Source organism: Haliotis rufescens, unplaced genomic scaffold (genome assembly GCF_023055435.1).
Source record: "Haliotis rufescens isolate VD_foot unplaced genomic scaffold, xgHalRufe1.0.p SCAF_6, whole genome shotgun sequence".
Lineage (NCBI taxonomy): Eukaryota > Metazoa > Mollusca > Gastropoda > Lepetellida > Haliotidae > Haliotis > Haliotis rufescens.
The window spans coordinates 47997796-48069884 of NW_025964334.1; the positions used below are offsets into that span (position 1 = coordinate 47997796).

At 38.5% G+C, this 72089-nt stretch overlaps 2 protein-coding genes across 2 annotated transcripts; one reads left to right on the plus strand and one right to left on the minus strand.

Annotated features, from left to right (window-relative positions):
- Positions 1-10889: 10889 nt before the first annotated feature.
- Positions 10890-14117, minus strand: LOC125374855. The gene is made up of 3 exons (XM_048386534.1): positions 14086-14117; positions 11849-12506; positions 10890-11000 (listed from the first exon to the last, which is right to left on the minus strand). Exons 1-3 carry the CDS (start codon positions 14115-14117, stop codon positions 10890-10892), a joined length of 801 nt encoding a protein of 266 aa, XP_048242491.1.
- An 11080-nt stretch (positions 14118-25197) lies between these two features.
- Positions 25198-31782, plus strand: LOC124146904 (innexin unc-9-like). The gene is made up of 2 exons (XM_046517456.2): positions 25198-25323; positions 28929-31782. Exons 1-2 carry the CDS (start codon positions 25321-25323, stop codon positions 30048-30050), a joined length of 1125 nt encoding a protein of 374 aa, XP_046373412.2. The 5' UTR covers positions 25198-25320; the 3' UTR covers positions 30051-31782.
- The last annotated feature ends 40307 nt before the right edge of the window (positions 31783-72089 follow it).

Below are 72089 nucleotides of genomic sequence, written 5' to 3' on the forward strand. Positions count from 1 at the left end.
TCCTAAATGCCTATCAAAGAAGTCTTTCTCACAAACCCGAAGCCGTCGTTTCTCTGAATCTAGTCCCAACTCTTCTCACAAACCTGAACCTGCTGTTTCTCTGGACATTTAACCAGACAATCCCCAACCCATTGTTTCTGAGAAATTAGAGCCATCGGTTACAGTGAGTAAAACATATCTGTACAGATTAAAGAACAAATACAGGATTCGAAGAAAGCATGTACATTGTAATATTCTGGTAATATATTACAGACAAAACTGCAAGCTGTCATAATTTAACTTTGAAAAAAGCTTAAATTAAGGGTCGAAAAAACAAAAGTAGTGTTAAGCATAGCTGACAATCAATTTTGGCACATAAAACACTGTATTTACTGTCCTTATGCATTTTCAGCTACACACATCTATGACATATACCTTATATGCTACCTACATATAACATATGAACTTGCGAAATATTTAAAAGACACAAAAGAATATAAATGAATTAATCCAACATCCCTGAAAAGACAACTTTAAAATAAAACAAAGGAACGAAAACAACAAATATTGTAATGTAAATGTACATGAATTGAACAAGAATCTAATCAGGTATACATCTTCATACATACGTTATCCACTAAAAATGTAAACAACAAAAACCGAACTTAAATAACATTTGTAATATGTCACATACACACAACATCAACGTACAATGACAATGAGTATTTTGTCAACTGGAATGCAGGAGGCATGTGAGGCCTTTCTACTGGTCTGCCCCTAACCAGGCTACGAGGTTAAGTAGGTATCCTAAAATGTAGGGCGAGCAGGGAAGCCTTTCTGACTCGTCAGTCAATGTGCACCTCACATAAATACATCAATTTCAAAGGAAATCCAACAACTGGAATGAGTCACAGATTTAGGAATAAACAAAACTAAGTAGTGCTTAGAATATCAACTTGTTATTGTAACTGATGGCATTTACGATGAGATGTTCTTGCCATTTGATGTGCTTCCTTTCACATTTTGCAACACGTTCAGGTATCTGTAAAATGATTGGAGGATAAGTATATACATGGCGGCGGTTATGTTTTAGGCAATAAAACATTATCTTATTAAACTGTAGTCACATTCAAAGTTTTGAGTTGATATTTTGCAACAAAAAGATAGATAATAGAAACTGTTTAGCAAAACGCTCATTAATTAATACGTGGTAACATGTAATTTACCTTTCGATTTTCTCATCTAGCCAGGGTTTGTGCTCCAGCTTTGACAGCCCAGATATTCCCAACTTACAGCCCAGGAGAGCTCCGGCTACAGCGCCATTGGTGTCAGCATCACCTCCCTTTAGAGATGAAATAATAAGAAGCATTATAGATTGGTTAAAGATGCATGATCGGGGTATTGTTTAAGGCAGAACGGTACTTTATTTTATTGCAGGTAAAAGCTAAACGTGGGAGGATAAACCAAAATGACACGACTAGTAGAGGTAAAAACGGGCATTTTCGGAAACCGAGAGACTCAGGATGATAATGGCGGGGAAATAAGAAACTTCAAGCGGATGCAGTTGCCGTAACTCTGCAATCGGAGTTTCGGCGCCTTAGACTTCTGGGCAACTTATGTCCCGATCGATCAGTTAAAAATAGAGCCAAATGGCCCTGTATCTCCATTGACTTGTAGACGCTCCAACCTTTATTGGTACAAATATCTACGTTGACGTTAAAATTATTTGGTGCGAAAGATAAAAAAACGCTGTCCGACGACAGTTTGAGCCTTGATGAACTTGTTTTGCTATTTTCCTTTATATACAAAGGTGTAGGATAGTCTCTGGGCCATCCTCCCCCAATGTTGCTCGAACAATTTCTTTTCCTTTATTTGGTTTCCATGGCAAATATATGCCAAAAGCAATTGTATGTATGCAGAATATTTGATGAAACGTGTAGGGAGGCTAGTTTGCAATGACGTTTAAGGTGTGGGTGTCTGATTTTACACCTACTTTATTTTAAAGGGCAACATTGATAATATTTACAAATATTGAAAAAAACAGTTACCCCTCACTATTAACTTCACTTTTACTTAATTTCAACACATTTTCAAAAAGATGGCCGGTTGATAGCCATTATGGGTTTCTAAATATGGTCTTGAGGCGACCATGTTTTAAAATGGCTCAGTATTTTGAGAGCAATATTAAGGGACAGCACAGCTGGTACTATCATGCAAAGTTCCAGTTCCATTAGCCTTGTAATTTCAGAGGAGTTTCAACAAGAGGACAAAGTCATCAATATCCCCTGCAATGGTAAATACTTATCGTGAGTAATATACACCTTGTCAAACTTATCACACCACCAAGATGTTTTGAAGAGAATGAGATGGTTACGGAGAAGATGGGAAGTGAAAATAAAGCAATCAAAAGTGTCACTTAATTTCAAAAACATGTAAGTAACATTGTACCCAGGAGACAGTTGAATGATAGTGAGTGAGTGAGTTTGATTTAACGCCGTTTTTAATATTATTCCAGTTATATCACGGCGTGTCAGCTTAATGTGGGAGGAAAGCCCGAAGTGATGCAGGTCTCGGACGTTTACCACTTCGGTGAAACCCACGAGCACGGCTATGGTGCTGACAAACCTAGAAACATAATCGGGCCGAATCGGGTTTCGAACCCACAATCACGCTTGCCCCCCAGTTGAATGATATACAATATAAGTCAATACAGGCGTAGCCACCCTATTCACAGATCACATCCGCAAAACGTCTCCTCATGCTGGAAATCAGACGTTGAGGATGTGTTGCCATTCCTGATGCAATGCATGGGTCAATTCTTGGAAGATTCTGTACTGGGGGTGTCCCTGGCTCTAACCCTACATCCCAGCTGATCCCAGAGATGCTCAATTAGATTCAGGTCAGGGCATCGAGAAGGCCAAGACAGAGTCTTAATGACGTTGTACTGCAGATGGCCAGTGATCGGTGTCCTGCATGAAGACATGGTGCATCATTATCAAAATCAGGCACAACAAAACCGTCCAATATTGTATCTTGGTAACTGTGACTAAATCAGGTTTATAATCAAACAATTTTTGACGAGATGTATATATGACACATGTTGCCATGGAAACAGTAAATATGTATTAAAAAATCCCTAGCCATCAAAAGGAACCAATTCACAATTAGTTTTTTTTAAGTAATATTGTAACGTTTTCAAGGTTAGCTCCGGAAACGAGGACTACCACCATTTACAGCCTAGATCCTGTTAAAAAATCCCAAACTTGTCAAAAGGCAGCAGTTCCCCTCTAGGTCTATTAATGTCCTAAATTTGGTGAAGAAATATTGTCCAGTTTTCAAGATCTGCTCAGGAAACGAGATCTACTGCCATTCAAAAGCCAAAGCTGTTGCGATTGCAACTTTAAATATATTTGTTTTAATGCCCAACTATCAAAAGGCACCAGTTCAATACTAGACGTATTTGGTGAAAACATATTGTGCAGTTTTCAAGGTCTGCTGCAATTTTCAGCCTCAGTGAAAGTTGTCAAAAACTCGGTAAAATTTATTATTTACCCTTTAGTGTGTGTGTGTGTGTGGGTTTTTTTATGTGTGTGTGTGTGTGTGTGTGTGTGTGTGTGTGTGTGTGTGTGTGTGTGTGTGTGTGTGTGTTTGCGCGTGTGTGTGTAATAGTCCTGAATAAAGCCTGTTATATTCATTTATACCAACCTCCATAACAATTGTCTGCAGTGCATTCCTGAAGTCCTTCTGTTTCAGTGCCCAGAATCCGCAGCCCAGACACTTGTAGGTGTAGCCTATCTTTCGATGTTCATCAAGATTTAGGTTCTTAATCTTCTCACATTCAAGATACGTCTTCAGCAACTGTTTCTTTAGGGTGAAACAACGTAAATTTTAACAGGGGCAGTGAACACTAAAAGTAAATACTGCACACAGTGACATTGATGTAACCATATGTTGCATACTATTGTTAGTCTTAGTTCAAAACCGCATTCCCCATGAGTCATCTTTATGTAAAGTTCAAGGGGTCATAATCTGGTTACTTTAAAAAAAAAACTTAACACGACGTGGAGGGGGCGCGGATGACCCGGCGCCACATTTCATAGGGAGGGTTGTGTCCCTTAGGCGTGCCAGGAACCCTTTCCATAAATCGACTGTGGCGCCACCATTGGGTAAGTCTGTTAAAGATAGGAGTTACAATCCTCTTACCATTACGACAGCTTTGTTGTGGAACTGGAACCAGAAACCTATGACCATAGGTTCGAATCCAGGATTAGCCACGTCTATTAAATGTCATCACCTTAACCGTGCTCGTGGGTTTCACGTACATGGTAGGCGACTGTGAAGATCCGGGGTGGAATATGTCTTCAGCAACCCATGCTTGTCGTAAGAGGCGACTAACGGGATCGGATGGTCAGGCTCGCTGACTTGGTTGATGTATGTCATCGTATCCCAATTGGGTGGACCCATGACGATCTGGGATCGATAAGGTCTTCAGCAACCCATGTTTGTCGTAAAAGGCGACTATGCTTGTCGTAAGAGGCGACAAACGGAATCGGGTGGTCAGGCTCGTTGACTTCGGGATTTCTTCCCATATTAAACTGACACGCCTTGATTTAACTGAACACTGTTCAAAGCCGCATTAAACTCACTCACGCATGACCTGGACGTGTCACTCACCTGGTCATCTGTCTCCAAACATTTGGACCAATCTGGAAGCAGTCTTCTATGATCTGCTGGACTTTGTATTTGCCGTTCTTTTTATGTCTTGTGGTTCTCTCTTCAGCATCATTCTTATCGCGACAGACGGCCGACTCCTGGCATCTAACAAAGCCAAACCAGAACTGAAATGTTAGCTATTCGACATGAGAATACTCTCTCCAAAATAGAAACATGCCAATGCAGACTGTCAGTTAAAAACTGAAAATATCATTGATATCAGAAATTCAATTTGTGATCACGACGACCATACTGCCTACCACATGGAAGTAAGCGATGAATTTAAGTTTGTCGTCACTAGGCTGTTACATCATGACCGATGCTCTTGCCTTTTGGGTCCTGACACTACAAAGGTAAGCAACGCGAGACAAAGAGGTGTGTAACCTTTGGCTGCTAAACGTCCCTCTCAACCCAAAGATAAATAAGTCGTTCGATGAAAGTCATCAGTCTTGAGTGCATGTATCTATGCATATGTTGCTCCCATTCTATTTGGTTTCCAATCTCACTTAACTCAGATCTTTTATAGGACACGATACCTCGATGCAGGAAGATCGCATCGGGTGAATTAAACATGCAAATTGCTGCACTAAACCCTGTTCAAAACGTTAATACTTCCAACACATTCTGTTGTACAAAGTACCTGGTTCTGTTATATGCGTTTTACACACAACTGGATGGATCCTTCATGCAAGTGCGCTAAACTTCCTTCCCGCCCAAAGAGAGTGTTACTTCTGTAGAAAACCTGAATATGTGCACACCATGTTAAAATGTCACATAGCTCCAGTGGAAACACCAAGTGAACGGATTACCAGTCTATTATTACCTTAAGTTGTGGTAATACAATCATGACAAGTATATACGTGCTTCGATAGGAAAATAATTTGGGAGCACAGCGATATCAAACTTTCAGTCAAAAACCCAAGGAAAATACTTTTTAAAAATCTGGTGTTCTCGACCGTCTTTCTTCTTTTGTGGCGTTGTTTTCTCTTCTAATTTGCAAAGTATAGGACTAGTTGTTTCCTCTAGAGCTAAAGTTCCTCCAATCTGTTCTATTTCATTTTCCAGGAAATAGCCGTGTACTGGGATTTTTGCATCTGTAGTAGATTCTCCGTCTTCTCCAACTGGCAATATTAATAGCAATGCTCTTGTGTTTCCTCTGTACGTTGTAGTGGCATAATTTATGCAGATGTACTCTCCTGGAGGCATGTCTGGAGCTTTTGTTGTTTACTTTGTTGGTTGGGCGTCTTCTAGAACTAGTTCGTATGTAGCTTCGCTTTCTACTTTCTCGTATTCTTTTTCTAGAGTTTTTTCGGGTCTGGCGCTTCTTCTACAGAAATAGGATTCCAGGAGATTGTTTCCCCGCCAGAACAGAATTGTTGTGCAGGTTGTACGCATATATACAGCCCTACTCGTTCGCTATCGTCCTTCTCTGGGTTGCTTTCTGCTGTATTCCCATTTTCTTTTACATGCCAAATATCTCTTGGAATCCAACAAGTTTCTACAAAGGCTTTCTACAAAGTCGTGGCAGTTGTCTAGCACTTTTGCAAGTTGCTTGTTCGACCAAACTGCAACAGCTTCTCCTCCTTCTTTGTGGGAGGACCAATCTTTTTGGTTTTGATATCCTAGGATAGCCCAAACAGTGTTTTTGTCTGCTATTTTCTTTGTTTGCGAAATTCGTAGTACATCCTCTAACAAGGATCGTGTAGCATACGAAATTTGCGTATATTCCTGTTTTTTTCACAACAGGGAAGATAGAAGATCTAGTTCTTTTTGTTTTTGTTCTCTACAAGCTTCTTTTTGCTTTTGTTTTTCTTCTAGATAGTGGGGGCACGGGTGGCCCAGTCCTCTAAGGCGCCGCGATTCGCTGTGCAGAGTTGCGTCCCTTTGGCACGCCAGAAACCTATGGTTGTGGGTTCGAATCCCGGTTCGCCCCGATTATGTTTCTAGGTTTGTCAGCACCATACCAGTGCTCGTGAGTTTCACCGAAGTGGTAAACGTCTGAGACCTGCATCACTTCGGGCTTTCCTCCCACACTGAGCTGACACGCCGTGATATAACTGGAATACTGTTAAAAGCGGCGTTAAACCCAACTCACTCACTCACTCACTCTTCTAGATAGTTCAATGCTTGTCTTTTCAATTCTTCTGCACGTAATACTTCTTGTATGTCTTGTAGATATTTTCCTCTATCTTTCGTAGACATGGTGTATACTTGTCTTCCTTTTGCTATTTCTGGTACTTCTTGCAGATTGTATTTGGACACGTCTGTACCTATAGCGTGGCAATTTGCTGTTCTCCATTCCCACTCTACTTTTTGCTGTAGGTGGCAATAGAACGCTTGGAGACACCGCGTTTTTGGGTAGTTGTGTTGGCTTTTTGCTTGCATACAAGAGATAGTTTTTGTATCTTTTTCTTTTGTATAGCAACATAGATGACTTAGTTCTACACCTTCTTCGTTTGCAGATAGAATTTCTACCTGGAATATTGGACAGTTTCGGAAACCAAATCTCCTGTAGCCCATCTTATAGTTCTATTCCATTTTCTGTCGTCTTCCAGTTGTTGTATGCGCATACCAAGCTACAAATATAGTTCCTTGTGGGTGATCTGCTCGCACAAAGCAACAATCTACGCAACTTGCAAGATTTCCCATTGTTTTGTGGGTGGTTGTACTACAAAGGGTTGTTTGCTGGGGAAACTATCCATAGAGCATCTTCTACCAAATAGTCTGCTGTTTCTGTATCGCGCAATTCATCGTTGCAAGCATAAAAAGAAACTTCTATACATGTGCAGCCTCTAGCTTGTACTTGTGGGTGTAGAAATGTCTTTCCCAAATGTTTGTTTGGACAGTCTACATAGTCTGCACAATGTCCGCCAAGCTGTTCTCGTATTTCTCTTTCTTCGAAATTGGACACGACTTTGTTGTACAACTTTGATCTTATTGTATGGCCATTGTAAGTGTGTACCCATGTACAAACGTGTTTTTCAATGCTATCTGTATTTACGAGAATAGTTGGAGTATTTTCATGCATAGCTTGTGTGAGGGTACCTTGTTCTCGGAAACTATGTTCTTGTAGAGATATTTGACAAGAGCTTCTCTATCTAGTGTGCCCGAAAAGTCCCTAGTGTAGTCTATAGAATACAAACCATAGCCTTGTGCTAGTAGTTGTCTTTCGAAATCAGGCAATGCAGTGTGCAATTCGTCTATAGGTATTTCGGAAACATCTTTCTTTGCTACAAACAAGCCATGTACCTGCTCTACTGCATATAGTTCTTTCCACTTCTTTTTCGCTTTCTGCTCTGAATCTTGCTCTATTCTTGCAATTGTACTCCGTATGGCACTATTTTTGGTTTCGGTATGTGCTGAAATAGTATGCAAAATTGTTGTATGGATATGTCCTCTTTTTTTGCCATCTGGAGTTTCTCCCATAATTGTTCGTACTGCAGTAGAGATTCTCGATATGATATATTGTGCAGAACTATCTTCTCCTGTTGTACATAGCAATTTTCTCTTCTGTATACACATTCTTTGCGATATAGATAGCCAAACGTGTACAAATCGTCTACAAATGTTGGTAGGCCTTCTAGCGGTTGTAAATTTGTTCTACCAAGATTTCCTGCCAAATAGTCGACATTGGCGATATCTGGTACTAGATTGCATGCTCTGCTCGCATTTTCTAGCAATAGGTGGGGTGCTACAGATTTTGCAGCTCGTAGGCCCATACTTTGGTATGTTGTCTCCATTGTTTTTTGCTCCATTGTATGTGCTCGAAATTTGTTGGTCTATATACTTTTGGCTACGAAATGTTTAAATTGAAATTCTTCACTACTTGTTGCTTAGGACTGAAGTCTGTTTTTCGCTATACATTGCTTCTAGACCTACCTATTTTGCAGATACTGGAGGGCACGTTTTTTGGACTCGTTGGAGAAAGAAGTAGCTGAAAATTGGCTAGCCCTAACCAAAAATGTGCTCTAGTAAGGATCATATTTCAACAGCACTGGCTGATTGTGAGATATCCGAGGATGAGTTTCGTTTATGAAGGCGTCACACTGTACCGAAATTAACACGAGATGGCCATACGAATATGGGATTTTGAATTTCGCGTGAAGATGGCCCTGAACTTGGTCAACAACCTAACAACAGGCGAAGCAAGTACGATGCCTACAGAAGGTCACACAATGGCACCCGAACCACACACGAAGGCAACACGAAGATGTGAATTTTTATAGTAGCTTATAGCTGTAGTACACACGAAGGCCACGCGATGGCTACACGACGTCGTATTGAGAGTACGATACGTTCGAACTAGGTCACGAAGGCGTCACATGACCTCCCGATGGTATAAAACCTTTGGCCGACCGTGGGAAATTTAATTGCTGATTCAACTTTAACATGCCACCCAAGGCAGGGAGAGGCAACGTGAAGAAGCGGGCTGTTAAATACATAACTCAGAAGAGGAAAGCAGAGGAAACTGAGGATTTAGAGGTCCAAAAAGACACTACTGAGTCTCCAACCAGAGAGAGAAGGGGGAGGAAATCCAAGAAAGATGTCAGTCCTCCAGAGCGGTCCCCAGCGGGATCCTGGTCTCCTCACCAGACCCAGGACTCTCTGCCGCACTCACCTTCTCCCCCCCCGGCCTCGTAACAGACAGCCCGAATCCTCGGATGATGAAGGTAAATATATAACTTATTTTTGGTATGGATGGGGGCAAGAGGGGTTATTGATTTTGTAATATATTCCCATACATTGTTGTCCTGCATGTACTTAATTTGTTTTCCATTTGGTATCTTTTCAGATGAGTCAGCTTCCCCCGCCCTCCCCACAGGCAAGTCCAAGGTCAAGCCTAAAGTGGGCAAGGGCAAGGGCGACAAAGGGAAGGGCAAGGCCCAGAATGAGAACCCACCCCCTGGTGCACCATACAGCTTCACAGAGGCATAGGAGGAGACAATCGCTCACTGGATGGAGAGAAGGAAGCTACTGTATGACATGAAGAGCAAACAGGCCAAAGACAAGGCATTAAGGAGGCAACTATGGGAGGGAAAGTCTGCGGAGTACGGGGTGGATTGTAAGTATATACAAAAAATACATTTCAATTACTTTGAAATATTTGAAATCTATTTCAGATACTTGACATACATTGCTGTCAATGAATATTTCAATGATTGTACTAATTATTTGTTTTGATTTCTGTCATTGCAGATGATTCAATTCAGAAACGGTACCACACACAGAGGACTCGATTCTCGATAACCCAAGATGAAATCCCAGAAGAGGTCCGGTGATGGTCTGTCGAGTGGTGATGAGAAAGACCCCCAATCCTTGCTGAGGAGGCCAGTGAGAATGACAGTGACCGTGACAAGTTCATCCTCCGGGTCTTTGGGTTCCTGAAGCCACACATCAGACGTCACAAGAAGGATACACCAGCTAGTGTGAGTATATCATTGAAATTAAATTCAAATTGAACTTTGTTGAACATTTTCAATTTCCAAACTTTTTGTTTCCAAATATAAGTTTCAAATGTACTTATGTTGACATTTTAAGGACAAGTTGGCCTTGGCTGAGACGGGTGAGCTGGCTGGGAGTGACAACAGTACCATGGCAGGCAGTCTTGCAGACGAACCCAGGGAGCCCACAAAGAAGTACACTGGCTACCCTACACCGATACCTCCTTCCAGGACCAAAACAGCTGCTGAGGACCAACCCAAGTCTCCTACCATGGAGATGAGAGTTACCGGAGCATCCCGTGATCTCCAAGATAGGCTGGTTCAGTTCATCACTCGAGAGCAGCAAGTCAACAGGGCCACTCCTTTCCACAAGTACCTGGAAACCGAACTGGATCGTCTGCATGATGCCTGGCTGGAACCTGCGTATGGGGAGATCACCACAGTTCTTAACCAGTAAGTATATAAAATTGCATAAATTTGAAATTCATTTATTTGATGTCACAGATTTTAATGCATGCTGAATTTTTGAGCTTGTATTAATCCTATGCTGTTTGTTTTTGTCTTTCCAGTTACCGGAAGGTGTCCAGACAGTTCAGGATGAGGGAAGCAGCTGGTGACCAGATCAGTCCCTTACAAGATGTCCCGTCAGCATTCCAGTCGCAGCAGCAGAGGCCAGTTGCTGTGATCCCAGTCTGCACATCTGCCACCTACTCAAGACCCAGCCAACTTTAACAGGAGAGTGCCCAGCGGTACCTACTACTCTGCCAGCAGAGCTGCCTCCTCACTGTTAGCAGAGTTCCAGCCAGATCCCAGCCAGTGCCCTAGGAACCCACCTCCGGCATCAGTGTGGAGATCCCAGGAGTGTGGCTACGTAGAGCAGGCGAACCAGCAGTACAACTTAGAACAACAGCAATAGTAGCAGTACCATACCCTCCAGCCAGCCAGCCAGCCAGCACTTATACTCAGGGGTACGTACCTTCTCCTCGGAAACTTGAGATTGTACATAATAAAAATTGTCACTTTGTTATTTTTTTTTGTCATTTATCCTTACTTTACTTATCGTTTACTTATTTTAATTTCTATGTTAAAGTAGTATTGGACTTTTTAAACTATCTAAATGTTGGGCCTTTATTTTATTAATCAGTGGAAAAGAGAACAAGTATCTAAATTTCAAAAACAAATTTTATTACTCCATACACATTTTGCTTTAAATTACAATGCAATATGTGAAAATAATTTGTTCATCATCACAATGTTAGTGTCTCTGTATTCATTTTACTGTCACTGCTTTGTGGGAATATTTACATGATCATCTTGTCCTGTCATGGCACTGAACCAGGTAAAGTATGGCCCAGGTATCTTCTAATTTGCCTCCCCTCCTGTGTTCCAGTGTTCCTTGCCCTCTCGTGGTAAACATCCAGAAGTACTTTGTCATTTCTCCATGCCCCTGGGATGACATTCTAGTTCTGATCCTCCAAGTCCATCAGGTTGTTGTGGGTGGCTGGATATCTCAGTCTGATGAGATTGTGAAGAATCACACAATTTGTAATGATTTTTCTGCATGTCTCTGGCCTCTTGTTCATGGTCCTCACCAAACTCGGAACTTATGTGCCAGAATACCAAAGGCATTCTCCACTACACGCCTGACTCTTGAGAGTCTGTAGTTAAATATTCTCTCATGGTGCTCCATGTTTCTGATTGAAAACGGGTGCTACTATGTAGCATGGGACAGGAACATCATCACCAGGTAGAGACTTCTCTTCAGGGAGATTGAATATGTTGTTCGGACTCTCCAGGCCTTCCTTCAGTTCTGACCTATTGTAGATACTGGCAGCGTTCCTGGAACCATCATAGCCGACATCAATCCAGAGAAACTTGTAGTCTGTGTCGACCAAGGCCATAAGGACAATGGAGAAGAAGCCCTTGTAGTTTCTGTACACAGAGCCATTATTCCAAGGACAGGTGACCGCCACATGCTTGCCATCCAGAGCACCACAGCAGTGTGGAAATTGCCATCTCTTCTCAAACTGCTCAGCAATGGCGATCCACTCTTCAGTTGTAGTAGGACACTGGATCACCTCAGCAGCAAACTCGGCTTTGATGGCATCGCAGACTTCATTAATGATGAGGGAGATGGTGTTTGGAGCAACTCTGAAGTTGTAGGACAGGCTTGGATAATTGTCACCGCAGGCCAAGTGTCGTAGAGTGATGGACAGCTTGAGACCAGGAGGGGGAGACTTTCTGTACCATGTATGCTTCTTCTCTATTCTGCCTTCTACCCTACGCAGCACCTCATAGTAGAGGCCTCTGGGAAGTCTTGTGTAGTTGTAGAAGACCTTCTCATCTTCTGTCTTCAGCTCATTTAGTAGAGAGCTATAGTGCCATGGCGTTCTCTTCTTTTGTCAGACAGCCATTTCCTGACCCACATAGACCTCGGTTTCCTCCTTCGACTCGGTTTGCCCCTGCCCTGGAAAATAAAAAGCAAAACAAGATAAGTACACTGTCGAATGCTAGAAAGGCAAATAGCAAGAGGTGAGGTGAAATGGGGTTTAACGTCGCGTCCAAGATTATTGCACTTATATAGCGACGTGCATGTACGTGTGTGTGTTTGTGTGGCTGCTTGTACTAGTCTCACCGATGCCGATTTATAGCGCTAGCTCACTGAAATACCATGCCGCAGTTTAACATGAATACCCCACTCAGACACAGTATACTGACTCCGAGCCGACCAGTCCTTGTTTCAGCCCCTTAATGGCGAGCTCCAGACAGGTTAACAACAAGTACCATCTTTTAACGTCTTTTGGTATGACGCGGTCAGGGATCGAACTCCGGGCGGACGCTCTACCACAAGACCACGGAGTCGGTGCAAATAGCTAGAAATGAGAAAGTGAAATAAGACCATTTTAACCTGTAAGAGGAGGTGCTGGGCCTGTAAGAATTGCTTATCATGTTCTCTGGGGTGCATCAAAAGAAGCAATGCTGCTGCCTTCTTTTTCCTGGTTGTCTCATCATCAAAGTATGCCACTCTGCGGGAACTGAATTGTGATTAATTGTGTCTGAAGCTTTGGGAGTTGCACACGCCTCTGCTCTGTAGACTTGCTCAGGTCTGACTGAGGAAGATGCTCTGAGGCTGGCCTTTTACGTGTCCACGTTACCATGACACATGGGAAACGCTTGAGCTACTCAAATTCGGCTGTCTTCGCCGACACCCTGGTCCCATCTCGATGTCAACGTACTATAATACGATGGCTACACGACGGCATTGCGAGGGCTTCACGTAGTCATGTTGCCTTCCTAAGACAATCGGGCAGCTTCTTGTTTCCTTCATATTGTCTTCGTGGGCGAAAAATGCCCGATGGCACCGATGATCACACGAAGTAAAGACGAAGGTGACACGATTTTACAAGATGCCCTCACGATGGACTTACGAAGGGCAAAATGGACACACGAATTCAAAAGGAAAATGAACCTTGGCAAGGTCTTTCGGCAATTTTTTGGCATGCCAAAGATTTTGCCACCGCTCACGAAGTTGCTGCCGGAGCTGGAGACACTCCACCGGCGGTCATACGATGGCTTAAGATGCCCTCACGAATGGCCCGATGTTTTTACGATCAGAGCCGAATATTTCCTTTATCGTGTGTACTGGGGAAGCAGATACACTATACGGACAAGATGTGTATGGGCCCTTGGGGCCAGACCATCAATGCACGACCCTGCTTCACTGCCGAGAATACCGTCTTCAGACAGCCAAATGAACATGTTGACTGGTAACGCGCATGTGATTTCTATAGTCCGTTTCAGGAGACTAGTGTTATGCAGTCAGTCTCTTTGTCCCTCCTAAAATCGGTAAACCATAGCGATAACACAATAGCAGTTCACCAGGGAACAGGGCACAGAATCTCACGCAGACGTCACGTTGTCCGGTATTAAGCTATTAAATAAATATGCCTACTGGAGAAGGCCAAGATCAACTGGAGAAGGCATTTTGGAACAACAATCATCAATATTGAAATCCAGCTAACGGGTTATGTTCGTAAACTTTACTGGCGCTTCGGTTAGTGTTTTCACTGTTGGTTGGTTGGTTTGTTGTTTAATGCCGCACTCAGCAATATTCCAGCTATATGACGGCGGTCTGTAAATAATCGAGTCTGGACCAGACAATCCAGTGATATCATGAGCATCGATCCACGCATTTGGGATCGATGACATGTATCAACCAAGTCAGCGAGCCTGACCACCCGATCCCGTTAGTCGCCTTTTACGACAAGCATAGTCGCCTTTTACGGCTTATTCTACCCCGGAATCTTCACGGGTCGTGTCTTTACTGAACAAGGTTTGAAGCTTCATAAAATTACTTTATCTCCCCCACAAAATGACATTTTCAACACATGTCAGATCACAGTTTCGTGTACGTAGGACTTTGTGACAGCATTTCAATATCGATGGGTTTTTTATGTAAATACTAAAGAGTGCATAGGCAGTTATTGGATCAGCTGGTTAAGAATACGTTAAGAGATGATGTTATACATTAATAATGTTTGTTTTTTACTCCGTCGTCTTCGAAGTTATGTGGCCTACAAGCCTAGTCTACATACACACACGACATTTGGTCGAAATCGGACCAGTATTAGCTGCGTTACAGGTGTTTAGAGGTCTGCTATATGTCAAGTTTATACCGTCTTAACATGAAGTGAACTTATAACTGGTGTGTTATTACTTGAAGTTTTGGTAATAGCATAATGAAAAGTACGTGAAAAGATAGTAGATTAATCGTCGAGTTCAGCGAAATCAAACTTTCAATCACAAACCTACCGTAAATCCCACAGTCTGTAAAGGATTTATGACAAGGTGAGCTCGGGCGGGGTGTAGGGTCCTGTTTTAAATGAAGGACCCTACACGCGGCTCTCGGATAAGCCCCCTACCAGCAGCTTTTTATTCGGCTTGTCCCGGAATAACACGAGTTGGTCACGAATGCCGCTGGAGCGCTACTGCTGTCTCGCTATACCTTCGCCGTTGGTCACGTTCCAATATGCACTCGACTGACCCATTCTCATGGGACTAAGGCTAGCTGACACGCTGTAACGTCAATAAACATGCATTGGCAATATTTGTCTGCTTAACTCTATTGACAGTGTGTATTTTGAATTCGTGCCAATGCCGATATGAGCTTCCACATGCACCCCTAACACAAAATACGATGTCGATATATTATACCAAGTTGCACTGTTTTCTATGCAGAACCGTTGAAGATACGAGCCCAGACTTAAACCTATTTCTAGAGTCCGTTTCTTCCTGCGTTGTCCATCAGCTGTATATATACTGTATCTCACTGACCCTGACAACTGATTTCTTTAGTCCATAGCGGATAAACACAATCGCAGTTCGCTGAAAATTATGCACAAAGCTCACGTACTAGTTTATGGAATCAATAAACCAATACCACAGGTCTACGGGCAATGCTGTTGCGTATAGAGAAGAGAGATACGCTTCCTTCAGTGTCTGAACCGAACAAGTTTGAAGTGTCGTAAAATGTCATTGTTATCCCAACAAAATGACATTTTCACAGTCAGATCACAGTGTGGTGTATGTAGAACTTGGGATTTTGTGAATGCATTTCAATATCGAACTGCATATTTAAATACTAAATAGTGCCTAGTCTGACAGTTATTGGATGATCTGGTGAGGTACAATAGGTTAAAATATGTTGTTATGGATGAATTCTGTTTCATTTTTCTCTTCGCAGCCTTCAAAGCGATGTAGCTACAATAAGCAATCACACACGAATCTAGACGAAATGGGACCAGTTGTTTCGGAGTTACAAGTGTTTTTTTCCCTGTGTTCTGAGGTTGTCAGGATCTCAGGGACCTGTCTCATAGCTTAGATGCTAAAATGCATGTCGAAAAGCGTTGTAGCTGCCATGGTCCTGCAGTACAAAATGATGGGCATCTGATTGCGCTGCCGCATGGCAAATCTGGAAGTCGTTGGACAATTAGTGTCGATGATTATTGCTGCAGAAGTTGAGTTATATGCCCTTAGCCATTGGGCCTATGGTCTTGGGATTTTGCTGGTATCTGCCTCACATTGGTGTCCATGTTGCTGTTGATTTTGGAGCAATTTAGAAAAATTAGACACAATACACCAACAGGGCCTAAAGCTCTGTCTTGGAGTTTTTAGGACTTCTCCCATGGACAGTTTGAATGTGGAGGCCGGTGAACCTTCACTCGAACTGCGCCACATTAAACTTTCACTGCAATACATCACTATATGGTGCTCAAATAAATCCAATCCAGCATACAATTGTGTTTTCCACCTTCAGTATGATAAACATATTTCGAAATTTATCAAACCTGGTCCCACCACTTGGAATCAGAATTCAACCACACATCACCGCAGCTAAAATTGATCTAAATATCATATCACCTAACCGTCTCCTGTCGTCTCCTCCCCGGCGGATGGTGAAGCCAGAGGTAGACCTCTCTCTAACCCAACTCAAAAAATCTTTGGTTTATCAACAAGCGCTCAACCAATTGCGAACTCAATATAATTCTCACAGATCCATTTTTACAGACGGTTTTTACAGAGACAAAACAGGTAACTCAAAAGCCGATGCTGCAGCTAAAGCAGCTCTTGACAAACCGTTCTCTCCACTACTTATCCCGTACAGCGATTTCATACCAACTATTAAAAGTTATACACGGGATCTCAGGCAAAAGAGGTGGGACACCCAGGCAGGAAGCAATAAACTTCACGAATTAAAACAAACAATAGGTCATACCTACTTGGGTTGTCCGTCAAGACATGACGAGGTCGTTTTACGACAATGTCTTATTGGCCACCGTCGGTTTACACACGAATATCTGCTTAAGACAGATGAGGACGAACCTCCTTAATGTATCCCTTGTGATGAAAGGTTCACCGTCAAGCATATATTGCTAGACTGTGTGGACTTTGCAATCGCAAGGGATTCACATTATCAAAGTGTTAACCTAAAAGATCTCTTTTTCCGTGTCAGCGGGCATCTCATCATAAAAAACTTGAAAGAAATTGGTCTGTATAATAAATTTTAAATATGTATGTGAATAATTAAATGCTTGTTTTTAAATCTGGTGTGATGCTACTATTAACTGACATTATTGAAGGCTCTGTCCTGGGTCCCACTTGCACAAAGCGATTTTAGCGCTAAGGTGATTGTAACTCCCATACTTTAACATAGGCTTACAATAGTCTTAGAGCTAAGATCACTTGGTGCAAGTGGGCCAAGGAGGTTAGTAACGTAAAATTATTGCCCCCCTGTGTGACACGTAATCCTACCATAATCAATGTAACTATCATCAACCAGTGTTTTAAAGCCAACTCATTGATGAGTTTTTGTTAATATTGGCTAGCATTGTGCACAACCACCAGTGGCTAAAGTGATGACGTAAATCCTGCTTGGGTATCATGCAGGAGGTACTGTAAGTCCCCATGATCCCCCAGCGAGGTGGCCTAGCTTTGGTTACTGGTGGCCTATAGCCCATGTTTTAAAACCGTATATATAATATTGTTATGCTCAAATATGTTTCATGAATTGTTTCTAAGTATAGTATGCTCAAATATGTTTTACAACTTGTTTTTAAACAAAACTTTGCATTAGTGACTAGATTGTAATTATATTAACTTGGTCTCGTCAACATATATGGCTGATGCGACGTTAAATTTTAACTCACTCACTCACCCAATTTAACTTTCGATTATCATTGTGATGGAATCTGTCCCAAGGGTATGGGAGACAACTCTGATTGTCTTGTTTAAATAGTGTTTTGCAGGGCGCTTCAATTGTTCTGGAATGTTATAATGTCCTTTTCACTCAAAATCAATTTACTATAATACATGTGCAATTTCGTGATATGCATAAGTGATCACAGCACATTTTGGAGTATTATTCTGCAGTATATTTCCATGTAAAACACTTGATATTTCAAGTAGAGTTTCTGTTAAACTCATTTCCAAGTACATGCTGCTTTAAGTATAGTTACTATTCTTGTACTGTAAATAATGGATAATATACTTCAATGATTTATGGTTCTCGTGTTTATTGAAAGTTAATATTGATCCTGTTAACCATTCTGTTAATCAATAATTATTGTAAAAGGGGTCCATGTCATTTAGACTAGTGTTGACATAAATAACAAAGAGAACTAACTTGGTACATAGACACTTTATTGTAACTATGCCTGTAATAGTCAATGAGTTGTATGTTATATCCGTTGCGCCATGCCAAGTTCTAAACTTGATGACAATACAAGTTCTGTCAGCCGTGTTCTTACGAATACAAAGATACTGACCCAAATTCCTTCGTTGTTTTCAGGCACTCTGAGTGATTGTGAGCTGGGTAACATAAAATAATTTGATATACTTTCTCAGTAACTCAGCCACCGAAGCTTCCACAAAATGGAAAGTCGACAACTGGTAGTCGGGAAGCTTCGATGACTGAGTGTTTTAGATCACTGACTTTGTATCCCAAATAAATTTTATCACTTTCTAAAAGACATTGTGGATACATACATACATACATACATACATACATACATACATACATACTTAACGATACACGACGTATATATATAAAAGCGAAGGACCCCTTTCCATAATCATGAGAAATATCTGCTGAAAGTGAACGATTCTGACTATATCATAAGTATGTGTATGTAAATCACTATCAAATAGTGATGATACGTCGGCATGTGTCTCAAACACGTGCAAACACAGACAACACAAAACATAGGGAATTGCATTGAACCTAAACGGTGTAAAAGGCTGGAGCTTCTGGAATATTGCTGGGCATAAGGGAAAAGTTTCAGTCATCCCTTTTGTCACAGTCATACAGTCCTGGGGATAGGTTTGAGTAACCCTGAATAATTATGAAGAGATCTAAATATGAAACAGATGAGGCGGTGTCACTGGTCTCCTTTGGTTCTGGGGGCACGGGTGGCCCAGTCGTTTAAGGTGCTGCAATTCGCTGTGCAGAGTTGCGTCCCTTGGGAACGCCAGAAACCTATGATTGTGGGTTCGAATCCCCAACTTACTCAGTCACTCACAGTGGAAGGGAATTGGGTTTTTTACCTCTATTGAACGATATCAGATCATTAATACACATGCAGCGTGGGTTAAACTTCTAAGCAAAAATCCCTTGTTTTGATTCCGTCAGTGCGAGCAGAAATTATGACTTCCAGTCTTGATTATCCACTGAAACAGATTCCATTCGGCATAAAAGCCAAAAGAACAGCGAAATTCATATCAGCAAGCTTAAGGAGGGGAACACATCTGGTGCCGACGAGGATACCAACTTTTTACCTAATGTTATGTTCTCACATTTCACACATATGACACTATGAGGAAGTCCAGCATTTCACATTTTCTCAGGAAACTTCACATGACATTTGCTTCCATTTTTACACAGAGATGTAACTATATATATGGTTCGGTGACAAATGCCCCATAGACCAACGGGATAGGTTCTTCTTCAAGCTTGTATAGTATAATGGTCTACAAAGTTAAGAAATCAAATGTTTTTAAGAAAACACATGTTATTTATTGCGCTTGTTTCAAATACTGTTTGCGATAATGAAGAAAGTCCTTCTTTGGTTATATTAAGAAGGTTGGTTAATCTTTGAGACATGGATCTGATCTGCATGGACTTTTATGGGGCTTGTCGGAAATCGATACAAAAGAGGAATGGACATATGTCTCCAAGTTGTAGAGTCAAGCCAAAAGTTCAAAATAGTGATGCATGGTTTCGGCAGATTTCTACCTCAGGTAATATACTGGCCTTATATATGGCATAACTAGATACTAATACTTATACAAATTTCTTTGATCATACAATTATTGAAGTAATGTTAATAACGCAAGAATTCAAGTAATTAAGGTAATTACAACTTATTATTTATAGATACAAAATATCACACTACAGACAGATATTGCAGTGTCCCATTGAACTTGTGACTGAAGAGTACAGAAAACCTTCTAGATTGTGCGGATACTATGCACGATATATCCTAAGGGACATTACTCTATAGTGAGTGAGTGAGTTGGGTTTTACGCCACTTTTAGAAATATTCCAGCAATATCGCAGCGGGGGAACACCAGAAATGGGCTTCACACTGTACCCATGTGAGGAATCGAACCCAGGCCTTCGGTGTTACGAGCGAACGCTTTAACCACGAGGCTATCCCACCGTCCCCATTTCTCAATAATGGTTATCTGACATTTGGAAAAGGTTCAGTGGAGTCCAGGTTGACGTGATTGGGTTTAGCGTCCAATTTCATTCACATATTGACGTGATTGCACGTGTGTGTGTGTTGCTGCTTGTTCTGGTCCGAACTTAAGCCGGTTTTATAATGCTAGTCCCCTGAGATACCAAGGACACCACATCTAGACACGTTATACTAACTACAAGCGGGTCAGTCCTTGTTTTATCCTCTTGATGCTAGGGTGGTCGGGTAGCCTAGTGGTTAAAGCGTTCGCTCGTCACGCCGAAGACCCGGGTTCGATTCCAATGTGTGAAGCCCATTTCTGGTGTCCCCCGCCGTGATATTGCTGGAATATTGCTGAAAGCGGCGTAAAATCAAACTCACTCTTAATGCTAAGTGCTAGGCTTATTCACAACAAATACCATCTTAAAGCGGTTTTTTTGGTATGAACGAACGCCGACATTCTGCTCAGTCAGAAGCGTGGGTAACGTTTTGATGTGTCGCGTACTTGCAATTCCTACTTGAACGTTATATGGACGCTAAAGCAGGCTTCAATCGATTTTAGTAACTGAACAAAAATAATAATAATTATTTTTATTATTATTAATGTGGAGGCTCTTCATGATAAAATTGTTTTGTGCAGTCTTGCACACATTTATTTGTCTGATTATCCCCTTGTGAAGCATGTCAAGAAACATGATAAAAACAAGGCATTCCAGAGTTTTCGTAAACAAGCCAATGATGTGGGACACCATTTCAATGTCAGTGTCTTTTTATGGTTCTATACTCCTGGACGGTACAGTAATGAGTGTCAACCAAGTGAAGTGTCATATCAAATCGGCCCAGACTTTTCAAAGAGAGGCTATCTGAACGAACACTGCATCGAGTTAATGTGCAGTGTGTTGAGATGTTCAGGAACCCTGCACACTCCTTCGCTTGGACGAGGTCGGGTGGCCTGAAAAGTGAAACAGTAGGCTTTCTGTTTGTTGCTTAGGACCAGTGTCTTCCCACTCGAAACCGCCAGTGTGTCATTTTGCATCAAAATGTAAATATGAAATGTAGATTATGTACTGAATTTAATGAGACTGTCAGTGGATGCCCAGCTTTGGCACAAATACGGTATCTTAAGCGACATGAAGGGGTGGCTCGATAATGTCATTACCGTCTTCGCCATGCTTGTGGTTTTGACACAGAGGTCCATCCATGGTACGACCCGGAATAAATAGAGGGCGTCATGGAAAATGATAAATACAAAATTCTTTGGAATAGGCCCGTACACAGCCACAGATGTATCCAGGCCAACAAGCCTGATCTTGTCCTTTTTGATAAATCCAATGAAATCATTTATATAATTGAATTTCTGTCCCTTTTGACACTAATGTGATTGACAAGATTGAGGAAAAACATGGCAAATGAAAATAATTAATGTTAATTATATCAGTATGTTTATTCTGAAATCGTGAGGTCACCTGGTGTTTTTCTTTTCACGACTTTGTAACGGAAGATGACATACATGAGGTCTCTTATAATGATAAGCAAAGACCTTGCTCTGTAGCGGGGAAGTGTATACTTGATGAACCGTGAAAGAGAAGGAAACCCTTTAGCACAATGTTTTGATGTGATTCCGTATATTAATGGAGCGCAAGTGATCAAGATGATTACAAAGTTATACTAAACAAAAAGCTGTTATCTATGGTAAGTTATACAATCTCTGAGTGATATATTTTTATAATACCTACGGTAATGTTTTTTTAATAATTTTAAATTTACTACAGTCGTTAGGTGTTTTTTTATTTACAAGTTTATACACTCATATACAGAAAAGACAGTGTGACATTAAAACAATCATAAACATGTAACTATCATAGTCATAGGGTATAAATGACACCAAAGGCTCCCACAACATAGAGATTACAAATATGGCGGGAGGCTACTGAAGCAATGGACCATTACACACGCCATCTGGGTTTCCTCTAGGTTTACAAAAGGTAAAAGGTGGTTTTCGTGAACGCTTAACTCGGTGTTTATCATATACAATATAACCCTATAATAAAATACAACCTAAACAGAAATAAACAAAACGAACACACACGTCTTTGTACATCTGTAGCGCCACATCTTCCCGAGGCAAGGGACTTGACTGACTGAAATGTCCAGTTTCCACCCTTGCCGAACTACGCTGGGAGCGCAACCAGTGACTACTATGAGTTATGTCCCTTTTATGTCCCTCCTATTTACCAATCAGATTCCACATGTCATATCACTTGCATTCGTTTCAAACATAATGGCGTCCCCTCAGTGAAGACGATCTGATAAATAATCAACATCTAATTTGTAATAAAACGGGTCTTACTTCGAGAATACATCAAATCATGTTAGCACCTTGATTAAAAACATGAAAAGATTTGGAAAATATCTGGCGGTACACATACTTTGCGAATCTTGCAATCCATAATTGCAGCCTAGTTTGGCAAGGGTGGAAACTGGATTTTTATAGTCAGTTAACTTCCTTGTCTGGAGAAGATGGTAGCGCCAAGGTGAGATTATCATTGCTAGTCATGCGTCCCATGTAACAAAGGGCGAATTTTTCAGAATGAACAGTACTGCTTATCAAACAAACTTCCCTGGTAACAAAGGTAGGTAATTTATAAGAAAATAACTTTTGTTGAAATATTATTGGTTTTAGTGCGTTTATTAATGAAGCGCAAGTGATGGTGAGGACTTATGCGCGCCCTCCCTTCACCCGGAACACTATAAGTTGTAGCAGGATCACGAGGGGTACATGGAGTTTTATGCGTCGCTCGACGAGCCGAAGTATCACGAGTAATCCTGCTACAGCGAATTCATCTTTTCGACATGTTTCGATATGACATTGTAAAAGCATAAAAATAAATTCAAAGTTGATAGAAAACAGCTGTTTCTCGTGTCTTCAATTGACTCGGGAAACAAGTGCGGCTTTTTGCTTGGAAGCGGGGTACAAGGAATTTATTCTGCCTCTCAGAAATCCACATGCAGTCTGTCTTGCTCGTGGCGGGGTATAAGGGATTTATTCGCCCGATGGGAAACTTATTCCCCCCAAGGCGGGATTTGTCGTATTTTATCAAGATCACGTTGACCAATTAGATCTCATCATTCGGACATGGAGGTATGATAAAGCTATTTGGCATCAAGTGCCACGCTCACAGTTTCCACATAACACAATATAAGACGCAATTGTTTCAATTGCTTATGTCTATTGCGTGGACAGTAACAACCAGAGGGCAAATTTACCCGTTCACAATAGTTAAATTGACTTTTCGTATTTTATTACACCGCAATGCGCACAAAAGCGATCTAGCTCCTACCAATTTGCCAATAGCGATTGATGAGAAAACAATAAACCACAGTTAAAATGACTACGTTTTGTACCCAAAATAATTTAATCTTATATTTACAGAATAAATCATTTAGAATAAAGTTACATTAATCAAATATATTTTATAACAAATTTCTTAATTACAGCAGCGTAACAATTCTTAAAATGTCAATAGCGATGTGCACAGACTCAGAAACCTATCATCGTGGGTTCGAATCCCGGATTACCCCGATTTTGTATCTAAGTTTGTCAGGACCATAAACTTGATCGTAGGTTTCACCACAGTGCTAAACGTCTGAGACATGCCTCACTTCGGGCATTCCTCCAATATTAAGCTGACACGCCGTCATATAACTGGGAAACTGGTCAAAGCAGCGTTAACTCAAATTCATTTACTCACTCACTCAATCACTCACCCTACACCAATATGTTAATATTGATCTGGGACATTCACGTCGTGTGCCATTCCATGTCATTCCGGGACAAGCCACTTAATGTATTTCTCGTGACCATAGCTCTGAACTTTGTTGAAAGTATTTAGTTCCCTGCAAATTTGAGCACCACTGGCGTGTTTCGAACACATCACAGGAAGACTGAGAGCAGCGTTACAGCGCAAAATGGTCACCGTTCCTTTGATTCGCGAGTGATTGTTTATTTGTTTTGTTTGTTGGTATAAAACCGAACTCAACAAAATTCCAGCTGTATGAAGACGGTCTATAAATGATCGAGTCTGGATCAGATTATCCAGTGGTTGACATCATGAGCATCGATCTACGCATTTGGGATCGATGACACGCATCAACTAAGTCAGCGGGCCTGACCACCCGATCACGTTAGTCGCCTCTTACAAGCATGTTGTCGCCTTTCACGGCAAGCATGGGTTGCTGGAAACCTTCGCTAACACAGATCTTCACAGGTTTGATTCGCGTGTAAAATAAGTTGATGAAATGGTTGTAAATCGTCCAGATGATTAAATATCCGGTTTAACATATTCACGCGATTAACTCATGCCAATAAAGCTATTTTTCGAACATGATGCATGTATTTATGCCTATTCAACAAACGTGTGGCTTTCTTATGTATTTTTTTTATAGTTTTCAATGATTAATTTTAATTTATCTTTAGTAGTATATGTGAATTCAGTATTATTGTAGCAACATTATTGAAATATTAATTTACAGCCGAAGAAGTGAAACAGTTTCTCACGAATTCCAAAATATGCCAGGCTTATTCCCTTACTTCAGCAGTGGTCAGGTGGTACCGTGGTCGAAGCGATTGGTCGTCACGCCGTAGACCGGGATCGACTCCCCACATGAGTACAATGTGTTAAGCTCAGTCCTTTTTTCCCCGCTGTATTGCTGGAATGATGCTAACAGCGGCGAAAACCCCAGTGACTATCTCACTGAAAGCGATTGTAGACCTGTGTTCGATGTGCGCCAGTAGTAATAGCCAGGAAATAATTTATTTTTATGGTCCTGCATTCCGCCATTTTGCTTGCAAGTGGACCAGCCAGCTCGCGATAAATAGACGACATGTTTGCTTAGCCGAAGTAGGACATTCCACGAGGCCTTCACGGACGTCACTGAACAGTGCTGCATAAATGGTAACTGCAATGTAGATTTATTTTTTGGTAACGAGTGTTTTATTACAATCAGTATATTTCAAACTATTCTGTGACAAAACCCTGACAATTTATTAGGTTTCACATTTCTCCTGACGATATAAAACAGTATCAATGGGTGTCGGAGATCGACCATGTTTCACACGAAAAAAGCCAGCCAGCGACCATGCAGGGCCTGTGATGCCCGACATGAACATTGCTCGTTTGTGACCTTTAGATTTGTATTGTTTCTTTTCTAAAGCAGCTGTGCTAACGTAGGATGAATTGAAATAATAATCATAATCATTATCATAATATTCGAAATGTCACGCTTGCATCCCAAGTACCAAGTTGTCCGACTCCCCATTGTTCTCAGTGCCTTAGGTTTGGTACCTCCCAATCTGTTGACTGACATTGGGAGAGTACCCGGGGTGGCTACCAGAAATACAACCCTTCTGACAATCAAGGTAACGCAGAAGTCTGCAGTGTGGGTGAATCTTCACATTCTCCGTAAGGTTCTGGGTGGGTGTGACAAGGCAGCGCTTCCTGGGAGAAGTCCTATTCGATGTCTGGGTTGCGTGTAGAGGGGGCAAGGGCCCTGAGCTGATGATGAGCCTAACAAGCCTGACTGTGCCAGGATCACCCAAACCCTCTCTGCTGCATTTTTTCATTTTAATCTGTACATACTAATAATGTCAAAAGCGTATAACAAGGACATAAAAAGTGTTGAGGATCTTCTAAAATTCTAAGATTCCACAAATGTTGTTATACAGCTTACTGAAATCCTGAGATAGAGCCTCCTATAGTAATGATTTTATTGGGTTTAGGTTTATTCGGTATGGGGACAAGCACTGAATGCAGAAGATTAAAACATGCCAATACATCTTTTATAAGACCAAGAAATAACAGAGTTGTCAAGATTAAAAGTTTACAGTTTTCTTGAAAAGTGACGATCTGATTAGCACTTATTATAAACAGTTTACGTATTTCGTGAAAATGTCAGTTTGTAGTCGAAGATTGTCCCAAGACGTTTGTACTCTGTTACATCTTCCACTGTATATCGGTTAATAGTCCCTTGTGTTGTTTTTTATTCTTCTTTCGAAATATATTATAAAATGTCGTCACATCATTCAGTAAATTATTGATTAGAAGTGTCTTCATTGTCGAAAAGTAGGTTGCTAATGGAGATGTCATCAGCAAACCACCCCGTTGAGCAGTTCGGGAAAGAGGTGAAACAGTCATATAGAATACTAAACTCGCTCCGGAGTAAAACCAATTTTATGAAACTCATGAATAGTTGTGGTATCTGACGAGCGAAAGCTCTTGCCATATTACTTGCCATATATAACCTTTTTAGAATTATACTGTTGAGTATGAATAGGCTGACACATACACGATCCACGGCATAGTCCAATTGAGTTTAAAAGAATAATACTTCAAACACGTCAAAAGTTGAAACGTATGAATTTAATACCATACAACGGTCCACCTTTAGAATTCACAAAATTATCGTAGGGCTAAGACTATCGCAACTCACATGCTTTTACTTAGACCTAACGACTGTCGTTGCGCTACAATACGATCGCCTTGTGGAATGGGGCCTTGCACCTAAGACCGCCTCCATAGTCTTGTGGTAGAGCGTCCGCCCGGAGAGCGGAAGGTCCAGGGTTCGATCCCGGGCCGCGTCATACAAAAAGACGTTAAAAGATTGTACTTGTTGTTACCCTGTCTGGCGCTCGGCATTAAGGGGCTAAAACAAGGACTGGTCGGCTCGGAGTCAGTATACTGTGTCTGAGTGGGGTATTCATGTTAAACTGCGGCATGGTATCTCAGTGAGCTAGCACTTATAAATCGGCATCAGTCCGGACTAGTACAAGCAGCCACACACACACATACACGTGCATGCACGTCGCTATATAAGTGCAATAATCTTGGACGCGACGTTAAACCCAATTTCACCTCACCTCACCTTGCACCTAAAAGTTTACAATAACGTCACAATACCCGATGACGTAATTTGTCGAAGTTTGTTGCAAGATCCATCCTGACAATGTGACGTCAGCCTAGCAACAAGGTTGCTGGGGTCATCGAGTGTGCATAAGCTCCTCTCAATGATTTATCAACTCCACACGCAATGTCTTTGAATAAGCCAAGGGATGTTGAGAGCTTTCAATATTTGTTCGTGAAACGTGTACCGAGAGTACATAAGCGCGCGTTTTGGTATTACACAATGTGTAATACGGCTGTATGTTTATTAAACGGGTGATCTCTTCACGGGAAAGTAATAAGTTAGTTTATATAATGAATAGTACCGGAGGTAGCACACAACCTTGGGAAGCTCCAGTGTAAGCGTGTATAATCCAACATCAGGCAACAAACACAACTTTAATACTGTTTATACAAATTATGTGAGGAGTGGGTGCTACCGGTCGGGCAGGACTTGCTTCCACAATTTCATGAATACCTGGTGTCGATTTTCAGTGATCCATTTAAATAATTTTCGCCGCTATTTTGGAATCTGCTTCGTTTGACAATCGAGACTGTCGTTGACGTTAATATTTTAAACGTTTTTGTGGTGCTTTTTCTCGAACTTGTTCATACATATAAACATAATAATAACGAGGAATAAAATACAATCATTTTATTAATTCATTTTGAAACAGAGACGAATCGTTTTACTTACGCGAGATTAGCAAATGACCTAAGATGTTTTCCGATTGGTTTCTCATCGGCTGCATTAAATTTATGTGCACCTGTGGACGGTCTATATAGAAAATAATTTCCCGCCCCTTAACCAACTAGAAGCTAGTTGTTTAATGTGAGGTAACATATTATCCATTGTAAGAGAAACATATAGAACCTGGTTTATTTTGTCCCTACGTAGGGGTAGCAATCAAAGCTCTGTACTAAAATGCCAGTCGTGGCAATTCGCAACAATAACCGCTTTTATAAAGACATTAATGAGACGAATGTATGCATGGTGAGACCCATTCCCTTTGCCCATATTCTCCACCCAATCCTAACCACTTGAACAGGCCTGAGAGTGTTAATTATTGTGAGTAGTGTTAAGTATTGTAGTAGGTAAACTGACTGTACTGTTACCCTGGGTGTCAAGTCACCAGTGTTAAATCGACATAGTCACCATACAGGGGGCACAGTCACTTTATCAGGTGGTGTAGTTTTTAATGTATCTAGTTGGTGAGATACATTCAAACATTTAATAGGTAGCTTGACCTCTTTTTCTGAACAGCAACTGTTTGACTGACGCGGCCTGAAGTACAAATATTCACATTTAACCCTAGAGAACCTATTTCATTTGACAAAGTTTATCCCATTAATGTCACTAATTAACCGCCAAATACCGAACTAATTTCCTCTGGAAAATCTGAGTTGGTGTCAGTCGAAGACGGTTCATCTAAGTGACGTCATGGCTTTGCAAGCTTAACGAGTGCAACTCTTGATCAAATTACATTCTATACAAGAAAATCGCTTTAATTTATGACAACACGCAAATGCAATATAAACAGTTTTCTTATTAAGATTTAATAGACGTCTATTAAATTGACAAGCTGTTCTACTTCGACTGACGATCATTTTTTTGCTTCCAGATAAAAATGGCGGTATTTCGAGCATGGTTTGGAAGTGGATTAGATCAGGATTATGACGACTCCATCAACGGCTGGACAGTCCTTCTTTTCGCCGTGTGTTCTGTCGGATCATTCGCCTTGCGTTACATCACTACACCCATCAGTTGTTGGTGCCCAGCTCAATTCGAAGGCTCTATGATCTCGTACACACAGGAATCATGTTTTCAGAAGGATATGTATAATAGCCAACCAGTATTTGATAATTATGAGGACGAAACAAAACCTCCCTCTGTCCCCTCGTTCCACCTCTGGATACCCCTGATACTCTTCCTCCAAACACTCGCTTTCAAAGTACCAAACATCATTTGGAACAGCAGCAAGCATTTGTTAACTGTAAATATGGACGAAACTTTTGAGTCTCTGAAAAGTGTACAACTGACCGATCCGGAGAACCGCCAGGCCATTTTCAGTGATGCAGCCCGAGTATTTGGAAGTCTTCTGAGAAGAAATCGATTCGTTCTAGCTCTTTTGTATCTATTTGTGAAGATCCTCTCATGTGTCAATCTCTTAGCACAGTTTATGTTCCTGACGATATACTTCAGACAATACCTGGCAATCAGGGTAGGGTCCTATGCTGGTTTGGATATGGACTCCATCATAAAACCATTGCTTGTAAAAGATATTTATTGCGATTTTCAAATTGTCGGGATTAGCACCCATATATTTACAGTTCCGTGTACTCTGCCAATCACCAAAATCTATGAGAAGATGTTCATATTCCTATGGTACTGGGTCTTCCTTCTGGCTGTCATCACAATCCTTAATCTCGTCCTGTGGGCAGGATTTCTCTTCCTACCGTTCCTAAGAGATGGCAGGATAGCTGCCCATATCAACGCTGCCAAAGGATCTCGCCCTGACGAAACTGCTGTAACACGTTTCATCAGCAGTTTCCTCGGAATCGATGGGGTGCTTCTCTTGTCCATGATCTCCCGGAATTCCAGCGAATTAGTTGCAGCAAATCTCACCCAACATTTGTACCAGGTGTTTCAGGAGAAAGAAGAGGAATTTCAAATTCAACGAGACCTCTACGGAGAAGAACCTGGGAGTGACGCTATCGAAACTGGAAAAAAACAGGAACTGTAGTGGCTTTACCATTGTGTGATCTACCCTCTGATGCCAAAAATCCGGAGAAAACGCCTATTATGTGATAGCAGAACTGATGTATCGTGCATTGAATTTGTTTACTCGAAAAGGGGTTGTATTAGTGGATGATATTATATCTCATGGCTATTATATCTCTTCCTGTTAGTTATATGTGATAACATAGACATTTTCGTAATATCAATGTCAGTCCTTGTGTAAAAAGAGCATTTCAGAATGCCTCAATGGAACTTTGGATTAATTAAAAATAGGTACATGGACGACGATGTCTTTGTTCCACTGACAGATTACTTCATTTACTCTTTCAGCACTTAATTAGTTTTCCATTGAAGAATCCTAAGCTAACTACAATACGATAATCCCTTACCTTCAAATATGAATGATCTCGCAATCTCTCAGGTGCACTTTGTAAATTTATGCATCAAGTTATGTTGGTGTCACGATTAATCAGTTTAGTTATCAAAGCACAAACGTGGAACTATTGGCGGATCTGAGCTAATGTATATTACATATTGATTACAACTCGCATGATGACCGCGTCATGTTATATGCCCGCACATTCATATGTTTATAACTTTAGATATTGAATTACAAGTTATATTTCTGCTCCATATCAATGTTTTGTTTGCATGGCCTGAAACTCATATTAGGGCAATCGTGTAGCTTGCAAAGTGGAGCCATTTCGCTTTTATTATCTGACATCTGTTGATCGGTGCTGGTTTTGCACAGGCCTTTATGACTTCTTCTAGAAGTGCTTTGACGATTTATTGTATATCTGTTTTGATATACATGTACGTTGTCGAAGAGGAAATTGGAGAATACCATGAATATTCGAACCTCTCCCTTCCAATTTGTTACTATTTTTTCTCCTTTAAGTCCAGAAAACCTTTTTTTCATATAAATACATCAGGAAACTTTTCTCGTCCGTGAAAAGTCATTTTGTAGTTTGAGCCTGTAACTTCCCCTCCGCTTTCCATGTACGTTTTTTTTATATCAAATGTTAGTAGTAACTTATTGAATAATAAACACATTCATGTAAATACAAGCCATGTTGTGACAGTTATCAGTGGGAAAGGCAGACCTAGTTGGTTCGTGAGTCCTTAATTAATAAAGTGGATGGCGCTGCGTTGTGCACAAGCTGCTTGTGCAGTGTTAGACTTCACAGAACAGACGAGAAAACCTTGATGCATCGAAGTTTGTTAGTTTTACGAAAGTCTGTGATGTTCTAGTTATTATACTGCTCTTTGTCAGCAGAATTTTATATTGTTCATATCAAATTTTGTTTCGTCACGATATGGCTGAAATATTGCCGATGTGACGTTAAAATTTAACTCATTCACCCACTAATTATTTAAGTTACAGTGAACTGAGTTTATTCACATGTTAGCTTTCAAAGGTTGTGATGGATACTTATAAAATCCTCAGTTGAGTTTACTCACTAACTACTGTGAGCGATTTTTGCATGACTTCTGTGCTTGTATAAACACAGTAACTGCTAAAAGCGGCGTAAAACCATGCTCACTCACAGTAACTGTTAATCCTCTGCATTGTGCTGGCAAATTGGGGATAAACTTAGTTAGAATCCTTGTTTATCTGTGACATCTTCCAACTGGTGACATTTTAGTAAACTTTAAAAGTGATGACGAATTTTAATATTCATATTATTATAGTTTTTCAAATTGTAAATAAAACTTTGATAAAATTGTGCTACACTCATTGGAAACATGTATATATCTGTGGGTATATGTCACGTCACATCAGCATTTTTTTCAGTTATATTGCGGCGAAATAATTGCCAGCTTTTGGGACTACATTTACTTACTTACTTATATTGGAGATTTTACGTGCGCTTTCCGACTGCAGCGTATTTCGCACACGGACCCGGCCAAGCCATTTAATGTGTTTCCGAAAAGAGGAAAAAGTTGTTTGGCAATCCAGTAGGGGTGTTTTAGTGGTTGCTTATATAGAATTTTGGAAATTTGGAAATTTTGAAAAAATGCCAAGAGGGTTTGGGGGACGAACTAAGGGACCTGAGTATGGAAGTTTGTTAGTTTGATTATGTGGTCTGGTTTTGGTAGTTTATTGGGGTTTTAAATGCGATTTATTAGTCCTGTTTTGATTAAGTATACGCCTAAGGCTTTGAATTTTTCTATTTTATTTTGTGGGTTTAGGATTGCTTCTAGAGTAAGAGCCTTATTTAGATTTAGGGTGGTTTGTAGTGTAGTTCGGTGTGTTAGGTAGTGGGTGCAGTGTATGTATGAGTGCGTGTTCTGGGGTTTCTTGTTGTTTGCAATGTGGGCAGGTTCCTGTTGCGTGTTTTCTTATTATTTTGAGGTGGTTATTTAGGTTGGTATGTCCTGTTTGGAGTTTAGTAATTACTCTGTCGATTTTTTTGGTCGGATGTAGAATTTTTGGTTTGGTTAGGGACTACATGTAACATGGCTGCTTTTATATTTCTTATACAGGTGCTTGACTGCCTCAGTAGTGCATGATCGATTAGAATTTTTTATTGTGTAAACAAATCAGTCAAGATTGCAACAAAAGATGAATAAATTAAATAAATCTGGACCGCAGTTACCGATTAAGAACTTACGACATAGAGACAGGCAGTCGATATATAACAAACGTACATTTGGAGTAAATGACCCTATATTGTAGGTCAATCGCTTTTGACATGTTTAAACTCACTTTAAGGCATGTATCATAAATCTGTTATATGTTTCTACTGTTAGAATGTGTCCTGATCACCATCCAAAAACACCATTCATTGCGTGCTTGTAACAACCACCTGTGTTAACATATCACGCACATATCATCAAAGAGAAACCGCTGGTCGGAGTAACGCGAATAATTTATTTCTGAAAGTCGGCGTAACGCGAATGAACCGAATTGGTACCTTGATATTCAACAAGAAATAATCTTGTTTATTTCCAGGCCATCCTGATCATCGTTTACTCCTACTTCATGCATGGTTAGAGGCAAGATCAAAGGCGCCGCCCAGCAATTATTAGGCAACATACAGGGTTGTCTGTTTCGCTTCGAACCACAATCCCCACCCTGTCGGTAGGGGTTATCTAATGGTTTTGTGATAGTTGTGCAAATATGCGTTGTATATCGTATATCTTTGTTATAACTATCCTCTTATTTGCTAAAAGAAAACGGATATTACCAACAGAAAGTTAGCCAACTGGAAGATCCACTGTCTGCTACATTCCTTATGTAGGCTAAACGGTCCTGTTTGTGTGTACGAGACGTAACATCCGAAGACTAATAAAGTCAATTTTAAGACAGTACTGACTATGGAGCCGAAAGGTAATATGTCCAGAACGCATCTGCTATGTATAAGAGGATGTCTATGACCTGAAATGTTATAACGTTAGATCGCGAGGGCGAAACATTAACGTAGATACACGAGAGTTGGGACACTGGCTGTGTAACACCAAGACACGCGGTTTGAAATCAGTCACTGATATAAGAAATAATGTTAATATAACACACAATTTTGCTTTCATATGAAGCATTATGAGAACTGGGGAGCCAATATGCAAGTATTACACGCATTCACACACGGAAGAAATTTATAGTTGATATTGTATATTTTTCAATCAGTCTGAACACACGTATATCAAAATAGCAAATAAACAAGTCCATGGAAAATGCTTTGTTGCACTTTAATGTTTTTTTGCTTTCACTTAGACATTCATAACAGTAAGAGAAGGTTTGGGATTCCTCTTCAAAGTACTAAAATAACAACTGTTGTTTACTGAACAGAGAGTTTTTATGATAAAAACATTGACAAAAAATTTCTTCTCTCATTTTCCAATGTAGTTCACTTCAAAATTTTTCTCTTTTCCTAAACTGTTAAGAAAAAATGTTGACACGATCCGAAGGTAATGAGCCTGTTGAATGTTACCCTGTGATATCTGTCAAATCCTTCACGGATTTGACGCTATCTACAGGTTCAGCCATTTCCAATTTCCTCCACTAGTTATTGGAAACGTTCAGGAAAATATTTCCTTTCTCCCTTAATCCCATCTTTCATGCATGTAAAACATATACTTAGTGAGAGCTTTCTATTATCCATACAATAAACTAACGTTCATTCATTATGATATTGATGGGTGTAGGGAACAGTCCCTTTGAATTTTATGATTTAACACACACACATTTATGTACAGTTTGGCAGATTATAATAATATGAATATAAAAAGTCATCACCACTTCCCAAGTTCACTACAATGTCACCAGTGGGAAGTTGTCGGAGATAAACACGGATTCTAACCAAGTCTGATCTTTTTTTACCATGGAATGCATGAACTGGTTGAGTGACTTCTTTCCATCAGAATTACACACAGAGAAAGAAAGGGCTGAAGATATCTTGTATAGATAGTAAGTTTTCACTACCAAATTTATCTAATAATAAAAAGTTCCATTTGACATCACTAAGCACCAATACTCAGCAGGATCATTTGGGCAATTGTAAAAATCACCTCTCATATGAAACCCCCAGTGATTGTTAAGATACCAATTCCTATCTGTAGTCAGACAACATGACAGTCTATATTCATTTCCAATATCCTCCAGTAAATAGTGGGTAATGCCAGAATAACACCATCTGAAATGTTACCTCTAGTCCCCCACCAAACCTCTTATTAACTTTTACCATAAACAAACAAAAAGTGGGCTGTTGGGAAATGTCCAGTATTGAATATCAAGAGAACTATTTTTTCATAACGAAATACGAAATACTCTTATGGACCCTCTATTATAAGAAATACATCTTCTTGAAGACCTTTTAATTTCAACGGTAATATGCTACTTACGTTTAAATGTATCTAATTTTACCGTTAAAAAGGTGTAGAGATAGGTTAATGTGTCAAACGTATTCAATATATCTTCACACGCACCGCTTGTTGCATTAACATTCATATATTATCATCATCATCAAGTTTTAGGTTTTACGTCAACTTCACAGTCCTGTATTTCATCGACGGGTTAGGTCGGGTTGAATAATAAATAATATGCTTAATAGATATGAACCACCAAACTTAATTGTAGAGGAGGGGGGGGGGGGGGGTTAATGTATTACATTACGTTACATTATTGAGTATAGTAAAGATTTATAGGTATATATGTTGACTATTAATTATAAATGATGTATATATGTAAATACGGATATATCAGATATAATACTAGAACATATGGATTTTGTTACAGGGGGAGAAAGTTTGCAATATAGATAAAATTAAGCCCATATATTTTAGTAATGTATAGCTTTGATAGGTGTAAAGCACAGCAGGATATAGTAATATAAACAGTTAGGCTGTTTTTCAGTATGAGGGGCCTGCTAAATAAAGGAAAACTGAAGTGAAGCCTAGCTTCAACATTGATATATTTGTATGTTAACATGTTTGATAGCGCTTGTACAAGAAACATATTCTCCAGCAAAAGTAATTAAGCCTTAAGAAACCTGACAGACACTTTTAACGTTCAATCCGTAATCTGTAGGTTTGTTCATTGGGACAGGACGTCGTTCTTTCTGAAGTATTGTTTTCACACAACAGCCGATAATCCCTAAGCCTACTCTGGTCCATTTGCCTTATTCAAAAAGATTGAGAGAAGTTTCAGCTCTAGTGACCAACTCCGAAAGTTGGCTTCTTTCCCGGGAATACTTCTGCCTTCTGGCTTCAAACGACCAAAGCATTTATTTTGTAATCTGGGCTTACATACATTTACATTCATACATAATTTACATACATTTAATCATACATACAGCCATAAATACATACCATGCGTACACACAGCCATGTAATCATACGTACATACTGAATAGGAAGCGTGTGTATTGATCTGTCTTAATCACCGACCCATCAAGAGTGTCAGTCAGCAGGTATAAAGTCTTTTTATTGTGATAACTGTTACACCTGACTTATTTGTCTGAATGAGACGCATGAAAACAAGGGGTGAACCTTTACACAGTAACTCGGGGAAACGATTTTCTGTGCTATAGAATCAAAGTACCGTTCATGTGTATGGAGTACATATATCTCACGATGATGTGTCATTCCTTAACCAGTACGATGTATGGCATAAGTATTTACACTTAAAAGTAGACACATGTTAACGATAATAATGACAGAGAGATAAATAAACGCAGGTCGGGTAAGTATTATTACCTTGGTTAATCATAAGTTGCCATTTTTTAAACAGTTTTTCATAAGATGAAAGAAATGATGGTGCAGAAAAACAGACTAGCAATTAACACTATAGCCGTGATGCAAATGCGTTACTTAATACAGTCCACAAAGAACAATATATAGGGCGCCTTTTTACTATTTATTCGTTATATGATATCAATAATTCATATGTGGATACTAAAGAATGAATTTATATCACATATTTGATTTTGTTTTATCATGAAATGTTTATTAATATGGCAAATCGGTTTTTAGATATGAATAACTGAATTTATTATCAACTGATGTACTTTATCATCTAAAAAATCAAATGTGGTATTGTATTTATAGCCTTCGTCTCCGTGAGCTTTATGCCCATTTTTTAATAATTCGTGAAGATAGATACAGTATCGTAACATTTGCATATATAGTCATATTCAGATGATGTCTCTATATATATACTGAGTCAAATTAAAAACTTCACATTTTTAAAAGTAATCCCATATATGATATACAACGGACAAATGTATCAGAGAAGGTGATGTTTAATCATTAATGTCCAAATAAGGATTTAATTAACGGTGGTAACCATAATTTGTTCCAAGCACCTACGGTATTTCGGTAATAAAATCAACAGTTTAAATCATAAGTCCCAAGCACGAGAATCTGATGGCACACAAGTTCAGTAGCGTGTATGGCCACCATGTGCGTTGACAACTGCCACACAACGCCTCCGCATGGACCTTGTGATGCTTGTGAACACATGATTGGGAAGACGACGCCATTGTTGCTGCAAAATGGTGCCAAGATCTTGCAAATTCTGTGGTTGGTTGTGGAGAGTGCGCAGACTTCTGCCAAGAGCATCCCAGACGTGTTCGATACGATTGAGGTCGGGAGACCTTGACGGCCAGTCCATGACGTTGACTCCCGCATTCTGAAGGAAATTCCTTGTCAAACTTGCTGTGTGGGGTCTGGCATTGTCGTGTTGGAAGATCAAACCGGGTCCATGTGCTGTCATAAAAGGTTGGTTGGTTTGTTGTTTAACGCCGCAATCAGCAATATTCAAGCTATATGACGGCGGTCTGTAAATAATCGAGTCTGAACCAGACAATCCAGTGATTAATGTCATGAGCATCGATCCACGCAATTGGGATCGATGACATGCATCAACCAAGTCAGCGATCCTGACCACCCGATCCCGTAAGTCGCCTTTTACGACAAGCTTAGTCACCTTTTACGGCAAGCATGGGTTGCTGAAGACCTATTCTATCCCGGAATCTTCACGGGTTTGCCATAAAAGGCAGAAGTTTTGGTGCCAGTACCTGGTCGCGGTAAGCAGCAGCGTTGAGGTTGCCACGGATGACAAGAAGCCTGGAACGTGCATTGCCACAGAAAGCTCCACACACCATGACACTTCCGCCTCGAAATCTGTCAACTTCCTGCACACAACACTGGGCGTAACGTTCATGACGTCGCCTCCACACCCTCGCCCTACCAACAGCAAATCGAAGATTAAATCGGGATTCTCCACTGAAGACGACTTGATTCCAATTCCTCTGAGTCCATCGTAAGTGTCGCTGTGCCCACAATTGACGTTGACGTCTGTGTAATTGAGTCAGAATCGGCCCGCAGTATGGCCGTCGTGCTTGAAGGTGAGCAGTTCTCAGACGGTTTCGAACAGTTTGCGCACTTAGTCTACGCCTAAATAGTTAGCTGTCAAAAATCGGCTACGGAGGTGACGTAAAGACAATCTGTCGATCCTCTGCATGTGACGTCACACGTGGTCGACCTGGCCGAGGGCTATCAGCGGTGGTACCCGTTTGCTGTAGACGCGTCTGTAAAACACAAACAGTCCGTCGACTACAACCCATCGTCCTTGCGACTTCAGCTACGGACGTTCCCGTCTGCAACATGCCGATGGCACGTTCACGTTGCACATTTGAAAGGCGTGGCATGACAAATGGCCGTAAAGACTTTGGTTTTCTTGTGTTTTTCTTTTTTTTTATTAATGACTGCTAACAAGTATGGCTGAAAACACGTGCGGTATTATGGCCACGTGACCAGTTGCACGTGGAAAACCACTTTTGCGACAATAGTGCTGTGCACATGATTTTGATCGATTCACCTGCACAAAAACGGGTGTTATCTGAAGACAATACGTGGCCATTACTGTTTAAATACACAATAAGGGCCCACATTGATAACTGGTCAAAATGTTAAACTTTTAGGATTTTGAAGTTTTTAATTTGGTTCAGTATATGTAAAGGCAAGCTTCTTCCCTTTGTTTAGTCAGCAGCTGTCCTCCTGGCTATGAATGTGGAACACAGGCTTTAGGGTTACATATGAATCTTGTTATCATTGTAGTTTAATGCGATTTGAATATTATTATTTACTATCGTACTAACTTCATGTTTTAAATGAGACGTTTTATATTTATATGTCACCACAAATTACAATTATTGCTTGTAAGCTCGACACAATTGACAAATACTCTAAAAGATATGACTAGTAAACCATTAATGTACGTTGAAAATGCCAAAATGATGTATCCAGGATCAAGTAGAAGATATATGGACAGCAGCGCCGGGAATTTAATCAACAGGCCCGTGAAAACAACACTGCTTTAGCTCAATGTTTAGCACTCCTGGCGGCCATTATGCAACGGCCATCTTACACACAACCCCGCGCTCACGTCTACAGGTCTCTTCCTGTGGTACGGTAATTAGTAGAACCCTCTCCCTCAAGTGTATCCTCCATGATATAACCTACTCTCATTAATTAAATGCTGCCCTTTCCCAGCGTCACGACTGGAGCTGAGACAAAGAGACCCAACCATCATAAAATAATTCGGGTCCAATGAAAACAATGCTCCACCAAACCTCATAAACATGATCACTGAAAGTCGTACAACAGACGTTTAATGTCAAATCACACAAAAAACCATTTGAATAGCAATAACATTTAACAGGATCATGTATTCTCTTAACACCATTGGAAAACATCATGTAGAAGCCACAACAGTACTCCTCATATTTTCCAACAAAATCACATCTAAAAATGAGACATCAGCAAGTACATAAAATAAAATGTGTGTTAACATTTTTCGTCAGGAAATCAAAACGTTATCTCCTTGTTACCACGTCCAGGTTGAGCCTGAATGGTGGGACGCAGAGTGTGATAGAGTGAAGTCGGAGAAGTATTTTGCACTGGATAGATTCAGAGACACGGGTAGAGATGAAGATTACCAAGTATATAAACAGCACAGATGAACCTTTAAAGAATTATGCAAACAGAAACAAGATGAATTTCAGCGTTCACTCAGAGATAGATTTAATGAGATAAAAAGTGATAACAACAAACTGTGGAAGGAAATAAAGAAAATAAAATGTTGCAGGAAAACAAACAGTATCAGTTCTTGGGGATTGTTTTCATATTTCCAGAATCTATTAAATTCTCCCCGTTCGAAGTCATCTATTGAAGATTTAGTAAAATCAGACATATCACCGCATGACAATGATGTATGTGAGGCTTGTGAACGTGGATCGCCTGAAGACGTAAACAGAGAGATATCAAGTGATGAAGTGAAGACAGCCATTATCAACATGATATCAAATAAAGCACCAGGGTGTGATGGGATCTCTTCTGAACTATTTCTGAATTCTTTGGATATTATTGTTCCTATATGTGTGCATCTGTTTAACGAGATAATGAAATCAGGTGTTTATCCGGAATCATGGTGCAGAGCAGTTATATGTCCGCTGTATAAAGATGGAGATACGAACAGTGTGAATAATTATAGAGGCATTTCATTATTACCCGTTTTGGGGAAAATATTCACAAAAAGGATCAACGAACGCCTGCAGCTATGGTGTGATGACAATAATATATTATATGAAAACCAGTTTGGTTTTAGAAAAGGACGCTCAACAGTCGACAGTATTTTCACATTGCATGGAATGATACAGAAATACCTATCAAAATCAACCGGTGGAAGATTTTATTGTCTCTTCATTGACTTCAGTAAAGCGTTTGACTGTGTTCACCATAACTTGCTTTGGCATCGGCTTATGAAATATGGTATACATGGAAACGTTCTAAACATTCTACGAGATATGTATTCGAAACTAAAAGCTTGTGTGAGAACTGATAATGGTTTAACTGAATATTTTAACTGTTTTATTGGAACACGACAAGGATGCATGATCAGCCCGACACTCGCCTGTTTATAAATGAATTGGTTAACGAACTAAATCAATCTGACTGTCGTGGAATATTCATCTCAGAAGAAGCACCAAATATTTGTTTTTTATTATACGCCGATGATGTTGCCAACACTGCCGATACCACTGGAAGATTACAACAACAGATCAACTGTATAAGTGAATTTTGCAAAAAAATGGGGACTGTCTCTAAATATGAACGAATCAAAGATCATCGTTTTTAGAAATGGTGGACGTTTAAGGAACTATGAAAATTGGACTTACAGAGAAGAAAAGATAGAGACTGTTTCATCTTATAAATATTTGGGACTATTTGTCACTGCTAAATTGCTATGGACAAAAGCAACGGCAACACTTTCACAACAAGCAGAAAAAGTATGTCATTATATCTATAAAATAAACTATCTATGTGGAGGATTACCAATCACTACTGCAATCAAGATGTTCGAATCCATGGTTTTACCAATATTAACATATGGCTCTGAAGTTTGGGGTTTCCAATACTACGAAACTATAGAGATGGTACAGACTAAATATTACAAACGGATTCTTTACCTACCAAATAATGCAAGCAATGACGCTGTTCTTGGTGAAACTGGAAGACAACGATTACATGTGTATTATATTAGTAAATGTATTAAATATTGGACAGAATTAATCTCTATGAACACTGATCGTCTACCGATTCGGAAGCAAACGTATTTAATGATGTACAAATTAGATGAAGCTGGTCGTATATCATATACGAGGGCATAGGGCAACATATATAAAAAAACATTCTTTTCAGGTATGGATTTGGCTATGCCTGGATAATTCAAGATGTTGGAGATCCGCAAATATTCATTTCACAATTCCAACAACGTATCGTGGACTGTGGTCAACAACGTTGGACTGAAAACCTATCTCAAAAATCAAAACTTAAAACATATCTAACTTTCAAATCGGTATTAGCAATAGAAATGTACCTTCAGGAAGTAAACAAGAAGACCTATAAAGAAACCCTAACAAGATACCGATGCAGCTGCCATAAACTTATGATCGAAACTGGACGTCATACCAATATAGAAGAAAACAAAAGATTTTGCCCACAATGTCAAAAATTGGACTTCAACTACATTGAAAATGAATATCATTTCCTCCTTATTTGTACTTCATATTCAACATTACGTTTACATTTTATTGATACATATTTTCACACTAATCCATCATATGAAAAATTTGTAAATCTTATGTCTTCTAAATGTAAATACACTATTACACAACTTGCTAAATATATCTACCATGCTTTTAGATTACGCGAGTCACTCACAATTCACTGATATATTATTTATGTATTATATTAATTTCATGTATTTATGCATACACTTTATTGATATCATGTATGTTCTATGGGCCTATGGCCTGAAACTTGGAGGAAATAAACTCAAGAGAACGTCCAGGTTCAGCTGGACATGGATCCTACTTTGGACAAAAGTTTGTTCTCCCTCTAATGAGTGTGTCACGCGTTGCACACGGGTATCACACGCGTGGTGGACGGGTTCGAGTGACCAACGGGGTGCACACGGGTTGCGTAACGCGTTTACCATGCGTGTAAGGGGAATGAACTTCAAGGCAGTAGTGTAGCTATACATAGTGATACTTGCACAACCAGGAAGTCAGTTTACAACGCAGTTATATATAGTGATACATGCACACCAAGAATGTCAGTACACAACGTAGCTATAAATAGTGACATATGCACACCTAAGATGTCAGTATACAACGTAGCTATATATAGTGATACATGTAGACCGAAGATGTTAGTATAGAACGTAGCTATATATAGTGACACAGGTACACCCGGGATGTAAGTATACAGCGTAGCTATCTATGGTGACACATGCACTCCCAGGTTGTTAGTATACAACGTATCTATACATAGTGACACATGTACACACAGGATGTCAGTATTCAACGTAGCTATACATAGTGACACATGTACACCCAGGATGTTACTTTACAACGTAGCTATATATAGTGACACATGCACTCCCAGGATGGGAATACACAACGTAGCTATATATAGTGACACATGCACACCCAAGATGTCAGTATGCAACGTAGCTATACATAGTGACACATGTACACCTTCGATGTCAGTAAGAACGTAGCTGTATGTAGTGGTATATGTACACACAGGATGTCAGTATACAACAGAGTTATACATAGTGACACATGTACACACAGGATGTCAGTATACAACGTAGCTATATATAGTGACACATGTAGACCCAGGGTGGCATTATACAACGTAGGTATATAAAGTGACACATGTACATATAGGATGTCAGTATACAACGTAGCTAAATGTAGTGACACGTGCACGCCAAGTATGTCAGTATATGAAATAGGTTTACCTGGTGACACCTGCACAACCAGGATGTTAGTATATAATGTAGCTATTTATAGTGACACATGTACACCCAGGATGTCATTATACAATGTAGCTATATAAAGTGACACATGTACACCCAGGATGTCATTATACAATGTAGCTATATATAGTGACGCATGCACACCCAGGATGTTATTTTACAACGTAGCTATATAAAGCGACACATGCACATCAAAGATGTCAGTTTTCAACGTAGCTATATATACTGTCACATGTACACCTAGAATTATATATAGTGGTACATGTACACCCAGAATGATAGTATATAATGTAGCTATATGTAGTGAAAGGTGTACACCCTGGGTGTCAGTATACAACGTAGCTATATATAGTGGTACATGAACACCCAGGATGTTAGTTTGCAAAGTAGCTATATGTAGTGACACATGTACACCCAGGATGTCAGTATACAACGTAGCTATATATAGTGACACATGTACACCCTGGATGCCAGTATGCATCGTGGCTTTTTAAAGTGCTACATGTGCACAGCCCGGTTGTCAACACAGAACATTATGTTTCAGACAATGTGTATAATCAGTCAGCGTGTCCATGGACAATGAACAGATTTGTCACTTAATTTGTAAAATGACTAAAATATTTAGACATTTTAGAAATTGCCTAAATGAATCAGATTTAACACATTGAGTGCAACATGTATATTGGTACGTATTCACATTGGGTGTTAGTGTAGATCACAGCAGGATGCGCATGCGCCTGAATAGCATGTCGCTGAAAAGAATGCTCCGTCACTATCGCGTTAATTATGAGATGATGTTGTGCAAAAATAATGTAATGTGACCTTGAAGCAACCCGGAATGGGTATATGTGAGTGAATCATGAACATTATTGAGCGTTTTGCTTAAAATCAAGTGCCCAAAATGTAAACAAATGTGAAGGCGAATTTACACAAGTATTGTCACTGCTGACTGACCCAGCGTCCAGGCAATCAACAAACAATGGGCAGCCCGAGCAGGGTCATTGAAGCACTGAACAGTTCTCACAGCAAGGAAGACGGCCTACGATATCCAAAGTGTGGAGGATACACGCACTGACATTTTCAAAGCAATACACAGACGGCTTGGACAACGTGATGGAATTTATTTTGAAAATGAACTGTTTGAAACATACACTGATGATAAAGAAAACGGAACGAAGAGAGGAAGAGAAGACATGAATAGTCGACGTGATTCCCCAAAATGGACGTCCACCAAAACGTGTTCACAGAGAGCATTCCAAGAAGTCGGTGATTGAGAAATGTGCGTCTGGTGTATATTGCCTATATGAACTTTTTACAAACACAACCCCCTCCCACAAACTGGAAAAAAAACAAGCACGCAGCAATTGCAAGCCCGAACCCCGCCCGACCCACATGGAGACAGTTCAATGGACAAACAACGAGGTAAAGATTTTTCTACCCTTATCTATACCACGCCCAATTTTCATTCTTTAAAAATCTGTTGTCCAGAAACTCTAAGCATTGTGGCCGGTTTTACACAGTTGATCGTGTTGTTTCCACGGAGACATCCTAAGGTGTGAAAAGCGCAGCAATATGTTGTCGAAAAACCACGTGGTGACCAATTTTCCTTTGCACAAGTCTGATATTTTTGGCAGTCAAGACATATAACTCAACCGATGTCTAATATAATTCAATGTTAAGCGTCATGTAAACATTTGTCCCATGAACCAGCGCGTGTTCCTTCACTCAAAAATCATTTCTTTGTTTTGAAGAAACTCAACCGTGTAAATACAAATATCACCAAACGTAAGTTATGCTTTTATTAAATATAATTTAATAGACACTGTGATTTCACAAAAAAATCCATGTTGTAAAACAACCGTGTGATAAAACCTGCGCCCTTGTCAACACCTACCGTTGGATATTTATGATCAGTCAGACGGGTGATTGGTAAAAACAATGAGGGTAGGGGTGGGGTACTTGTGTTAGGAGGGTCACCTCACCTGTTAGTGACAGATTGGTGTGTCACTTGTAACAGGACAGGCTTTGGGCACATAGACACCTTATATTTTCATGACTTTGCGTTGTGATTTTTTTATCAAGGAGATATTGATGCCGAAAATACTAAAGAATGTGTCTACGGTCCCTCCGTCTGTCCTTTACGACCTCAGTTCGATGGATGTAGGGAGGTGATTCACGACAAAATATAATCAAGTTTCAACAGTTTATTACAGAAAATAAAAAACACACAACAAAATATAAAACAACAATTACAAATTAGTCAATACTATTCCTAACTAAAATTTACATTATTAAGCCAAAAATCCTTACTTATACCTTAAGAATAAAACCAAAAGCAGCCTAAAGCAGACGAACAAACCCCTAACTAAGCCACTTTAATAAATAATCACTACAGCATCCTTAACACAGTCTACGAGGACAAACAAACCACCCTTCCAAACCTTCCAACACAATCGGTCAATGTAGCTACATCACATAGCTTACATTATTTCCTAATTAAATCCACCCGTCGAACCCACCTTTATAACCATAAAACACTAAATCGGCATGCAAGCGACAAACGCACGTGCCCGCACGTGGGGCAAGATCTGAAGCGTGCTGTCCCAAAGCGAACTACATATCGGTAAGGAGCTATTAACCACGTAAATGCTACCATATATCCTACATCATCAGAGGAAATGTTAATGTTTCTACACCAGAATAAGGGTAGGGAGTTCGGACATTACCGCAACACCAGATGAACTTTACAACATGCGCATGCGCCGCAATGTAACATGTCTGCAGTTTCTAAATACGATGTCTCTACAAATATTGAATGTTTACTGATAAAAGAAGCTGTCATATTACGATTTCGCGACAGAAACCCTGTAAATTTATTTACAAGTAATTGCTGCAGTTTGTCAACATTCATTGTTACTGACTAGTATATCACATAGATGTTTCTTTGACGATATTCATCTTTACTCACGTGCTTCCAAAAGCTTTACATTCTCAAGTTCGACTACTTCAAACGTGTAAACCTAATTAAATTGCATTAAACATTATTTTGAAATGAAATGGTATAGTTTTCGTATTTACAGCTGTTACTTCCGTGTATTTACCGATTAGCATACGACGCTTACACAATAACATAGCGAGACAGATGGTCAAGAGCGCCTATTGAAAATCTTTATTAACAAAGTATGTACGTAATTAAAGTTTTAATGCCAGAGTAATTTATACGTAATTTAAAGTCTTAATGCTGGAGACAAAAAAGGTTTTGCCGTGACCTCGTGAACAGAAAGTAATGAACTATTACTCTGTGAACTCTATGACATAATCTCTGGTGTTCTCACGAGTAGTGTCGGATATGGTCGACACATTTCACTCACTAACCCGAACATAACTCGGTGTCTGTTTGTTGCATAACATTGATGAGAGATGAGTTGACTGTCAAGCCAGTATTCCTCTTTTAACCAGCAAGATACTACTTTGTATACACCGGTCTAATGCTCATTTAATTGTAAAATACTCTTTGTTAGCCATTTAGAAGTTGTAGGAACATGGGGACATAAAACGGTTATGGATAGCAACTTTAATGTTTGTAGCGATGTTTCAGGGTTACTCTATCATGCGAATACTGAGTAAGATTATTGAGTAACATTGTTTATCACACATCACACATCACGCATCACATATTACATTTCATACATACTACCCGTCATCTATCGCATGACACACATGACATGACACATAACGCATTTCACATGTATACACGAGGAATGACAAATATCAAATATCACATAAGGGCCGATGGAGTAGCCTTGTGGTTAAAGCGTTCGTTCGACACGCTTCAGACCCGGGTTCGATTCCCCACATGGACACAATGTGTGAAGCCCATTTCTGGTGTCCCCCGCCGTGATATTGCTGGAATAATGCTAAAAGATGCGTAAAACTATACTCACTCACTCACTATAACATATTACATAACATTCAATGTATGCCATGACATATTTCGCGTGACGCAACACATGATACATTACACAAATCACATTTCACATGATACGACACACGACATATGAGACGTATATATCACCAAGGACATGACACATGACAAAACAGGACACTACACACATCATATGCCACATGACAAATACCGGACGCCCCATATTACGAAAAACCTTTCGGGGCTCATACCACAGAATACATGACACATATCACAGGTAAAATGATACATATCATAAACATATCGAATATCACATGAAACAAGACACATCACGCATAAAAAGTTAATCACATATCACATTACAGAACACATATCACAGGATACATGATATATATGGCACATTACTTAATACATGACGCACGATACAGGACACATATAAACGAACTCATGACAAACGTCACATGAAACATATCTCCTGATATATATCGCAAGACACAGGACACATTGCATATAACATCGCATTACACATATCTCACCTCACATATAAAATGACAAATGATATATGAAATGAAATATACCACATATGATATGACGCATATGGCACGCATACATGACATATATGGCACATCACAAATATCAATTGATCACATCACATATAACAACAAAAACATTGCATGCTACAGATCACAGGATACATGACACATATTGCACATGGCACATCACACTTATACAATTACTCACATAACACAAAAAATACATGACACATATCACATGATACATGACAGATATGGCACATGCCACATCACACATATACAATGACTATGATATGACGCATATGGCACGCATACATGACATATATGGCACATCACAAATATCAATTGATCACATCACATATTACAACAAAAACATTGTACGACAGATCACATGATGCATGACATATAAAACACATCACATACATAAAGTTACACACATTACATAACATATATCACGGGATACATGGCGCATATGGCATATCACACATATACAATTACTCCTATCATAAATCACAAACAACATTCCATGACACAGATCACTGGGCCCAACGTTAGATTACGCCTGTTTTGTTCCGCAATACCTCCCTGGCAGCCAAAAATGTTTGTACCAATCTGGTTAAAATATCAGGTAACAAGCAGTAAGTTCTGCAAGCTGAATTCACTCTGAACTCTATACGAGGAAGAGCATGTTAATGAAATGCGCTGTCTTCTGGCAGGGTACCTCGGCATACATAGTTTCAAAGGTAACAGGTAACAAGCCCTACTTTTTGCAAGCTGAATTCGCTTTGAACTCTAGCCGTGAAAGAATTGAAATAAAAAGAAATATTCAAAGTTAAAAATATGTAAAGAATCATATATTTTTCAGAAAATATGGAAATCAAAATCAAATTTTGCACCAACATTGGCCCAACGTAGGACCGCCGATAAAAAAAACGTTGGCCCAATGTTGATAGCTAACGTTGGCCCAACGTTAGATTACGCCTGTTTTATTCCTCAATACCTCCCAGGCACCCTGACATGTTTGTACCAATCTAGTTAACACATCAGGTAACAAGCAAATCATTGTGCAAGCTGAATTCACTTTGAACTCTAACCATGAAAGAGTTGAAATAAAAATAGATACTCGAAGTTAAAAACATGTAAAGAATCACATTTTTCCGAAAATATACACATAATAATCAAACTTTGCACCAACGTTGGCCCAACGTAGGACCGCCGATCAAAATAACGTTGGCCCAACGTTGAAAGCTAACGTTGGCCAATCGTTAGATAACGCCTGTTTTATTTCTCAATTACGCCCAGTTTTCCGGAAATGTTTGTACCAATCTAGTTAAGACATCAGGTAACAAGCACGTCATTCTGCAAGATAAATTCACTTTGAACTCTGACCATGAAAAAGTTGAAATAAAAAGAAATATTCGAAATTAAAAACATGTAAAGTATCATATTTGTTTTCCGAAAATATACATATCAAAATCAAACTTTGCACCAACGTTGGCCCAACGTAGGACCGCCGATCAAAATAAGGTTGACCCAACGTTGGCCCAACGTTAGATTGCGCCTGTTTTATTCCTCAATACCGCCCATTCAGCCTGAAATGGTTGTACCAATCTATTTGAGACATGATGTAACAAGCACTCCATCCTGCAAGCTGAATTCACTTTGAACTATACTGAACCAAATCAAAAACTTCACAATCCTAAATTTTAACATTTTGACCAGTTATCATTGTGGGCCCTTATTGTGTATTTAAACAGTAATGGCCACGTATTGTCTTCAGATAACACCCGTTTTTGTGCAGGTGAATCGATCAAAATCATGTGCACAGCACTACAGTGGCAAAAGTGGTTTTTCACGTGCAACTGGTCACGTGCACGTGGCCATAATACCGCACGTGTTTCAGCCATACTTGTTAGCAGTCATTAACAAAAAACCCACAAGAAAACAAAAGTCTTTACGGCCATTTGTCATGCCACGCCTTTCAAATGTGCAACGTGGACGTGCTATCGGCATGTTTATGATTTACAGACGCGTCTACAGCAAACGGGTACCACCGCTGATAGCCCTCGGCCAGGTCGACCACGTGTGACGTCACATGCAGAGGATCGTCAGATTGTCTTTACGTCACCTCCGTAACCGATTTTTGACGGCTACATCAACCAGAAATGAACTGTTTAGGGGTAGACTGAGTGGGCAAACTGTTCGAAACCGTCTGAGAACTGCTTACCTTCAAGCACGACGGCCATACTGCGGGCTGATTCAGACTCAATTACACAGACGTCAACGTCAATTGTGGGCACAGCGACACTAACGATGGACTCAGAGGAATTGGAATCAAGTCGTCTTCAGTGATGAATCCCTATTTAATCTTCGATTTGCTGATGGGCGAGGGTGTGGAGGCGCCGTCATGAACGTTTCGCCCAGGGTTGGGTACAGGAAGTTGACAGATTTCGAGGCGGAAGTGTCATGTTGTGTGGAGCTTTCTGTGGTAATGCACGCTCCAGGCTTCTTGTCATCCGTGGCAACCTCAACGCTGCTGCTTACCGCGACCAGGTACTGGCACCAGAACTGCTGCTTTTTATGGCAGCACATGGACCCGGTTTGATCTTCCAACACGACTATGCCAGACCGCACACAGTAATTTTGACAAGGAATTTCCTTCCGAATGCGGGAGTCAACGTCATGGACTGGCCGTCAAGGTCTCCCGACCTCAATCGTATCGAACACGTCTGGGATGCTCTTGGCAGGAGTCTGCGCACTCTCTAGAACCAACCACAGAATTTGCAAGATCTTGGCACCATTTTGCAGTAACAATGGCGTCGTCTTCCCAATCATGTGTTCACAAGCATCACAAGGTCCATGCGGAGGCGTTGTGTGGCAGTTGTCAACGCACATGGTGGCCATACACGCTACTGAACTTGTGTGCCATCAGATTCTCGTGCTTGGGACTCATGATTTAAACTGTTGATTTTATTACCGAATACCGTAGGTGCTTGGAACAAATTATGGTTACCACCGTTAATTAAAATCCTTCTTTGGACATAAATGATTAAAAATTACCTTCTCTGATACATTTGTCCGTTGCATATCATATAAGGGATTACTTTTAAAAATGTGAAGTTTTTAATTTGACTCAGTATATATCTGCGAAAGAGTTGAAATAAAAAGAAATATTCGAAGTTAAAATCATGTAAAGAATCATATTTGTTTCCGAAAATATACACATCAAAATCAAACATTGCACGAACGTTGGCCCAACGTAGGACCGCCGATCAAAATTACGTTGGCCAAACGTTGAAAGCCAACGTTGGCCCAACGTTTGATTACGCCTGTTTTATTCCTTAATACCGCCCAGTCAGCCTGAAATGTTTGTACCAATCAAGTTAAGATATCAGGTAACAACCACTACATTCTGCAAGTTGAATTCACTTTGAACTCTGACCATAAAAGAGTTGAAATAAAAAGAAATATTCGAAGTTACACAAATGTAAAGAATCATACACATCATAATCAAACTTTGCACCAACGTTGGCCCAACGTAGGACCGCCGATCAAAATAACGTTAGCCCGACGTTGATAGCCAACGTTGTTAGATTGCGCCTGTTTTATTTCTCAATACCGCCCAGTCAGCCTGAAATGGTTGTACCAATCTATTTGAGACATGATGTAACAAGCACTACATTCTGCAAGCTGAATTCACTTTGAACTCTGACCATAAAAGAGTTGAAATAAAAAGAAATATTCGAAGTTACAAAAATGTAAAGAATCATATTTTTTCCGAAAATATACACATCATAATCAAACTTTGCACCAACGTTGGCCCATTGTAGGACCGCCGATCAAAATAACGTTGGCCCGACGTTGATATCCAACGTTGTTAGATTGCGCCTGTTTTATTTCTCAATACCGCCCAGTCAGCCTGAAATGGTTGTACCAATCTAATTGAGACATGATGTAACACGCACTACATTCTGCAAGCTGAATTCACTTTGAACTCTGACCATAAAAGAGTTGAAATAAAAAGAAATATTCGAAGTTAAAAATATGTAAAGAATCACATTTGTTTCCGAAAATATACATATCAAAATCAAACATTGCACCAACGTTGGCCCAACGTAGGACCGCCGATCAACGTTGGCCAAACGTTAGATCACGCCTGTTTTATTCTTCAATACCGCCCAGTCAGCCTGAAATGGTTGTACCAATCTAGTTAAGACATCAGGTAACAACCACTACATTCTGTAATTTGAATTCACTTTGAACCCTGACCATGAAAGAGTTGAAATATAAAGAAATATTCGAAGTTAAAAAAATGTAAAGAATCATATTTTTTCCGAAAATATACACATCATAATCAAACTTTGCGCCAACGTTGGCCCAACGTAGGACCGCCGATCAAAATAACGTTGACCCAACGTTGATAGCCAACGTTGGCCCAACGTTAGATTACGCCTGTTTTATTTCTCAATACCGCCCAGTCAGCCTGAAATTCTAAGTTCAAAACAAGTAAAACATCATATTGTTTCATAAAATATACATATCAAAATCAACCTTCCACTACACTCACAAGAAAGGGTCTTTGGATAAACGGACAGACGGATATCCTTGGCATGGCTTTATCAACCCGCCCCTTTAGATTCTGGATATCATTAAAAAAGAAACATCTAATTTTTTATTAATTAAGATGTTTGTATATATTATTGCAGGGCACATCACACATTAACACTTAATCACATCACATATCGCATAAAAAAAACATTACATGACACAGATCAAAGGGTACATGACACATATGGCACAAGGCACATCACAAATATACAATTAATCACATATCACACAAAAAAATACATGGCACAGATCACAGGATACATGACACATACGGCACATGGCACATCATAAATGTACAATTAATCACATATCAAGAAAATTCGTTACATGACACAGATCACTGGATACATGACACATATGGTACATGGCACATCACACATATAAAATCAATCACATCGCATATGACAAACAAAAACATTACATGACACAGATCACTGGATACATGACACACATGGTACATGGCACATCACACATCACACGTCACACATATAAAGTTAATCACATTGCATAGAAGAAATTAAAAAAACAAAAACATTCCATGACACATATCACAGGATACACGACACATATGTCACATGGCACATCACGGATATACGAATAATCACATCACATATCACCAAATAAAAACATTACATGACACAGATCACAGGATACATGACACATATGGTCCATGGCACATCACTCATCACACATATAAAATTAATCACATTGCATATGAAACAAAAACAAAAAAACATTCCATGACACATATCACAGCATACATGACACATATGTCACATGGCACATCACGCATATACAAATAATCACATCACATATCACCAAAAGAAAACATTACATGACACAAATCACAGGATACATGACACATATGGTACATGGCACATGGCACATCACACATCACAAATATGCAATTAATCACATCATATATCACAAAATATATTACACGACGCAGATCACAGGGTACATGACACATCCCAGAAAGAAGTCAGTCGTTGTGCCGTCTGTCAAAACAACGTTGGTCCAACGTTGATAGACAGCGTTGGCCAAACGTTAGATTACGCCTGTTTTATTCCTCAATACCTCCCAGGCTGCTTGAAATGTTTGTAGCAATCTATATGAGACATGATGTAACAAGCACTACATTCTGCAAGCTGAATTCACTTTGAACTCTATCCATGAAAGAGCATGTCAATGAAATGCGCTGTCTTCTGGCAGGGTACCTCGGTATACATAGTTTCAAATACGGCCAAGACAAAATTCAAAATGTTTTTAGTTACGTGCACAATTTCGTGATACAACATTTACTTTCCAAAACAACTTTCAAGACTATGTGCAAATTGTTCACAAATGTTTCAACACTATTTAAAGATATATGATTTTCCCACAAGTTTGCAAATTAAAAATCATCAGACAATAAGCCAGGCACGAATTGAAACATTTAATTTTTCTTGGCCTTACCCCATACATTCAGCATTGAGAACAACACTGAGACAGGCAAAATAGTCCATGCATCGGATCTCTTATGATTCATTACCTTGATCCATTAAAAAATATGATGACAGCAACAAAATGACAATAAAGTTCTGGTTTAGGTGACCTTTATTTATTTGTTAAATGACAAGTCAGAACCAAGTGGTTGAGGAGCCTTTTCAGTCCTCAAATGAGGAATCAGACGAACTTATCACAGGGATGATCTTCAACCTTATCCATGGTCACTGCTTTTGCCTTGGTAACTGAATAAAACAATGACACAAATATTATAAAATTACAAGGTAAGGGACATATTTTGACATAAAAAAGTTGCCTTGCCCCAAATAGTAATTTGTTGGTTGTAAAAAGTCTCAGCAGTGCTACCTCCACCCGTCCAAGTCATTAAATTGTTAAAATCTGCTAAAACTGGGAAGGTGGCATGGACATCAATACCATGATGCTCTTGGATCGTACGTTGGCAGAAAAACTTTTAACACTAAAATGAACAAGTGAAACCTCGACTCATTCATTTTTCAAAGTTCAAAACATGAAACAAATAATGTTGGTTCCGAAAATACACATATCAAGATCAACATTTGCACGGCTCCTCTCATATTTGTATAGAAAGTGTTTCTCACATTTGGAAAGAATCCATGTAGCAGCTCTCAAGTAAAAGGTAGCACAAACATAGAATAATAAAACATTCTATGTTCAAAACATGTAAAAAGTTCATATTGTTTCATAAAATAAACATATCAAAATCAATCTTTGCACTACTTCTCTCCAATTAATATCTCAAGTTAAAGGAAGCTCAATGTAAAATGGAAAAAAACAAACTTCAAAGTTCAAAACATGTAAAAAATCATATTGTTTCATAAAAAACACATATCAAAATAAAAACATTTGCACTGCACCTCTCCTATTTGTATAAAAAGTGTTCCTCAAATTTGGAAAGAATCCATGTGGTACTTCTTCACTTAAAGGTCGCACAATGTTGAATTAAGAAAACAAAACATCCTAAGTTCAAAACATATACTAAATCCTATTGTTTCATAAAATACACATATCAAAATCAACCTTTCCACTGCATCTCTCCAATTAATATCTCAAGTTAAAGGTCGCACAATGTTGAATTAAAAAGAAAACATTCTAAGTTCAAAACAAGAAAAAAATTCATATTCTTTCATAAAATATACATATCAAAATCAACCTTTCCACTGCATCTCTCCAATTAATATCTCAAGTTGAAGGTCGCACAATGTTGAATTAAAAAGAAAACATTCTAAGTTCAAAACAAGAAAAAACTTCATATTCTTTCATAAAATATACATATCAAAATCAACCTTTCCACTGCACTTACACCAAACAAATGTCTTTGAAAGGACAGACAGATATCCTTGGTATGGCTTTACCAACCCGCCCTTTTAGATTGGGGGTATCATTAAATAAGAAACATCTATTTTTTATTATCAAAGATGTTTGTATATATTTTGCAGGGCACATCACACATTGACACTTAATCACATCACACATTGCACACAAAAATTACATGACACAGATAAAAGGGTACATGACACATATGGCACATGGCACATCATAAATGTACAATGAATCACATATCACGAAAATACGTTACATGACACAGATAAAAAGATATTCAGTGACTCGTCACTGTCACGAGAGGCAGAAGGTATGAAACTGCACATCTAGAGGCATTGATTGCTAAGAATGTATCAAGTGGCACTTTTCTGACACGAATACACCCTGGAAGCATAAGATTTCTAAGAGGACATTTCGAGGCAATGATTACTAAGAATATATTCAATGATTCTTCACTGTAACGAAGACACCCTACAGGCAGTAGGTTTCTGAGAAGATATTTCGAGGCATTGATTGCTAAGAAGATAGTCAGCGATATTTCACTGCCATGAAGACACTCTGGAGGCATAAGAGATCCAGGAAGGCATCTCGAGGCATTGATTGACAAGAATATACCAAGTGACACTTCTCTAGAAGAGATCTAATAGGACATTTCGAGGCAATGATTGCTAAGAATATATTCAATGATACTTCACTGTCACAAAAGACCCGTGAAGATTCCGGGATAGAATAGGTCTTCAGCAACCCATGCTTCCCGTAAAAGGTGACTCTGCTTGTCGTAAAAGGCGTTTAACGGGATCGGGTGATCAGGCTCGCGTACTTGGTAGATGCATGTCATCGATCCTAATTTCGTGTATCGATGCTCATGATATTAATCACTGGATTGTCTGGTCCAGACTCGATTATTAACAGACAGCCGTCATACAGCTGGAATACTGCTGAGTGCGGCGTTAAACCACAAACCAACCAACCACTGTCACAAAGACACCCTTGGGGCAGAAGAATTCTATAAGGTCGGTCACGAAGACATCCTGGAGGTAGAAGATTTCCAAGAGGACATTTCGAGGCATTGATTGCTAAGAAGATATTCAGTGACACTTTACTTTCACGAAGACACCCTGGAGGCAGAAGAATGCCTTGAGGACATCTCGAGGCATTGATTGCCATGAATATATCAAGTGACACTTCTCTGTCATGAAGAGACAGCAGAAGAGATCTAATAGGACATTTCGAGGCATTGATTGCCAAAAATATACCCTGAAGGCAGAAGTGTGCTAAGAGACATTGATTGCTGAAAAGATATTCAGTGACACTTAACTGTCACGAAGACACCCCAGAGGCAGAAGCGTCCCAGTAATACTGTCACGAAGACGCCCTGGATACAGAATTCAATGCGGACATCTCGAGGCATTCATTGCTAAGAAAATATTCAGTGGTAATTCACTTTCACGAAGACAAACTGAAGGCAGAAGTGTGCTAAGGGGACATTTCGAGGCATTGATTGCTGAAAAGATATTCAGTGACACTTCACTGTCACGAAGACACATCCTGGAGGCAGAAGCGTTCCATTAATACTGCCACGAAGACACCCCGGAGGCAGGACAGGGCCAATAAGCCATCTATGAGTTATGATCGCCAAAAACATTTTCAGTGTAAATTTACTTTCACGACGGCGTCCTGCAGCTCATGAAGCAATTGTTTCCTAGAAGATATTCGGTGACAATTCACTGTAAAGAGGACATCCTAGAATTCTTGAACCAATGACTGCCAAGAAGATATTCAGTGGCACTTCACTGTCACGACGACACCATTGAGGCTGAAAGGTGCCTTGATTTCTTCTGGAAACATTGATGTCCAAGAGGATAGTCTGTAACAAATCACAGAAGAGATACAGACGAGTTGCAAGGAGACGTCTGGAGGCAATGTTTGCCAAGAAGCTGTTCAGTGGCAATTGACTGTCACGAAGAAACACTGGAAGCATTAGAGTGCCAACAAGACTTCTGGGGGCGGAAAATGACCAAGAAGACATCTATTGGAATATGTCTGCCAATAAGACATCCTTGAGGCAAAAGGCATCACCAGGAGACTCTCCAGGACCAGGTTTCCCAACTCCCATGATCACTGGTACCCAAATAAGACCTCTGAAGACCTCGATCTAAGGGTCGGGTATGCTTCTGAGGCACGTTAGGTTCAGAGACTTAACACTGTACTAACCTGCACTAACCCGCACTAACAACCAGCACGTAGGCGCATCTCTTTATAGAAAGACACTTCCAAATTCTTTAGATGTAGGTTCAAAATCGGGGATTGTTTGGTTGTCAGAGGCAGTGTCAGCCTCTTTGTATCCGCCTGAAGCATGCCCGACCACTGGATAACGACGGTCACACACTGGAGGCAAAAGGGGGTCAAGAAGACTTATGAATGCAGTGATGCTGCTAATAAGATATTCAGTGGAAACTGACTATCACGAAGGCACTATGGAGGCAGAAGAGATGAAAGTGTACATTTCGAGGCATTGTTTGCCAAGAATTATTAAGTGGCACTTCTCTTGCACGAAGACACCCTGAAGGGAAAACAGTGACATTACGCATCTTGAGGCAATGAATGCCAAGAAGATATTCAGTGACACATCACAGTCACGAAGACACCCTGGAGTCAGAAGAATTCCATGAGGACATCCCGAGGCAATGATTGCCAAGAATATATTGAGTGGCACTCACTGTCATGAAGACACTCTGGAAGCAGAAACGTTTCAAGAGGGCATTTCGAGGCATTGATTATTAAGAATATATTCAATGACACTTCACTGTCATGAAGATATCCTGGAGGCATTGATTGCTGCCAAGAATATATCAAGTGACACGTTGCTGTCACGAAGACTTTCTGGAGGAAGAAAAGATTTCCAAGAATGTATTAAGTCGAACTTCTCCTTCATGAAGACACCCTGGAGGCAGAAGATTTCTAGGAGGTAATTTCGAAGCATTGATTGCTGAGAAGATATTCAGCAACACCTCACTGTCACAAAGAAATTCTGGAGAGAAACGGTGACATAACGCATCTTGAGGCAATGAATGCCAATAAGATATTTAGTGACACGTCACTGTCACAAGACACCCTGGAGGCAGAAAGATCCAAGAGGATATTACGAGACATGAGACATTTATTGCCAAGAATATGTTCAATGACACTTCACTGTCACGAAGACATCCTGGAGTGAGAAAGCTTCCAATAGGACATTTCGATTAGTATAGAAAGTGTTTCTTACATTTGGAAAGAATCCATGTAGAAGCTCTCAAGTAAAAGGTAGCACAAACATAGAATAATTAAAAAAACATTCAAAACATGCATGTTCAAAACATGCAAGAGTTTCATATTTTTAATAAAATATACACATCAAAATCAACCTTTGCACTGTACCTCTCCTATTTGTATAGAAAGTGTTCCTCAAATTTGGAAATAATCCATGTAGCAGTTCTCCAGTTAAAGGTAGCACACTTTTGAATGACATATTTTGACATACAAAATATTGCCTTCCCCCAAATAATAATTTGATGTCTGAAAAAAGTCTCAGCAGTGCTACCTCCACCCGTCCAAGTCATTAAACTGTTCAAAACTGCTAAAACTGGGAAGGTTGCATGGACAGTAATACCATGATGCTCTTGGATCATACATTGGCAGAAATGATATTAACACTAAACTGAACAAGGGTAACCTCGACACATTCAATTTTCAAAGTTCAAAACATGTACAAAATCATAATGTTTCAAAAAATAAACATATGAAAATCAACCTTTGCTCTGCACCTCTCCTATTTATATAGCCAGCATTCCTCAAATATGGAAAGAATCCATGTAGTAGTTCTCAAGTTAAAGGTAGCACAATGTTGAATTAAAAAACACATTCTCAGTTCAAAACATGTAATAATTCATATTGTTTCATAAATTATACATATCAAAATCAACATTTGCAATGCACCACTCCCATTTGTATAGAAAGTGTTCCTCGAATTGGAAAGCATCCATACAGGAGCTCTCAAGTAACAGGTCCCACAAACTTAGAATTAAAAACAACATTCTATGTTCAAAACATGTAACAAATCATATTGTTTCATAAAATATACATATCAAAATCAACCTTTGCACTACACCTCTCCTATTTGTTAAAAAATGTTCCTCAAATTTTGAAAGAATCCATCTAGTAGTTCTTAAGTTAAAGGTCGCACTATGTTGAATTAAAAAAATCATTCTCAGTTCAAAACCTGCAAAACAATTTATATTGTTTCATAACATACATATATCAAAATCAACATTTGCACTGCACCTCTTATATTAGTATGAAAGAGTTTCTTACATTTGGAAAGAATCCATGTGGCAGCTCTCAAGTAAAAGGTAGCACTAACATAGAATGTGTTGTTTAATATTATTCTATGTTCAAAACAAGTAAAAAATCATATTAGTTCATAAAATATACATATCAAAATCAACCTTTCCACTGCACTCACAAAAAAATGTCTCTGAAAGGACAGACGGATATCCTTGGTATGGCTTTATCAACCCGCCCTTTTAGATTTGGGGTAGCATTAAATAAGAAACATCTAAATTTTATTATTAAAGATGTTTGTATATATTATTGCAGGGCACATCACACATTAACACTTAATTACATCACATATCGCATAAAAAACCCATTACATGACACAGATCAAAGGGTACATGACACATATGGCACATGGCACATCATAAATGTACAATTAATCAGATATAACGAACAAACGTCATATGACACAGATCATGATCACTGGATACATGACACATATGGTACATGGCACATCACACATATCAAATTAATCATATTGCATATAAAAAACAAAAACATTATATGACACAGATCACTGGATACTTGACACATATGGTACATGACAGATCACACATCACACATAAAAAAATAATCACATTGCATATAAAAACAATCAAACCAAAAACATTCCATGACACATATCACAGCATACATGACACATGTCACATGGCACATCAGGCATATAAAAATAATAACTTCACATATCAATAAAAGAAAACATTACACATCACAAATATGCAATTAATCACCTCATATATCACAAAATATATTACATGACAGAGCATGTCAATGAAATGTGCTGTCGAATTGGAAAGAATCCATACATAAGCTCTCACGTAAAAGGTCGCACAAACAAAGAATTAAAAACAAGATTCTATGTTCAAAACATGTGAAAATTTCATATCGTTTCATAAAATAAACAAATCAAAATCAACCATTGCACGACATCTCTCCAATTAATATCTCAAGTTAAAGGTCACATAATGATGAATTAAAACAAAACATTCTAAGTTCAAAACATGTACAAAATCATATTGTTTCATAAAAAATACACTTATGAAAATCAAGCTTTGCTCTTCACCTCTCCTATTTGTATAGAAAGTGTTCCTCAAATTTAGAAAGAATCCATGTAGCAGTTCTCCGGTTAAAGGTAGCACAATTTTGAATTGAAAAAAAACATTCTAAGTTCAAAACAAGTAAAAAATCACATCGTTTTATAAAATAAACATATCAAAATAAACCTTTTCACTGCACTCACACACAGAATGTCTGGAAGAACGGACAGACGTATATCCTTGGTATGGCTTTATAAACCCGCACTTTTAGATTTGGGATATCATTAAAAAAGAAACATCTAAATTTTTATTATTTAAGATGTTTGTATATATTATTGCAGGGAACATCACACATTAACACTTAATCACATCCTTTATCGCATCAAAAATCATTACATGACACAGATCAAAGGGTACATACCACATATGGCACATGGCACATCATAAATGTACAATGAATCACATATCACAAAAATACGTTACATGAAACAGATCACTGGATACATGACACACATGGTACATGGTACATGGTACATCACACATCACACATCACACATCACACATATAAAATTAATCACATTGTATATGAAAAAAACTAAAATATTCCATGACACATATGACAGGATACATGACACATATGTCACATGGCAAATCACGCATATAAAAATAATCATATCACGTATCACAAACGAAAACATGACATGACACAGATCACAGAATACATGACACATATGGTACATGGCCAATCACACATCACAAATATGCAATTAATCACATCAGATATCACAAAAAATATTACACGACACAGATCACAGGGTACATGACACATCCCAGAAAGAAGTAAGACGTTGTGCCGTCCATCAAAACAACGTTGGCCCAACGTTTATAGATATCGTTGGTCCAACGTTAGATTACGCCTGTTTTATTCCTCAATACCTCCCAGGCAGCTTGAAATGTTTGTACCAATCTGTTTAAAATACCAGGTATCAAGCAGTAAATTCTGCAAGCTGAATTCACTCTGAACTCTATCCATGAAAGAGCATGTCAATTAAATGTGCTGTCTTCTGGCAGGGTACCTCGGTATACATAGATTCAAATACGGCCAGAACAAAATTCAAAATGGTTATAATTACATGCATAATTTCGTGATATAATATTTACTTTCCAAAACAACTTTCAAGACTATGTGCAAATTGTTCACAAATGTTTCAACACTATTAAAAGATATATTATTTCCCCACGAGTTTGCAAATTAAAAACCATAAGACAATAAGCCCGGCACAAATTGAAACATTTAATTTTCCTTGGCCTTACCCAATACATTCAAGCATTGAGAGCAACACTGAGACAGGCAAAATAGTCCATGCATCGGATGTCCTATGATTGATTGCCTTGCTCCATTAAAAAATATGATGACAGCAACAAAATGACAGTCGAATTCTAGTTTAGGTGACCTTTATTTATTTGTTAAATGACAAGTCAGAACTTGGGCTGAGTGGTTGAGGAGCCTTTTCAGTCCTCAAATGAGGAATCAGACGAACTTATCACAGGGATGTTCTTCAACCTTATCCATGGTCACTGCTTTTGCCTTGGTAACTGAATAAAATAATGACACAAATATTATAAAATTACAAGGTAAGGGACATATTTTGACATACAAAATGTTGCCTTCCCCCAAATAATAATTTGATGTCTGAAAAAAGTCTCAGCAGTGCTACCTCCACCCGTCCAAGTCATTAAACTGTTCAAAACTGCTAAAACTGGGAAGGTGACATGGACAGTAATACCATGATGCTCTTGGATCATACATTGGCAGAAAAGCTTTTAACACTAAAATGAACAAGGGTAACCTCAACTCATTCAAACAATATTTGTTCCGAAAATACACATATCAAAATCAACATTTGTACTGCACCTCTCATATTTGTATAGAAAGTGTTTCTCACATTTGGAAAGAATCCATGTAGCAGTTCTCAAGTAAAAGCTAGCACAAACATAGAATTAAAAACAACATTCTAGGTTCAAGATATGCAAGAAAACATACTGTTTAATAAAATACATATATGAAAATCAACATTTGCACTGCACCTCTTCTATTAGTATAGAAAGAGTTTCTTACATTTGGAAAGAATCCATGTGGGAGCTCTCAAGTAAAAGGTAGCACAAACATAGAATAATTAAAGAAAAACATTCTATGTTCAAAACATTTTCAAGAATTTCATATTGTTTCATAAAATCAACATATCAAAATCAACTTTTGCAATACATTTCTCCAACTGATATCTCAAGTCAAAGGTCGCACAATGTTGAATTAAAAAAAACATCCAAAGTCTAAAACATTTACAAAATCATATTGTTTCATAAAATATACACATTAAAATCAACATTTGCAATGCACCACTCCCATTTGTAAAGAAAGTGTTCCTCGAATTTGGAAAGAATCCATGTAGTAGTTCTCAAGTTAAAGGTCGCACAATGTTGAATTAAAAAACACATTCTCAGTTAAATACATGTAAATAATCATATTGTTTCATAAAATATACATATCAAAATCAATATTTGCAATGCACCACTCCCATTTGTATTGAAAGTGTTCCTCGAATTGGAAAGAATCCATACAGGAGCTCTCAAGTAAAAGGTAGCACAAACATAGAATTTAAAACAACATTCTGTATTCAAAACATGTGAAAATTTCATATCGTTTCATAAAATAAACATATCAAAATCAACCTTTGCACGACATCTCTCCAATTAATATCTCAACTTAAAGGTCACATAATGATGAATTAAAATAAAACATTCTAAGTTCAAAACATGTACAAAATCATATTGTTTCATAAAAAATACACTTATGAAAATCAAGCTTTGCTCTTCACCTCTCCTATTTGTATAGAAAGTGTTCCACAAATTTGGAAAGAATCCATGTAGCAGTTCTCCGGTTAAAGGTAGCACAATTTTGAATTTAAAAACACATTCTAAGTTCAAAACATGTACAAAATCATATACTCTCATAAAATAAACACATCAAAATCAACCTTTGCACTTCATCTCTCCAATTAATATCTCAAGTCAAAGGTCGCACAATGTTGAATTAAAAAAAAACATTCTAAGTTCAAAACAAGTAAAAAATCATATTGTTTCATAAAATACACATATCAAAATGAACCTTTTCACTGCACTCACACATAAAATGTCTTTGGAAGGACGGACAGACGTATATCCTTGGTATGGCTTTATCAACCCGCCCTTTTAGATTTGGGATATCATTAAAAAAGGAAACATCTAAATTTGTATTATAAAAGATGTTTGTATATATTATTGCAGGGAACATCATACATTAACACTTAATCACATCACATATCGCTTTAAAAAAATTACATGACACAGATCAAAGGGTACATGACACTTATGGCACATGGCACATCATAAATGTACAATGAATCACATATCACGAAAATACGTTACATGACACATATCACTGGATACATGACACATATGGTACATGGCACATTTAAAATCAATCACATCGCATATCACAAACACAAACATTTCATGACACAGATCCCTGGATACATAACACACATGGTACATGGTACATGGAACATGGTACATCACACATAAAATTAATCGCATTGCATATAAAAAAAAAAAATCATTCCATGAGACATATGACAGGATACATGACACATATGTCACATGGCAAATCACGCATATACAAATAATCATATCACATATCTCAAACGAAAACATTACATGACACAGATCACAGAATACATGACACATATGGTACATGGCACATCACACATCACAAATATGCAATTAATCACATCAGATATCACAAAAAATATTACACGACACAGATCACAGGGCACATGACACATCCCAGAAAGAAGTCAGACGTTATGCCGTCCGTCAAAACAACGTTGGTCCAACGTTAATAGACATCGTTGGTCCAACGTTAGATTACGCCTGTTTTATTCCTCAATACCTCCCAGGCAGCTTGAAATGTTTGTACCAATCTGTTTAAAATATCAGGTATTGAGCAGTAAATGCTGCAAGCTGAATTCACTCTGAACTCTATCCATGAAAGAGCATGTCAATTAAATGTGCTGTCTTCTGGCAGGGTACCTCGGTATACATAGTTTCAAATACGGCCAAGACAAAATTCAAAATGGTTATAATTACATGCATAATTTCGTGATATAATATTTACTTTCCAAAACAACTTTCAAGACTATGTGCAAATTGTTCACAAATGTTTCAACATTATTAAAAGATTTATTATTTTCCCACGAGTTTGCAAATTAAAAACCATAAGACAATAAGCCCGGCACAAATTGAAACATTTAATTTTCCTTGGCCTTACCCAATACATTCAAGCATTGAGAGCAACACTGAGACAGGCAAAATAGTCCATGCATCGGATGTCCTATGATTGATTGCCTTGCTCCATTAAAAAATATGATGACAGCAACAAAATGACAGTCGAATTCTAGTTTAGGTGACCTTTATTTATTTGTTAAATGACAAGTCAGAACTTGGGCTGAGTGGTTGAGGAGCCTTTTCAGTCCTCAAATGAGGAATCAGACGAACTTATCACAGGGATGTTCTTCAACCTTATCCATGGTCACTGCTTTTGCCTTGGTAACTGAATAAAATAATGACACAAATATTATAAAATTACAAGGTAAGGGACATATTTTGACATACAAAATGTTGCCTTCCCCCAAATAATAATTTGATGTCTGAAAAAAGTCTCAACAGTGCTACCTCCACCCGTCCAAGTCATTAAACTGTTCAAAACTGCTAAAACTGGGAAGGTGACATGGACAGTAATACCATGATGCTCTTGGATCATACATTGGCAGAAAAGCTTTTAACACTAAAATGAACAAGGGTAACCTCAACTCATTCAAACAATATTTGTTCCGAAAATACACATATCAAAATCAACATTTGTACTGCACCTCTCATATTTGTATAGAAAGTGTTTCTCACATTTGGAAAGAATCCATGTAGCAGTTCTCAAGTAAAAGCTAGCACAAACATAGAATTAAAAACAACATTCTAGGTTCAAGATATGCAAGAAAACATACTGTTTAATAAAATACATATATGAAAATCAACATTTGCACTGCACCTCTTCTATTAGTATAGAAAGAGTTTCTTACATTTGGAAAGAATCCATGTGGGAGCTCTCAAGTAAAAGGTAGCACAAACATAGAATAATTAAAGAAAAACATTCTATGTTCAAAACATTTTCAAGAATTTCATATTGTTTCATAAAATCAACATATCAAAATAACTTTTGCAATACATCTCTCCAACTGATATCTCAAGTCAAAGGTCGCACAATGTTGAATTAAAAAAACATCCAAAGTCTAAAACATTTACAAAATCATATTGTTTCATAAAATATACATATTAAAATCAACATTTGCAATGCACCACCCCCATTTGTATAGAAAGTGTTTCTCGAATTAGGAAAGAATCCATGTAGTAGTTCTCAAGTTAAAGGTCGCACAATGTTGAATTAAAAAACACATTCTCAGTTAAATACATGTAAAAAATCATATTGTTTCATAAAATATACATATCAAAATCAATATTTGCAATGCACCACTCCCATTTGTATTTAAAGTGTTCCTCGAATTGGAAAGAATCCATACAGGAGCTCTCAAGTAAAAGGTAGCACAAACATAGAATTTAAAACAACATTCTGTATTCAAAACATGTGAAAATTTCATATCGTTTCATAAAATAAACATATCAAAATCAACCTTTGTACGACATCTCTCCAATTAATATCTCAACTTAAAGGTCACATAATGATGAATTAAAATAAAACATTCTAAGTTCAAAACATGTACAAAATCATATTGTTTCATAAAAAATACACTTATAAAAATCAAGCTTTGCTCTTCACCTCTCCTATTTGTATAGAAAGTGTTCCACAAATTTGGAAAGAATCCATGTAGCAGTTCTCCGGTTAAAGGTAGCACAATTTTGAATTAAAAAACACATTCTAAGTTCAAAACATGTACAAAATCATATTCTTTCATAAAATAAACACATCAAAATCAACCTTTGCACTGCATCTCTCCAATAAATATCTCAAGTCAAAGGTCGCACAATGTTGAATTAAAAAAAACATTCTAAGTTCAAAACATCATATTGTTTCATAAAATACACATATCAAAATGAACCTTTTCACTGCACTCACACATAAAATGTCTTTGGAAGGACGGACAGACGTATATCCTTGGTATGGCTTTATCAACCCGCCCTTTTAGATTTGGGATATCATTAAAAAAGGAAACATCTAAATTTGTATTATAAAAGATGTTTGTATATATTATTGCAGGGAACATCATACATTAACACTTAATCACATCACATATCGCTTTAAAAAAATTACATGACACAGATCAAAGGGTACATGACACATATGGCACATGGCACATCATAAATGTACAATGAATCACATATCACGAAAATACGTTACATGACACATATCACTGGATACATGACACATATGGTACATGGCACATTTAAAATCAATCACATCGCATATCACAAACACAAACATTCCATGACACAGATCCCTGGATACATAACACACATGGTACATGGTACATGGACACATGGTACATCACACATAAAATTAATCGCATTGCATATAAAAAAAAAAAATCATTCCATGAGACATATGACAGGATACATGACACATATGTCACATGGCAAATCACGCATATACAAATAATCATATCACATATCTCAAACGAAAACATTACATGACACAGATCACAGAATACATGACACATATGGTACATGGCACATCACACATCACAAATATGCAATTAATCACATCAGATATCACTAAAAATATTACACGACACAGATCACAGGGCACATTACACATCCCAGAAAGAAGTCAGACGTTATGCCGTCCGTCAAAACAACGTTGGTCCAACGTTAATAGACATCGTTGGTCCAACGTTAGATTACGCCTGTTTCATTCCTCAATACCTCCCAGGCAGCTTGAAATGTTTGTACCAATCTGGTTAAAATATCAGGTATTGAGCAGTAAATGCTGCAAGCTGAATTCACTCTGAACTCTATCCATGAAAGAGCATGTCAATTAAATGTGCTGTCTTCTGGCAGGGTACCTCGGTATACATAGTTTCAAATACGGCCAAGACAAAATTCAAAATGTTTTTAGTTACGTGCACAATTTCGTGATACAACATTTACTTTCCAAAACAACTTTCAAGACTATGTGCAAATTGTTCACAAATGTTTCAACACTATTTAAAGATATATGATTTTCCCACAAGTTTGCAAATTAAAAATCATCAGACAATAAGCCAGGCACGAATTGAAACATTTAATTTTTCTTGGCCTTACCCCATACATTCAGCATTGAGAACAACACTGAGACAGGCAAAATAGTCCATGCATCGGATCTCTTATGATTCATTGCCTTGATCCATTAAAACATATGATGACAGCAACAAAATGACAATAAAGTTCTGGTTTAGGTGACCTTTATTTATTTGTTAAATGACAAGTCAGAACCAAGTGGTTGAGGAGCCTTTTCAGTCCTCAAATGAGGAATCAGACGAACTTATCACAGGGATGATCTTCAACCTTATCCATGGTCACTGCTTTTGCCTTGGTAACTGAATAAAACAATGACACAAATATTATAAAATTACAAGGTAAGGGACATATTTTGACATAAAAAAGTTGCCTTGCCCCAAATAGTAATTTGTTGGTTGTAAAAAGTCTCAGCAGTGCTACCTCCACCCGTCCAAGTCATTAAATTGTTAAAAACTGCTAAAACTGGGAAGGTGGCATGGACATCAATACCATGATGCTCTTGGATCGTACGTTGGCAGAAAAACTTTTAACACTAAAATGAACAAGTGAAACCTCGACTCATTCATTTTTCAAAGTTCAAAACATGAAACAAATAATGTTGGTTCCGAAAATACACATATCAAGATCAACATTTGCACGGCTCCTCTCATATTTGTATAGAAAGTGTTTCTCACATTTGGAAAGAATCCATGTGGCAGCTCTCAAGTAAAAGGTAGCACAAACATAGAATAATAAAACATTCTATGTTCAAAACATGTAAAAAGTTCATATTGTTTCATAAAATAAACATATCAAAATCAATCTTTGCACTACTTCTCTCCAATTAATATCTCAAGTTAAAGGAAGCTCAATGTAAAATGGAAAAAAACAAACCTCAAAGTTCAAAACATGTAAAAAATCATATTGTTTCATAAAAAACACATATCAAAATAAACATTTGCACTGCACCTCTCCTATTTGTATAAAAAGTGTTCCTCAAATTTGGAAAGAATCCATGTGGTACTTCTTCACTTAAAGGTCGCACAATGTTGAATTAAGAAAACAAAACATCCTAAGTTCAAAACATATACTAAATCCTATTGTTTCATAAAATACACATATCAAAATCAACCTTTCCACTGCATCTCTCCAATTAATATCTCAAGTTAAAGGTCGCACAATGTTGAATTAAAAAGAAAACATTCTAAGTTCAAAACAAGAAAAAAATTCATATTCTTTCATAAAATATACATATCAAAATCAACCTTTCCACTGCATCTCTCCAATTAATATCTCAAGTTGAAGGTCGCACAATGTTGAATTAAAAAGAAAACATTCTAAGTTCAAAACAAGAAAACAATTCATATTCTTTCATAAAATATACATATCAAAATCAACCTTTCCACTGCACTTACACCAAACAAATGTCTTTGAAAGGACAGACAGATATCCTTGGTATGGCTTTACCAACCCGCCCTTTTAGATTGGGGGTATCATTAAATAAGAAACATCTATTTTTTATTATCAAAGATGTTTGTATATATTTTGCAGGGCACATCACACATTAACACTTAATCACATCACACATTGCACAAAAAAATTACATGACACAGATAAAAGGGTACATGACACATATGGCACATGGCACATCATAAATGTACAATGAATCACATATCACGAAAATACGTTACATGACACAGATCACTGGATACACGACACATATGCTACATGGCACATCACACTTCACACCTATAAAATTAATCGCATTGCATATAAAAAAATGTTTTTTTAAAAACAACAAAACATTCCATGAGACATATGACAGGATACATGACACATATGTCACATGGCACATCACGCATATAAAAATAATCACTTCACGTATCGCAAAAATACCATAACATGACACGGATCACAGGATACATGACACATATGGTACGTGGCACATCACACATATACAAATAATCACTTCACGTATCGCAAAAATACCATAACATGACACAGATCACAGGGTACATGGCACATCCCAGAAAGAAGTAAGACGTTGTGCCGTCTGTCAAAACAACGTTGGCCCAACGTTGATAGACAGCGTTGGCCCAACGTTAGATTACGCCTGTTTTATTCCTCAATACCTTCCAGGCAGCTGGAAGTGTTTGTACCAACCTGGTTAAAATATCAGGTATTGAGCAGTAAGTTCTGCAAGCTGAATTCACTCTGAACTCCATACGAGGAAGAGCATGTTAATGAAATGCACTGTCTTCTGGCAGGGTACCTCGGCATACATAGTTTCAAATACGGCCAAGACAAAATTCAAAATGTTTTTAATTACGTGCACAATTTTATGATATAATATTTACTTTCCAAAACAACTTTCAAGACAATGTGCAAATTGTTCACAAATGTTTCAACAATATTTAAAGATATATGATTTTGTAAATTAAACATCATCAGACAATAAGCCTGGCACAAAATGAAACATTTAATTTTCCTTGGCCTTACCCCATACATTCAGCATTGAGAGCAACACTGAGACAGGCAAAATAGTCCATGCATCGGATCTCCTATGATTGATTGCCTTGCTCCATTAAAAAATATGATGACAGCAACAAAATGACAGTCGAATTCTAGTTTAGGTGACCTTTATTTATTTGTTAAATGACAAGTCAGAACTTGGGCCAAGTGGTTGAGGAGCCTTTTCAGTCCTCAAATGAGGAATCAGACGTACTTATCATAGGGATGATCTTCAACCTTATCCATGGTCACTGCTTTTGCCTTGGTAACTGAATAAAACAATGACACAAATATTATAAAATTACAAGGTAAGGGACATATTTTGACATTGTCTGATCTCCTATCATTCATTGTCTTGATCCATTAAAAAATATGACAGCAACAAAATGACAATACAATTCGGGTTTGGGTGATCTCTATCTATTTGTTAAATGACAAGTTAGAAATTGGGCCGAATGGTTGAGGAGCCTTTTCAGTCCTCAAATGAAGCATCAGACGAACTTATCACTCTCAAGTAAAAGGAAGCACCCGTGTATCAGTTCTCACGTTAAGGGTCGCACAATGTTGAATTTAAAAAAACCCATTCAAAACTTCATATCAATTATACATATCAAAATCAACATTTGCAATGCACCACTCCCATTTGTATAGAAAGTGTTCCTCGAATTGGAAAGCATCCATACAGGAGCTCTCAAGTAACAGGTCCCACAAACTTAGAATTAAAAACAACATTCTATGTTCAAAACATGTAACAAATCATATTGTTTCATAAAATATACATATCAAAATCAACCTTTGCACTACACCTCTCCTATTTGTTAAAAAATGTTCCTCAAATTTTGAAAGAATCCATCTAGTAGTTCTTAAGTTAAAGGTCGCACTATGTTGAATTAAAAAAATCATTCTCAGTTCAAAACCTGCAAAACAATTTATATTGTTTCATAACATACATATATCAAAATCAACATTTGCACTGCACCTCTTATATTAGTATGAAAGAGTTTCTTACATTTGGAAAGAATCCATGTGGCAGCTCTCAAGTAAAAGGTAGCACAAACATAGAATGTGTTGTTTAATATTATTCTATGTTCAAAACAAGTAAAAAATCATATTAGTTCATAAAATATACATATCAAAATCAACCTTTCCACTGCACTGCACAAAAATGTCTCTGAAAGGACAGACGGATATCCTTGGTATGGCTTTATCAACCCGCCCTTTTAGATTTGGGGTAGCATTAAATAAGAAACATCTAAATTTTATTATTAAAGATGTTTGTATATATTATTGCAGGGCACATCACACATTAACACTTAATTACATCACATATCGCATAAAAAACCCATTACATGACACAGATCAAAGGGTACATGACACATATGGCACATGGCACATCATAAATGTACAATTAATCAGATATAACGAACAAACGTCATATGACACAGATCATGATCACTGGATACATGACACATATGGTACATGGCACATCACACATATCAAATTAATCATATTGCATATAAAAAACAAAAACATTATATGACACAGATCACTGGATACTTGACACATATGGTACATGACAGATCACACATCACACATAAAAAAATAATCACATTGCATATAAAAACAAACAAACCAAAAACATTCCATGACACATATCACAGCATACATGACACATATCACATGGCACATCAGGCATATAAAAATAATAACTTCACATATCAATAAAAGAAAACATTACACATCACAAATATGCAATTAATCACCTCATATATCACAAAATATATTACATGACAGAGCATGTCAATGAAATGTGCTGTCGAATTGGAAAGAATCCATACATAAGCTCTCACGTAAAAGGTCGCACAAACAAAGAATTAAAAACAAGATTCTATGTTCAAAACATGTGAAAATTTCATATCGTTTCATAAAATAAACAAATCAAAATCAACCATTGCACGACATCTCTCCAATTAATATCTCAAGTTAAAGGTCACACAATGATGAATTAAAACAA

What these genes read in the sequence shown, in the direction of transcription:
- LOC125374855 (XM_048386534.1), bottom strand. Translation starts at nt 14,117, where the DNA reads ATGCCTTCTCCAGTTGATCTTGGCCTTCTCCA. An exon ending in GTTGATCTTGGCCTTCTCCA is followed by an intron (nt 12,507 to 14,085) that starts GTAGGCATATTT and finishes ATGGCACTATAG; the next exon opens with CTCTCTACTAAATGAGCTGA. An exon ending in TTCCTGTCCCATGCTACATA is followed by an intron (nt 11,001 to 11,848) that starts GTAGCACCCGTT and finishes TGCTCTACGTAG; the next exon opens with CCACACTCCTGGGATCTCCA.